The following is a 66,452-nucleotide window of genomic DNA, read 5'->3' on the forward strand; positions in this document are numbered from 1 at the left end:
ACTGGGTGCCCAACTCCAGGGGACACTATTCATGTTATATTTAACTGGAAGAGACACCATTCACAGAAAATAGAATGTGAATGAAGCACCCCTGAGCGCCATTCACAGAACATACAATATGAATGGTGCCTCCTGGAGTTGTGCCTTGCCACCTTGGTGCTAGGGCTAAGTGCTCAGGAAATGTTTGCCAAACGAGTGAATGAACAGAATCCAAATCCAATTTTACTTCCAGCTCATTCCACCTCCCAAGATAAAAAGCCGACCAGGGGTGAAGAGAGTGGAGAGGAGGAAAGGCAGTCATTAATCTACACACACACTAATTATGCATCTAGCTACAAGGCGTCAATGCGCCAATGAGACGGGTGTGTGTGTTTGTGCTGGTGGTAGTGTGGGGAGGAGGGGTGATATAAAGCGAGTGTTCTATTCCCAAAGATCCTCCTGTTAATTTTTCTTGAAACAGGACACCTCTCCTATCTCAGCGTGGTCTGAATCACACTGGTGATTTGACAGCCCTGGTTTGGCGCCCAAATTCTTACGATGAATAACGTTGTTCATTTACTTAAAAAAACAACAACAAACACAAAAGCAAAAACAAAAACAAACAAAAAAACAACGCGTTCTTAGCGAGTGCCTACCCTGAGGTAAATTCTGTACTAGTGCTGGTAGTAGAGTGGTAAACAAGACAAAGAGACCACTGTATGTTATAGCACCCTCCAGGTGTTACCACCCCCAGAAGTAGTGTTTAAGTTGAGACTAAAAGAATCAGCAGGAGTGATAGCAAGAGTGATACAGACGAGGTAGAGCCACGGGGCTTGAGAGACATGACCCCTTGAGGGGAGTCTGGGGCAGACGAGTGAGGGAGACCAGTAGGCAGGGGCTGGATCGTGCAGGGCTTGTGGAGTTATGATTTTATCTTGAGGCAAGTGGGAGCCAGTATTTTATGAAGAAGGATGACATGGTCAAATTTGAATTTTTGGAAATAGAGCATGGGCTGGAGGGGTATAAGTAGAAGTAGGGGGATGTGTTAAGAGGCTAATGCGGCTGCCTCGGCGACAGACGATGATGTCTTTAACTAGGGTGGCGGTGCCAGTGAAGATGGAGATAAATGGACAGTTCCGGGTACATTAGGGAGTGGAAACCCGACAGGGCTGGGGACAGAAAACTTGCCCTACCTGAAATAAAGAGGCCCTGGAAAAGAAAGAAGACGGATGTTGATAAGATACCACTTTATTTTGCTTCTTAACCCACCTGGTGTCTCCCCTCCCCTAACCCTGACGTCTGTTACATGCAAATAACATTAAGGCGAGGGGCGGGGCAGGCGCCCAAAAAATTCCGGGAACGTTTATTTAAACTGGGGTGGACTTCAGCGGAGAGTAGATGAAAGAACACAAGGCACTTCCGGTTACTCCGGAAGTGAAGACTCCTAAGCTCCTCCGCCGGCGGAGGGCCAGGGTGAAGGGATGGCCGGGCGAACGGTGCGGCTGGTGCTGCTGGTTGGGGCAGCCGCACTAGCAAGCGGCTCCCAGGGCGATCGCGAGCCGGTGTACCGCGACTGCGTGCTGCGGTGCGAGGAGCGGAACTGTTCGGGGGCCGCACTGAAGCACTTCCGCTCCCGCCAGCCAATCTACATGAGCCTAGCAGGTAAGCCCCACCCCGCTATAGGCCCCGCCCATTGGGCTTGCCCTGCCCCTTTCGCCCCCGAAGACCACTCTGCAATCTGTACCTTAGTTCCTCTCCCGGGTCCATTGTGAGTGTGAGTGAGTGGAACCCCAGAGTGATTAGATAGTCTGTCAACCAGGAGCTTCATTTACTTTTTATTTAGTCAGTCAAATGGGCATTTACTACCTCCTGGGTACAAAGACCTGGAAGGACACTGAAATCAGACCAGGGTCCTGACTTCGGGGCTCACAGTCCCCAAGGGGACTTTAGCCTTCTCAAGGGCAAGGGAGAGGATGATTTGAGCCCCAAAGGACTCTTAGATTAAGTAATAGGGAGGAAGGAATCGTTTCTGGCTTTGAGGAGGTGGGGGCAGTGATTATCTTGGAACATTCGAGAGGAAGGGCTTCTGGATGGATGCATTAAATCTAGGCCTGTGGCCATAGTGGGCACTTCCTTTGTGGCAGGTGTCAAAATAGTTATTTTTCACAACAACCCTTTGAGGTCAATTCTCTTAACCTGATTTTTGCAGATGGGGAGACTCAGAGAGGTTAAGTGTGCTGCCCAAAATCACACAGCCAGTAAGTGGTAAAGTGGAGTTTTTAGTTCTGGCCTGTTTGACTACACGTTTCTTCTCTTTACTATCCCTTTGCATACCAGACAGAAAACAGAGAGTGGAGGCCCTGGACAGATATGGACACATCCAGCAGCTTGGTTTACTCAGCGAGCGGGGTGCATGAAAAGGAGTAGTGGGAAATAAAGTTAGAAAGGGAATATGGGGCCTTAAAAGTCAGACTGAAGAATCTGGGCTTCATTTTCATAGATGGGGTGTAAAACGGCAAGGGTTTCTCCCTGGTGAGTGAGAGAAAATCCTGTGTTCAGGAAAGGCAAACGTAAACCCAGGTATCCACAGATGAGTCCATCAGATGGCAAAGTCTCCGTCTTGGGTGAAAGGAAGAGAGAAGAAACATCTCCACTTGCTCACTGTACACTCCTACTGGCTAAAACACACACACACATGCCTTTCCCTTATTTATATTTTACACCATCTCTCATCCATCCAAGCAGGAAGCTAGAATTTTCCGATTTCTTCTGGTTCTCTCCAACCTGCAGGACCTCTTGGCCTGTTTGAGTTTGGGCCCCATTCGAGCTCGCTCTGTGCCTCCCTATGCTGGGGAGTTCACCAGGCCATATTTATCTGTTTCAGGCTGGACCTGTCAGGATGACTGTAAGTATGAGTGTATGTGGGTCACCGTTGGCCTCTACCTCCAGGAAGGTCACAAAGTGCCTCAGTTCCACGGCAAGGTGAGTTGGAGGGTCAGGGTTAGGTAGATGATGGGAGTAAGATGCCTCTAGTTGGACCACGCTGTCCAAGCAGGCCAGGGTGTGGGGTGATGAGTGTGTGTTTGGGGCAGGTACCTGTTTTTCTCAAAACATGCTGGTTATCATCAGATGGGAACAGTGTGTCCTGCCTCTGGATTTGAGGTAACAGGATCTGGGAGGCTTTGGAGTCTCCTCAGGGAGTGGTCCTGGGCTGCTTAGGGTGGTTGAGATGCCCACCTTGCTACAAAGACCAATTCCCTGAGCATCCCCCGGCACACTTTCTGTTGCTTCTTCAGTAGGAGTCTGGATTAAAATAATAATAGCCCCTCAGATTGCCCAGCGAGACAGATTGCTGATGCCTTTTGATCCAGTATGATCCTGTTCTAGAGTGTTGAGGTTGGCAAGAATTATTCTTCCCAGTTTGTCACAGAGTAAGCTGAGGCTCAGAGGGCTGTGGTTAGTGGTAGAGGAGGGATTAGGACCTGTGTCTTCTAGATGGCAGGTCTGTGCTATTTCCACCAGGCCATACTGAGCCATCCACACCGCCCGGCCTGGTCTTCCCAGTGCTGTGAGTGCTGGCCAGGATAGAGGGGTAACGCTCACCCAGGGACTGCAGGGGAGTTTGCGGAGCTGAAGAGGGACTGCCCCTGAGGCTTTGGCCAAGGTCCAGAGCTGCGGAGCCGGCCGGGGGCCTGGTGATGCAGCAGGTCAAGCAGCGGTAGGTTGGACCAACTGGGCATTGCTTGCTCCTCAGACCCCTCCCTGTGCTCCTTTTTCAGTGGCCCTTCTTCCGGTTCCTGTGCTTCCAAGAACCAGCTTCTGCTGTGGCCTCTTTCCTCAATGGCCTGGCCAGCCTGGTTATGCTCTGTCGCTACCGCACCTCCGTGCCAGCCTCATCCCCTATGTACCCTACCTGCGTGGCCTTCGCTTGGGTAGGTAACCTGGCAGGATTCCTGCTCAACACCCTCACCCAGGAATGAGGAACTCTTAGATCCCCATTATCACCCACCTAGCTTCCCCTCTGTTTTCCAGGGTTAAAGTTGCAGCTATGGGATGGTCGAGCCTGGGGAGAACATGGAAGGTACTGAATTAGGCCTTCCGTTTCTAGCAGAGTCCTAGGTCAGGCTGTTTGAGAGAGTGAGAGAGAGGAAAGAAACATTGTTCTTGTCCTGAAGCAGGAAGCTGCTGAAACACCCAGCAGGGCAATTTACAACCACAGAAGGGAGATGGGTGGTAGGGAGCATGCGGGGACCACAGGTCTTTCCAAGGACCCCTCTGGAAGGTTCAAAGCACTGTCAACCCCAGCTGAGGCCTGGAGGCAGTAGCAGCCACAGCATTCCATCTAGAGTTCAGTCTGGTCTTAGACCATCCCTGGAGAAGCTGAAATATGTTCCATCTGAGTATCCAGAGAGGGCTGTGAGCTTCACAGAATGGCTGGTCAGAAGAGCCAGCATCCAGAGCGTGGAGCTGTGTGAGAAGCAGGGACCGTGGTGCAGGAGCCACAGCAACCTTGGAGGGGGGGGGTGTGGGAGGAGGAGGTGGCGGTGGATGTCTCTAGACCAGAGCTACCACTGGAAGCCTTAGGGAAACAGCCCACCCTCACTCACCTTCCTGCCATCAAAGCAGCCTCTTGTTCATATATCGAGCACCTGCTCTGTGCCAGGCACTTTGTTGGGTGCAGGAGAGCCACAAGGATATAAAAACAGACAGGTCCCTGCCCTCTGGTACTAATCACATAAGCACACAATTGAATGTAAAAGGACAGCTGTGAACAAGTGCAGTGGAGGATAGATGTGTGCTGCTGTCGGGGTGTGTGATGGGGTCTAGACCAGTACAGGGCAGTCCAGGGAGGCCTTCCCTGAGGAAGGGGTGTGTGAGGTCAAATCAGAATGATGAGTGAATGTGCACTGGCAGGACAGAGTGCAGGTTATATGAGGACCTGAAAGGCCAGGAGACCGACCAGGCAGGAAGCTGGGAGGGGGTGTGAGGCAGGTGGGCAGGTGGGCAGCAGGTGGAGCCTGGAGATGGATGGGGATGGAGAGCCTGGAAGGCACAGTAACACTTTAGATCTCGACGGTCAAAGCCTCATGAAGCAATGAGGGTTGGAGAGAAGGGGCTTCGTGAATAGATCTGCTATCCTGGCTACTGTGTAGAGACCAGGTTGGAGCGGGCAGGAGTGGATGCGGGGCCTAGTTGGTAATTTTAGCATGGGGCACAGTAGCGAGACTAGAGAGGTGGCCTGGGTCTTGGGAAGGAAAGTATTAAAGAGAATATGTTTGAGCTATGTTTTGGAGGTGACATTAAAATTTTTTAAATGTATTTATTTTACAAACAACTACATAGCTGTTACTGTGTGCCAGGCACCCTTCTAAGCGTTTTATAAATGTTAACCTTGTTAATACCATAACAAGTTTATGAGGTAGGTAGTATTATTGTCCCCAGTTTACAGATGAGGAAACCAAGGACTGGAAAGTTTAAGTAATCTGCCCCGGAGCCAGGGTTTGAATCTAGGCATCTGGCTCCAGAGTCTACACTCTTACCTTCTTGGCTGTGTGGATAACCTAAGATGGGAAGAGAGGAATCAAGGATGACCCCTGTGCTTCTGCTTAGGAGACAGTGATAGAAACTGTGGATGCGGTCACCAGGGGAGAACTTGGTGAGAAGAGAAGGGGTCTAGGATGGAGCCTCGAGGAACCCCAAAACTTAATGGCTGAATAGAGGAGGATGAGCCAGCAACAGAGACAAAAGGAGTGGCCGGAGGGGGAGGTGGGAAATGATCCATCGTGTGGTTGGGGGAGCCCTGGGACAAGGACAGGAAGGAGAGAGTAGGCCATACTCCTGAGTTCTGCTTCAGTCAAATAAAATGAGACTGAAGGCCGCCCCTAGATCTCTGAGGACCTTGGGGAAACTGACAGTGTTGGGGTGCCGGAAGTCCAGGCCAAACCTCAGACTTGAGGGATGGGGATCGGAAGCAGGGCAGCAAGGAGGCTGCCGAGCCTCTGGGTGATGCAGCTCCTCCCTAACACTTCCCATTCAATAGACGTTAATAACTTTTATCAGTTACAGAACACAGATTACGTGACGGGCATGGTCCTCAGTTCTGTACATACATTTTCTCACTTAATCCTTGTGATACCACTGTGAGCTTTGTGGAAGGCTCAGAGAGGGGAAAACCTGCCCCAAGTTAACAGCTAACAGGGTAGTGAATAGTGGAGACAGGCTGGCACCCAGGGCTGTCTGGCTCCAGGGCCTGAGCACCTAGTCCCTCTCTGGGCTCTCTCCACGTGCTGTGCGAAATGCTTATGGAGCATCTGCCGTGGGTGGAGAAAGAGGTTAGCACTTGTGGTAGCTGAAGTCCCCGCCCCAAGGAGCTAAGCCAAGTGGGAGGTCCAGGTCCTGCCAATCTGGGCGGCAGGATGGAGGCAGAGGTGAGGAGGGCTCAGGGAGAGAGCTTTGGGAGCTGTGAGGTGGGGAGATCATATCGTCTGGGGGAGAAGTCTTTTCAGGGAAGCGCAGAGAGGAGGAGAGGCTTCATCCGGGATTCGTAGGCCTGGTCAGGCTTAGACGTGTGCACGTGGCAGGAGAGGAGGTTAGATTCCAGCATTCCAGGCTGGGGGCACAGCAGGAGCAAAGGTGCAGAAGCTGGTCAGTGTGGGGCCTGGACAGGCATCCTTGGGAAGGTCAGCCTGACCACAGCGTGGCTGGGTGAAAGGGAGTCGAAGGGGGGTAAGATGAAGCAGAGAGGGCCCCAAGTGCCAGGCTGAGAGGCAAGGACTCTTGTGTAGGCAAGGGCCTGGCATCAGCCCAGCCTGTCACAGGCATGGGTGGGATAGAGCTACCACTTCCTGTTTTAGGCCTCGCACAGAGAAGGGAATTTGGTCCTGGCCAAGAAAGCAGGAAGGGTGGGGAAACTGAGGACAGTACACCCGTCCCCTTTCCCTTGGGGTTCTTCCAGGGACACTGCCGCCTGGCTCACCGCTTTACCGCCCCCTCGCCCCTGCCCCTGTTAGCACAGGACAGCCCGGCCTGATCTCTCCGAACTAAACTCAGAGCCTCCCTGGGTGGACGTGCTGGTCTGAGGGTCCCAGCGTTTGTCTTCACGACACGCGCCAGAGGCCAGTGGTCACTTCACAGCTCTTGCCTTGATCTCCCTGTTTCTTGGGTCTTTCATCTCACTGGCATCTGCCACTCAGCTTCCTTCTTGGTGAGGATCATACTTCCCAGGTGTACCCTGCAGTCCAGCGTGACCAAGGACCCTTAGGGACAGATCAGGAGATGTTAGGTTGAGAGGGGACAGATACCTGGGGCCTGTGTCACAGGGCACCCTATGGGATGTGGTGTCCTGGGACGTGGGACCCCCTTCACGCCACCCATAGGCCCTCGAGGGACAGAGTCTCAGTGCCCACACTCCCTTTGATGATCCAGTTTGGATTTTACACTTGATCTTTAGTCCTGTGTATGTTTGCACGCGCGAAGGATCCCAGGCTCTGTGGAGGGTGTGGCAGTGGACTTTGTCCTGGGCTGGGTTTTCTGGAACAAGTGGGGCTCCTGATTTCTGGTGGGGTGGGGTGGGAAGGCCCCCCAACCTGCTCCAGCTTAGGTCTTGGGAAGGGGAGTGGGTCTCAGTCTTTTTCTCCGGGAATTAGCAGAGCTAATGAAGCTTTGGCACGAGAAGTCAACCCCTGCCTTGGCATTTAGACCTGGACGTAGGCTGGGCAGCAGCCAGGCTTTGGAGGAGCCTTGAAAACTCGGCCCTCCACAGACCTTTGACTTCGTGGAATCAGGGGCCCCTGCTCTCTGCCGAAGCTGCCAGGCCAGACCAGTGCTCTGCCCCTTCATCCAACAAGGAAAGGTCCTCAGGGGTAGAGGTGAGGCTGAGGGTGCCGGGAAGTCCCAGACTGTCTCTGCAGGATGATTCAGGGAGGTGGGGACTAACTGTACCCTACCTCTGCTGAGGGAACTGTGAGAAGAGACAGGTTAAGCCTACAGCAGAATGGTGGCTAGACTTCAGGAAGGACATCCCTACGGTCAGACAAGAGCCAGTGGAACAGGCAATGGCAAGAAATCAAGGGATTTTTTTTTTTTTTCGGTACGCGGGCCTCTCACTGCTGCGGCCTCTCCCACCACGGAGCACAGGCTCCGGACGCGCAGACTCAGCGGCCATGGCTCACGGGCCCAGCCGCTCTGTGGCATGTGGGATCTTCCCGGACCGGGGCACGAACCCGCGTCCCCTGCATCGGCAGGCGGAATCCCAACCACTGTGCCACCAGGGAAGCCCAAGGGATCCTTTCTGATGGTGGAAAAAGCCCCCCTTCTCTAGTCTCCATCCACTTCTTGCCCATTCCTTTCTCAGGAGTGAACTGGGGCCGGCTTGCCCTGCCTGAGGCCTCTGGGGGGGGCCCAGGATGGCAGCAGGCATCATATTTAACATTCTGCCTCCCCCACTTCTGAGACACCGAACTATTTAAAGACCCACTTGTCCCCACCTCAGTGGTGTCAATGACAGCCCCGAGCACTGGGGCTTAGTACTGGGGTCGAATTCCTGACAGATCTGGCTCACTTGGCATCCAACCAGTTTCACGGCTGTGATATTTTTGTCTCAATTTTCCTATTTTCCAACAGACTGAAACAGCCTCCTGCTCTCCCTCCGCCCAGCCTTCCTTGTCCCCCACCAGTTCCACCCTCGTTGGCAACCTGCCCCGCCTCCCCCTTTCCTCAGTGTTTATGCAAAGTTCTTGGCGTCCATCGCCCTCCTGGCCTGTCTGATTGACCAGTTATCCCCCCGCCCCCTCATGCTACTCAGGCTTGGCTGAGGAGGCTGGGAGCAGCCGTACACTTGGGCTGTCCCTTCCCTCCACGGCCCTCTGTCCCTTCGCTTGAGTCTTGATGACAAACTCAAGTGAAGAGAAGTAGCATCTCTTCGGTGCATCCTGGTGGGGTAGTGGCTCAGGAGCAGGGAGGAGGGGCCTCTTCCTACAGCTGAGGCATCTGCGTTCTGGAATCAAGAGACCCTGGGGCCCTGTGGTTTGCCCTGGAACATTGTGACCTTTGCGGGGGGGGGGTGTCAGGTGAAGGGAAGTGGCAGGGGGTCAGTCCCTGGACATGATGAAGGAAACTGACATTTCTGGGTCGCCTAGCGTGTGCCAGGCCACAGTAACAGCCACCACTTACTGAATGGCTTCTTTGCGCCCTGTATTTTGCAGACATCGTCCTCACAACCCTCTTACGCAGTGGATGCTATTATGAACCCCGTTTTGTAGGTGAGGCAGCTGAGGCTCAGAGAAGCTGTTATTTGTTCAAGATCACACAGCTCTTTAGGGGCCGAGGCAGAACTTGAACCCAGAGTCCATCTCCTTATGGAGGCTGCAGACATCCTGCCCCCAGCCTGGAACTATGGGATGAGCCTAGGCAGTTGTGGGGAGACCACCCCTTCTTGGCCTAGACCTCCCTGGCCGGCAGGGAGAATGGGAGGCAGACTTGGGCTCTTTGGCCTCAAGTCTGTGAAGTGGTGTGAGGATCCCACACTGGTCAACTAGGTGGGGAGAAGTAACTCCTAATGTTTAACCCTGTTCCTGGGCGCTGTGCTGTACACTGTACTTGTATTGCTCATTAAATCCTTATCAATACTATGATTATTCCCATTTTACAGATGAGAAAACTGAGGCACAGCAAGGCTAAATAACTTGCCCAAGGACACACAGGAAATGCAGAGGCAGGATTTGAACCCTGGCAGTCTGGCCCTAGGGCCTGCATTGTTAATGACACTATCTCCCAAATCTGTGGAGAGGGTCAGAAGAGGAGCCCTCCATAATGGGAAACTCCCAAGGGGAGAGGGGACTTTTCAGGGGTGCAGAGTCCAGGCTTCAGGTGGGTCTCTGTAAGTGGAAGGCCCCCTGGGGAGGCAGTTGGACAGGGAACCAAGCCGCCCCCAGCCCCATCCCATAGAGCTAAGCCCTAGCCCTGTGCATCCCCCCCACCCCCCAGCCACCACTTAGTTCAGTCCTCCTGTCACCTCCCCCTTCCTGCCATGGGTGACAAGGAGGCCTGGCTGGCCGCCATTCCCTGCTGCCTTCCCCACCACCTCCCCCTCACGTTGGCTCCAGGGCTACTCTTCCCCAAGGGTGTCCCTGTTCCTCGCCTGCCCAGGAGACCTGGCCCATGTGATCGCCTGGGCCCCGTCTCCAGCCCCGGGCCTGCTTCTCTCCCCACGCTGACCCTGAGTACCACAGACTCTGCAGAAGCAGAGTCTGAGAAACGACTCTGCTCTGGAAAATGACCCGTTTTCCAGCTTCCGGACCATGCCTCCATTGCTGTCTCTGGGGAAGGGATAGCACCAGGGATGGGACAGGATGGCTGTCCTCAAAGGAGGAAGCAGCCTGACCTGGACTGATCACCTGACATCAGGGCTGGAAAGGGGACAAAGGATCACTTTGGCCAGCCCCTGATTTGTCCCAGGGGGAAGCTCGGGCCCAGAAGGACAAAGCCTGTGCCCAGGTCATGAGAAGCATACGCAGCAGGAGTTAGCCCTGGACCCAGGCCAGACAGGCTTACACCGGACTCCCCGAGCCTCCAGAGACTTCCAGCTTTGCAGCAGAGCCCAGGCCTCCACCCCATTGCTCTTCCCGTTTCCTCATAAGCCCCCTCGAGCCTGCATTAGGGAACTCATCCTACCCTCTGACCTTCCTGCTGCATACCGGCTGGAGAGTGGCTTTTTACCCTGCTCCCTCTGTCCCCTGCCTGTCCAGTTCTCCTGGTATACTGGACCCCACTGAGCAGCTCCGGCCTTTACCCATCTCCGGCAGGCCTGTACCACCCTAGTGCATCCACCCCCACCTCCAGGGCGTTCCAGGCCAGACCTTGGCTGTTTCTCCCTTTGGCTGCTTTCCCAGCCCTCCAGTGTGTGTATCTCCACCCCAGCCCACCCTTCTTTCAGTACGTTGGGCTTCTGCTGTGGACACAGCAGTCCCTCAAAAAAATGTCAGCACCAACTCCCACAAGAGGCAGGCCTCATTTGCAAGATGATCTGTGCGCTCTCCCCGCGGTTAATTTCCAGGAGAAAGGCCTCCAGCGTTCCCTTGGGCCCTTGCCCACCGCTGCCCCTCCAGCCCTGCTCCTCTACTCCTCCCAGAGCTTGGAGCAGCAGCCACTGGCCTGGGCCTGGAGGGTTGGGCCGGCCCAGCCGGGAGGAGGCTGGGGTCCGTTGGCCAGGCTCCTCCTCAGAGACTGGCCCCAGTGGGACCTACTTGATCTCCCTCCCTTGCTTGCTTGCTCTGGACACACCCCATGCTGGCTCGAGCCCCTCCACCCCACCCACTTCATTCCCGCCACCAGAGGCTGAGGTCACTGGTTCACCTGGCCCGGGTGGGGCTGTCATCAGCACCTGCCAGTTGGGGGAGGAGGTGAGGTTCCCCCGGGGGCTGTTGTCTTAGCCACTGAGTAACTAGGGAACTTGACTGTGCTGGAACTGGTTCCCGGGCCAGGCCGGAACCTGTGGCGGCTGCAGCCCCCGTGGCCTTGGGGGTTCAGGGTGGTGGGAAGCTGAGCCTGACGGCCCCGGGCTGGGTGGGGGTGGAGGGACACGGGTTTGTCCAGTCCATGGGCTCCAGGGCCCAGGGGAAGCATGCTTCTCAGCTCTGTAGATCCTTTTCCCCAAAGTGAGATGGATGTGAGCCCTCTGGGGGGTCTTCCCCACCTTGGGGCACCACACTCACCAGCCACTTCCCTCCTCAGGTCTCCCTCAATGCTTGGTTCTGGTCCACAGTCTTCCACACCAGGGACACCGACGTCACAGAGGTGAGCGCCCTCCCACTCCCGTTTCTGCTGGAGACAGTCCCCAGCGGAGCCAGGAGCGGTGGGGCAGAGCTGAGGAGCCAGGAGCGGTGGGGCAGAGCTGGCTTAGTTCTCTCTTAGTTCTCGTGCTGACTCGGTTCACGGAGCACTTGCTCTGTGCTGGGCGTTTTAAACCTATTCGTGCACTTGAGCCTCACTTGACCCCTGTGAGGCAGGTGTGATTATTGGCTCTTCTTAACCGATGCGGCAGCTGAGCCTTGGACGGGGTGAAATCACTTGCCCAGCATCATGCAGCCAGTGAAGGGGTGCAGTCCAGACTTGAGCCCACAGCTGCTGAGCTCCAGACCACGCTCTGAACTCTGCGCATGCTCTTACGTTCTGGAGTCTTGGCGGGCACCCTCTACCAATACCTCTAAAGCCTCGCTGCTGAGCACACGTTTTTTTTTAAATTGTATGTGAATACAAGGGTCAGTCTATTGAATTCAGGCATGAGACAGCGATAGACAAAAGGAGCACGAGACACGTCCCCACCAGCCATAGGCCTAGGACTCCCACGTTAGACTCTGGCTGGGCCTCTGCCACCCCCCCCTGCCCCCATCCCTAGCGGGTCCCCTCTGGAGCCCGCCCTGCATGAAGCCTTGCCCACCACCTGTTGCCCACACACTGGCCCTTCATCCAGCTCTCCTTGTCCTCAGAAAATGGACTACTTCTGTGCCTCCACTGTCATCCTACACTCAGTCTATCTGTGCTGTGTCAGGTGAGCCCGCCTTGGCTGCTGGGGGAGCAAAATCAGACCCTGGGGGCAGAAAGGGGTCGCCAGTCTCTCCGCTGGGGGTGCCGTCCCAGGGCTTTCATCTCGCACGTGCATACGCTCCAGACGGCTCTGGAGAGGGACTCTGTGGTGGGACCAGGGGCTCTGGCTCTTTCCAAGGAGGTTGGCAAAGTCCACAGGAATTGGAGGCCTGTCCTCCTAGCCTGTTTTGATGGGGGAGGGGGCAGTGGCTCCCCCACGCTGCTGCTGCTGCGGGACGGGTCACCCTGCATCTGAGCGGCTCTGGGTGGCGGGGCAGGACCGTGGGGCTGCAGCGCCCGGCCGTGGCCAGTGCCTTCCGGGCCCTCCTTCTGCTAATGCTGACGGCGCACGTCTCCTACCTGAGCCTCGTCCGCTTCGACTATGGCTACAACCTGGCGGCCAATGTGGCGATCGGTGAGGTGGGACAGGGTCTCTGGGGGGCTGGACCATCTGCAGAGCTGCTGGCTTGGGGTGGAGGTGGGCATTGGTGCTGTTCCCAGAGAAGGAGCTTCTAGAAAGACCCTTAGGGGGAGGGAAGGGAAAAGAATTGGGGGTGGGAGAGGGGGGAGCTTGGGAGGAGCCCCTGAGGGGGGCCCTGGGGTCACAGAGCATGGGAGCTAGGAGAGACTTTGGGAGGAGAGAAGGTCGGGGAATGAGCCTCTCCCCGCCCCCACCCGCCCCCAGGCCTGGTGAACGCGGCGTGGTGGCTGACCTGGTGCCTGCGGAATCGGCAGCGGCTGCCCCACGTGCACAAGTGCATCGTGGTGGTCCTGCTGCTGCAGGGGCTGTCCCTGCTCGAGCTGCTAGACTTCCCGCCTCTCTTCTGGGTTCTGGATGCCCACGCCATCTGGCACGTCAGCACCATCCCTGTCCACGTCCTCTTCTTCAGGTGGGTGCTCCTCCCTGCCCGTCCTTGCCTGCCTCTTAGAGGCCTCTGTGCACTGGTCACCCACTGCCCGCTCGCCTGCAACACCCCACCCTGCCCCCAGGGGACGCTCTCAGAGCTGTGCCTCAGTGGGCTCCTCCCTTGGCCCACAGCTTTCTGGAAGATGACAGCCTCTACCTGCTGAAAGAATCAGAGGCCAAGTTCAAACTGGACTGAAGGCCCTGGAAGCGGGTCTGCCCTCTTGGGGACTCTGTCCCTCCCTGCTGGCTCCCCTTCTTCCCCCCGTCCCTGCCCCAATCCTTGAGATGCCTTTTTTTCCTTTTAGCATCTTGTTCTTGGACATGGAGGGTGTGGGACCAGAATCATGTAACCTGCCCAGCCCCTTGCTCACCCCCACATGGCCCTCACAGTTTTTGGCGTCAGTTCAGACCTGGCCTCATAACATCTGGGGCAGGAAAATGGGCAACCCCTCTGCTCCCTGGAGCTGAACAGGGCTGGAACTGTGTTCTTAGCTCCACCGAGAGGAGGGCTGCCTCTCCCTCCCCATCATCTTCCTCCTCCCATCCCCTCACTGCCTGGGTGGTTCCCAGAGCCATCTGTCTAGCTGGGAGACCAGGTACCACAGGCCTTTGGGGATATAGTGGGGTCCCCTGCTGTTACCCCCGTGCCCTCCTCCGGGGCACCACTAGGTGGCACTAGATGCTTGCTCTTTGCCCAGGTTTCAAGGCAGGTCTCATTCTCCCCATGGGATCTAGAGGGACCAAGCTGTTGGGATCGGGGAGCAGCCTCACCCAGACTGTTGTCCCAGTCAGACCCCCAGAGGCCTCACCACACTCCCTCTTCGGGGCCAGGACCCCAGAGAACCCAGGACAGGAATCCCTCTGGCCCCTGTGCTGCTCTTCTGGTTGGGAGCTCGCACGTCAGTGCGTAAGGGAGACCAAGTGTGTAGGTGACGGGCTGGTGGGCACGGGCCTGGGTGTGTGGGCAGCCGGGTGGGGCAGTGTGTGTGAGCATTGGCCTTGTGCAGTGTGGAAAGCGGGGGTGTATGTGAGTGGTTTTGAAGTGTGGTGTTGGGGGGCAGGCGGGTTAGTGTGGGTTAGGGGAACGTGTAGAGACTGAGTGGAGGTGCAGGGGAGTGGGAATGCCACACAGTGGGCGGGGGGGAATCAAATCACGTCCACAGCCATTTACTGAGCACCAACCCTATACACAGCCCCAGGCCAGGCAGAAAGCCAGGGTGTCCCCAAGATCTGGCAGGGGTAAGGGTGTCCAGGCTGCATGTGTGTATATGTGTTCCTTTCTTTTGCCGCCCTCTTTACGAACCTCGTTGGGCTTCTGCACAACCCAAGATCTCCCCCAGAATCAGCCCCTTGGGAGGCAGAGGGAGGAAGAAAACTGGGGATCCTCCTTGCCTGGACGTGGTTGGCCAGCCCCTACCCCAGTGTCCTGCCTGCTAAGCCCCTTTGCCACTGCCTGACCCAGGGGAGGGAGGGGGCAATCTGAGGGAGGAGGGGAGAAGGCTTTGGCTGGGTCTGGTTTCTGGTCTTCCCAGAGGCAGGCAGGGGCCGTGCTGTACCTACACCCTGGTAAAGGTGACCCCTGCCAGTTGCCAGCAGCCATAGCACATTCCTGCTCCACAAGGACAGAATATGGAGCTGCAGAAACTTTCCATCCAAAGGCAGTGTCTGTGACTGGAGCAAGGAGTCGGGATTCTCTGCCCTCTTGCCTCTCCCTGGGGGTAAGGGCGCTGAGCTAGGACTCCAACCTCAGGGACTTGGGTGACCTGTAACTTCTTTTGATACTAAGAACTATTTTAAGGTAGGAGGGTGGCAAGGGACATTCTTAATAAACCAATTCTCAGACTCACCTACCCTTTTCCCGCTCATTTGTGTAAGTAGGGTGGGCTGGAGGGAAGAAGACAGAGCTGGCTGGAGGCAACAGGCAGATGGCGTCTCTACCTAGGCCCATGGGAGTGGGGATGGCAAGGACCAGATTCAGGGCAACAGCAGATCTGGATGGAGCTCCCGTCCCGCTCGTAGTGGGGACTGGGAGAGGGAGCTGGTGCCTGTTCTTCCCCTTTGACTTCCCTTGGCCTTTGTGCCTGGGTTGTAGCACCACCGCCTGCAAGTTCTCCTAATTATCCCCCTTCACCTCCCCTTCTGGGCTCTGCTAAGCTCCTCTATTATTTATTTGTTCCTAACCTTTCTGAGCTTCACCTGCAAACAGGATAACAGGACCTGCTGCCGAGTGTGAGGACTGAATGGACCTAGCAGGTGCCTGGCACACAGCAGATGCTGAATGAGTTTCCTCTGACCCTGGCTTTCCTTAGTTTGGGAAGAATGAGTGTACGGAAACCTTCCTTCATGGAAGCTTCTGGGAAAAAGGCCAGGGTTGATGCCTCCCATATGCCCACAACACAAGAGAGAGCTCTGGGCCCTTGTTGCTCCCCAGGAGAGCCGCAGACTGCACTTAACACCAACCAGCACGGACTTATTTCTTTATTAGGTGCCACCTCAGATAACAGGGAATCTAGGTGGGTGAGGGCCGCCGACACTGTATGCACTGGGGCCTCACACCCCCACCTTCTTCTGGGCCCAGGCGAAGAAGATGCCCTTGACATCATCTACGCCTGTCCGAAGGTGGGAAGGCATGATGTAGGTACGCAGATCCCTCACCTCATAGCCGCTACGCACCAGGGCCTCCCTCACCTCCTCCTCACGCACTGGCACCACTGCCAGCCTGGCCTCCCCAGCCAGGTACCATGACTCCTCCAGGGCCCCGATGAGGAGGAGGTGCCCCCCAGGCCTCAGCAGTGTAGTGATGTGGTCCAGGGCCCGCTGGAAGCTGGCAAGGTCCGGACTCACAGCCTCTAGGCAGAAGGCGGAGACCAGGGCATCGGCAGGCAGGGGCGCCAGGCTCCCAGCGCCCAGGGGCTGGGGCTGGTGCACATCGATGGGCAGGATCCGCTTCACCCTGGCTCTCAGCTGGCACTCCTTCTCTTGGCAGGATTCACTGTTTGACTCAGAAGGCAGAGTCAGGACCAGGGCTCTGGACTGCCCACACCCAGTTCTCTGTTGCCTCCCACCAGCCACTCCGTGGGAAACCCCCTGCCCAACCCGTACCCCCCAGCCCTTACCCCTTGCCCTCGATGAGACAGACATGCTGGCTGTACACGCTCCAGTCGAAGGCCCCAGGCTCGTCTCGCAGCCAGAGCCCCAGCTCCTGGCGGTTCACCTCCAAGAAATCTGTCATCGTGATGTCCTCAAAGTGGGCGCAGGCGCTGAGCAGCTGGTAGATAGTGGGGCCTGAACCAATGTCAATGAGGGTGCGTCCAGACACCTCACCTGGGTGGGGCAGAGGAAGCAGGTCCTGGTGCTAGGCCTGTGCCTGCAGCCCCCAGCCTCAGTCACGGCCTCCCTTACCTGGGGCTTCTTCCCCCTCTCTCCGTTCCTTCTCCCCCTGGAAGTGTGTCTCTGTCTGGAAGAAGCATTAGCTCTGGAGTTAGACTAACCAGGGTCTGAGTCTGGCTCTAACGTCCGCTGACTTTTACCTTGGGAGATGAACCTAACCTCTCTGTGACTCAGGTTCCGCAACTATACACTCTAGTCACCTACCAGTGAGGATTAAGTGGGGGAACTCTCAGGTGCCTGGCAGCTTCTCTCCTCCGCCTTTGCCCCTCATTCTGCATTCCCCACCTCACTTCTCAATTCTGAGTGCTCTCCCTCCCGAGCCCCCCCTCACGTGAGGGATGCTTGCTCCTCTTCTGTTTTCACCCCTTAACTACCTATCCCCATCTGGCTGTCGCGTGCGCGCCCCTTTGGCTCCCTGATGACTCCTTGTCCTGTTTCCCAGCGCTCACCGGTGGCGAAGGTCTGCGCCAAGCAGCGCAGCTTCCAAGGCCCGACGCCGTCGGGGCCGCTCAGGTCCCCCCGAGGGGGCGCGTAGTTGTTGCGGAGGTAGGCGCGGGGCTCGAAGCGCTGGTAGGCCGAGGCGACTGCCGCCCGGCCCGGGTCTAAGTCGGGGGCCGCGCCCGCAGCGTGACTCAGGTCTGTCCCGCTCATGCTGCTGCCGCGGCCGCCCATGTCCCCCGCTCGCCTTTATCTGCGGCCGGACCCCCGCCCCGACCTCTCCGCTGCGGGGGCGGCGGCTGAGCGATGAGCCGCCCGGGGCCACGGGCGCTGCGTTTCCCTTACCCCATCCATCTCCTTTAGTGTCGGAGCAGCAGACACACGGGGGGAGCATCCGTCCCCGCCCCTGCTCCACGGTTGCTCCCCTCTGCCCTCCACCCTTTGCCTCACCTGCCCTGGTCCAAGGCCAGCTCCCGCGCCCTGCCCCTCAGCTTCGTGCCCCCAGACTCCTTAGACCCCTGCGTCCACCAGCCCCAGCTCCTCCCTGTAGCTCTTCTCCATTCACCCCTTTTGCCTGGCATCCCTTCCCTTCTTTTTTGCCAGGGTTCAAGCTAGCCCTTTCCCCCATTCCCAGCTCCCAGCGCCAGGGACATCTCTTGGGACACCCTGTCCAACAGCCACCCCCCCCTTCCTTAGTGAGGTCACTCCAACTCCCCTTCTCCGCCTCTCCTCTAGGCCTCTTTCGTCCCTGTCCTCCAGCGTTGCCCCCGCCCCCCGCCCCGACTCCAGAAAGGACAGTCCGTTCTGGCCTCCGCCACGGTCGCCCCGGGGCCCCAGAGCGGAGCTCCGGCCCCGCCCGTCAGATGGCAGCGACGATAGGGCAGGCGAGCAGGGATAAAGCACTTAGCGGACGGAACTGCCCGGGCCTCCCCTGCGGGCCCTGCAGGCTCCCAGCCGCGTATCTGGGGGCTGCCGAGGGCGGAAGGCTCGGGACGTTCTGTCACGTCCGGGGCGAGGGACCCAGGTGAGGACGGAAGGACGCGGGGTGCGTTCTCCAGGCTGCCAGGGGTACCAGGGGACGCGATCCGAGCCTTCGGGTGCCAAGGGATTAGGTGTGTCGCCTGGTCTGGAGTCTGACCCCGCTCATCTCCCAGCCCACACTCCAGCCCCCTCTGGGGGAGCAGGGCCAGGCCAGCCCTGCAGATTGCTTGGCACTCCAGGTACCAGGCTGTCGAGATGCCAGTGTCCCCCTTCCTATCCTCCCAAATGGGAAGTGGATTCTGCGGGGCCGTCTCCGTGGTCTTCCTGGAGTGGAGCCCTCCTCTGGCTAAGTCTAGTGCCTCTCGGCCCTGGGTGGGCTGCCAGCCCCTGGCCGCCTCTGCGCCACACCCTTACCCTCACCTTGTCCCAAAGGGAAAGTGTCTTCTTGTTGGACCAGGCAGCCAGGTTGGGACATGAGTCACCACAACAGCTGCAGGGGTCACACACAGGAACCTGACCACCCCCTACACACCCTACCCCCAAGAACCCACCTTGGGCTCCCAGGGCAGGGAGGGTAGAACACCTGACCCCAGCCAAGGATTGATTCTGTCTGGATTCAGAACCAAGAGAGAGGTCAGCCTTGGGGTCACTGACCCCATCCACACCCTGAGGCACAGCTGAGGACAGTCCCGGTGCCAGCCCCTTCCATATTCTTCATGAGGTCATTTAAACAAACCCTGGATGCCAACTGGCCTCCTGGGCACTGCCCAGTGCCAGGGGACTCACACAGAGGCCAGGACTGCAGAGCAGAGTCAGGGGGACTGGACAGACAGCCACCCTGTTTATAGCTCTGTCCCTGCAACCCTCCCTGCCCCCCCCGCCCAGGAGCATGGGGTGACCCACTAACTCTGCCATATTTAGCTCAGATGCAGGGCCTGTTCCCAGAAGTGAGCATGGGGGGGACACCAACGGGTGGGCCCCTCAACCACCAGGAAAGAGACGAAACTCTGGCATGTGATTGAGCATTTATTGCAGCGCTAACAGAGGGTGCTGGGAGCTCCACCCTGCCTCGGCCCTCTTCACGTCCCCCTCCCTCCGCTCTTCTCCAGGCCTCCTTCCCTGAGCATTCCTTATGCTTTTTCTTCATCCTTCTCTGAAGCTGAAATCCGGACTGGGGTCACTCCTCTCAGGGACCTCTTACCCTCACCAGCATTTTCTGCCTTTCCTCCTGGGGGTACTCAGCTGTGCTGGCCCCCAGCACTCCACCCTTAGTGCCCACCGTCTTTGCTCCCTCCCTGTGGGAACTCAGGAGACCCAGGCATCCTGGCCTCTGGCTCCCACCTCCCCTAGCCCCCAATTCTGGGCAAACTACAAAGCTTCCATGGCCAGCAGCTCCCCTCCGTGGTCCTAGCCAGGAAGGGCCCAGCCCAGGGCAGGCACTGTGGAGCCCAAGTCACCGTCCCTCTCAGCCTCTCTGTGCTTCCTGGGACGTGGAGCGAGACAGGGTGCGACACAGGGCGCCGGGCTTGCTGACAGGCACCACAGGGGGCAGCTGCTTGGTGATCTCGGCCACGTCCTGGCGGTCCACACACTGGCCACCCAGGGCTGCTTCCAGTGCCAGCAGCTCCTGCAGCTGGATGGGGGTGTCCTCGTGCTCCTCCTTGGTGGAGCCCACCTTGGCAGGGGTGAAGATGGGCAGCGGCAGCATCCGCTGGTAGGGCAGCTGGTACTCCTGCAGCCCGCGGCCCAGGATGCCCATCCGCATCACCAGCCAGGGGGAACGCTGCACCAGCGCCTGGCACCGCCCCTGCCGGTGGTAGGTCTCCCGCCGCTGGGCATCCTCCTCATGCAGGGAGCAACTGGGAAGGAGAGGGGAAGGGGACACTGAACTCCTGTGATCTGTTGCCCTCCAGTCACACGCTGAGGACCTGGGGTGCCAGGACCTGGGGTGCTGGAGGGGTGACTCCACTTCGCTCCCCCCAGCGGGAACTCTCCTGGCCCCCACCCCCCGAAACTTCTCCTGGCCTTTGCGCTCTGGCTTCATAAGGCTCAGGAAGGGTGCTCTAGGGGAGGGGAGGAGGGACCCCCAGCTGGCCAGCACTCACCCCTCCTCAGGCCGTGTGGACAGCGTCAGATCCTTCCACTCAGCCCAGAAGGCCTCTCGGCGCTCACAGTCCTGCTCGGACACCTGGCAGCTCAGCTCTGAAGTGGCCATGATGACCGCTCACTCCCTCTGGGCTCTGTTCCTCCCATGCCCTTTAAATAGCCCCACCCTCCCCCTCCTCCAGGGGCTATTTTCAGGCCCTCTGGCGTCAGATGCTACAAGCAGAGCCAAGACTCACTGCTGGGGGATTCCGGGCCCAGGGCGGGGCTTGGGGTACCTGGACTCTGGCTGCCCCCAGGTCAGAGGTCAGCTTTTGAAGAGCTCAAGGTGCTCCTGTGGGGGCGGGGGTCCTCAGCGTGAACCTCCAGGTGTCTGACACTCCTCAGACACCATCTGGGACCAGGCACGTGCCCAGCCTCGTGCCACCTTGGCACTTGCCCTCTGCCCCACCCCTTCCCCTAACCCAGGGAGGACAGCGGCTTGTCTGTAAACAGAGCAGGAAACAGCAGGAACCGAGGCCCCCTCTGGGCTCTGTACCAGGCCATCGTGTCCTTCCCCACTGCCTGGGCTCAAGGGCACATCCCCTGACTATCCCCTCAGCAAGAAGGGACAGTGCCGCCACGTCCTTGGGCATCCGCCCCTGAAGGCCTGGCCCCTGACCACCACCTCACCAGCAGGGGCAACGGAAGTTAATTCCACACGTGGGATCCTGGACGCCAACCTTTGCCAGGTGTCTTCCTTTGCCGTCGGGCCAGTAGGGTGGGGGGAGCAGATGTGGGAGGTGGTCCCAGCTCTACCCCAACACCTCAGGTGGGGTGAGGTGGGAATCCAGGGGCTCCAGGGAGTGGCAGCCAGAGCTGGCTCTAGCCCCAAAGCAGCCATAAATGGGCTACGTGACTATGGGTCAGCGTCTGCCCCTCTCTGGGCCTCATTTTGCCCCCTTTCTGTTCACAATGGCCGTACCAGAGGAGTTCTGGGTCCTGCCAGCTCCAGGGTGCCACTGGGCAGGACCTGGCTCTCATCCCCAGGGAGAAGGCCAGTAGGAGGGCTGCCAGGACAGCCCAGCACTGAGAGCAGCGGCGCGTGCTGCTGGAAGCTGGCACGCAGGGTGGAGGGCATGGGGGAGGAGGAATAAGGGCATCGCTGAGTGGACAAAGCAAAGGGCACCAAGAGAGGCAGGGACAGGAGCTGAGATGAGAACTTAGTGGTAAGGCCTGTGGGCACCCACCTGGGGCAGAACTGCATCCTCTTGACTACTGAGCACTACACCTGATTCTTGGTATCTTTTAACCTTACAAAAGCTTTTATAAAGTAGGAAATGGAGGCTCAGAGAGGTAGATTTGCCCAGGGTCGCACACCTAGCCAGGACCAAGAGGAGACCCTGCCCCCACCCCTGGCTCTAAGCAAGTCAGCTCCTCCGGAAGCCTGAAGGCAGGGAGGGGGGAGGGCAGGTTTTCTGGTGGCCCCAGTGTGATGGGGCAGAGACGGGAGGTTAAGTGGAGCCCAGAGGCCCGGATCCCGGAGGTGCATCAGTGACCTGGAAGGCCAGGCCCCATGTCCAGGCTCCCCCCGGACCCCAGCCTTGGGACCCCAGTGGCAACCAAGGCCTGCTGTGGGTACTGCCAGGTCTCTCCCTACCTCCCTCCTCCCAATCCTGGGCTGGAGACCTTAACCTGACCTTCCCTCACCGGAGACCCAGAGACCCGGCAGGGAGGTGGGGAATTTTTCTCTGAGCAGTCATCTGCCCAGATGAACCATTCAAGAAAGTTGGGGGTGGTTCCAGGAACTGGGGCTCCACTGGCTCCATCCCGGCTCTGCGAGGCTCTGAGAGGGTGTGTCATGTGACGGCTGCAGCCTCCGCGCGGTGCTGCCCTTCTCTTCCCTCAAGAGGCCAGGCTGGAAGGACTGCTTTTTTTTTTTGAGTTCATGTCTTTAATCGGCTCAAATTACAAAGGTCCCCAACGAGGCCCTGGGCGGGGCAGGGGTGGGGTGGGGGGAGGCAACCTGAAGAGAACCTGGGAGAGGCAGGCTCCCTGCCAGCACCCACCACTCCCACCTGCAACCTACACCCCTACAAGTGCAAGTGGAAAAAGGTCCCAGACCCTTTAAGTAATCCTAAAACACCGTGATGAGAGAGCAGGTGGAAGAAGGGGGTCCTGCGCCTTCACGATGGTGACAAGGCTGCCCTGACTTCTGTCCTGCCCAGGGTCCTCCCCAACCAAGTCCGAGGTTCCCATTCCAGACCCCGGCCTGGCCAGGTGGGGACAGCGGATCTCCTCTTCCAGGAGGCAGGGACGCCATGTAAACGTCGGCAGGATGGACCCCACTGGCCTCAGCGGCAGAGTCAGACGCTTGAGCTCTCGACCTGCCCACGGCCAGGGCTTCCAGGCACAGTGAAGCGCGTGGAGGGTGGCAGCTTGGGGCCGAGGGGCTGCTGTGGGAGGAAGCCCCTTCCTCCCCACTGTTTGAGGCCAGGTCCTCTGTGGGCAGCGGGAGGCCCAACCGGCCCCTCCTCTGGCTCTGGAGGCCGTGGCGACAGGACCCTGGCCCGCAGGGTGGTGAGGGGGCACGCTCATGCCCGTGCACCCAGCTCTCCGATGCGCTGCCGCAGATGAAAGGCAAATTCAAACATGGTGGCTGCGAGGCTCTGGTGGATAAGGTACCGGGGCAGGCGGCCCTGGGGGAGGCGAGAAGTTCCAGGAAGGCTTGCCCTGGGCAGGGGCTCCCCCTCAACAACTGGCTCCAGCAGGGGCTGCTCTGGGCCAGAACACAGGTGCAGCTCTGGAATGCAGCCTAGGCCGCCCTCCCCCCTCCCCCCTCCCCCCTGGCAGGAAGAACATGCCGTGCCCCGGGTTTGGCGTGAGTCACACAGAAAGACCTGGGAGGGGCTGGGCTGGCAGCCAGCCACCCTTCCTGGGGTCCTCGGGAGTCAGAGGTAAAAAGGGGAGGCACAAGCCCGCCGGCAACTCAGGGTGAGAAGACCACCTGGACCCTGCCCCCAGTTTTAGAGTAAGAAAGGAGGCAGAGAGTAGGGGAGGCTCTGAGCAGAGCAGGGAGCGCCCAAGGTCACACAGCAGAGGCCCCTCCGCTCCACAGAACCTGCCTCGCAGCCCCGGCGCGCCCACCTTCAGATCTGCATTAAGGATCCAGATGAAGGTGCAGACTCCAGGGTTACTGGCTGACTTGAGCACAATGAAGCCCCCAGGACCATTCTCCCCCCTGAGGAGAGAGGCACCAGTGGGGGACCTTGGAACCAGGCAGAACCCCTGACTCCCCCCCCACCGCCCCATTCTTGGCCCACCCTGGACTGGGGTGGGAGAGGGAAGGGAGCTGCTGGTCCAGCAACCCCCTCGCTGCCTGAGCAGGGCCCAGGACGGGTGTCCCAGAGGCCACAGCATACAGCCCTCCACCCCCACCTGCCATGTGACGCTCGAATCCTCCTACAACCGCCTGCCGATGTTTGCATACCCCCAGTGGCAGGGAAGCCCCAGCTCACCGCCTTCCCAGCCCTCATCTAGTCGGTCCAGGGATTCTAGGTCTGCTCTAGTCCTGAGGAGGTGGGCTGGGCGGGCACTTCTCACCAGGGCCCAGCTCCGGGAGCGGTGCAGTGCCACTGGTCTCCAGGAGGGGGCGCCTTGTCAGGCGGCGTCAGGCCTGAGCTGTATGGTGCACATCCCATCTCCATTTAATTCGCCTACAGCTCCCCTGACTCCATATAAGGAAGCTGGCACCCAGAGGGGAAATGAGCTTGCCCATCACCCAGCAAGTCTGCGGTGATGGCGAGACCAGAGCCCCAAGCTGACACTCAAAGAACAGTGCTCTCTGAGGAACCCCAGGACAGAAGGGGAAGAGTGGGGTATCTGGGAGGAGGTCACCTGCAGGTCTAGGATTAGACAGCAGGAGAATTGGAGGAGGCCCTGGAACAGGCAGCAGAGAGTAAGGCCTCTCCTTTGGAGGTACTTCCAAGCGCTGCAGGAAGAAGGCAAGGCCGCGGGGCAGGCAGAGGGGATGAAAGGGGCCTGAGTCTCCTCAGGCAGGAAGTTGATGGTTCAGAACACAGAGCCTCCTGCTCAGGTCCCCCAGACCAGTGCAACCTCATGGCTCCCAGCCCCCTTTCCCGGGCTGGTCCCTATTCATCCCCATTCACAGTCTATCCTGGAGCTGCCCTCCAGCCTGGTGGTGGGTCCAGCCTCCAGCAGATAAGCAGGATTAGGGGCAGCAGGACTGGGGACAGGAAGACAGCCTCGGCAGGAGAAAGTGCCCAACTGTACACACCGACCCTGCCCTGTCCCCACAGCTACCAGGGGAGGGGCCAGCGCAGACGACCCCAGGCAAGGCTCAGCTCACCTGACATATTTGTGTGTCGGGGGCTTGGCGCAGTGGGTGGTGGCGATGCCCGATGACAGGTATCGGTCTCTGCGCCGCTCAATGCGTCGGACGTTCACGAAGTCCCTGGAGGGGTTGGGTTAGGTCAGGGGGTGCCGAGAAGGTCCAGGCGGTCCAGCCAGGTCCAGGCGGCCTGGCTGAGAGGAGGGAGCTTGGGGGCCACTCACCTGGGGGAGACCACACCGCCCGCGGCCCCCGAAGACACATCGTAGGAGATGAGGGTGTTGTCTTCTACTCGCTGCAGGATCTGCGGGCGTCAGGGCAGACGTGAGGTGTATCCACCCCAGGAAAACCCCAGGGAAGGGTCCCAGCATCTCAGGAAAGCCCCAGGCCAGCCTGCTCTCCGCTCAGGTCCCTTAATTAAGAGCCATTCCCATTCATGGGCACTGGCTGGGCCAGACGCTTTGAGCTTTTCCTCTTTCCATCTTCCCCACCCTCTCCAGGAGGCACTAGTACCACCATCCCCATTTTACAGATGGGGAAGCTGAGGCACAGGGCAGTCCAATGACATGACCTGGGTCCCCTGGGGGTCATTGGCCATGCTGGGGTACAACTGCGCCCTCATCTGCCATGTCGCTCTGCCTCTGCCCTGAGGGGTGACCAGGCCTGGCCCCCTGGCTCGGCTCACCTGGCAGGCTGTCACCGTCTTGTTCCACAGCACCATCCTCTCGGGCTGCAGGATCACCTCCTGGTACACCAGCTCCGCGGGGCAGGGCAGGAAGGTCTGGAGCAGGGCGGGCAGAGGGCTGGGTGGTGCCAGATGTACTCGGGCACACCAGCCCTTCCCTCCTGGTTGGGAGAAACCTGCCGGAGGGTCCCCCTACCCCCGGGCTCTTTCCTCGAGTCCCAGGCAGAGCAGGAGGCGCCAGAACACCTCTTCCCTCACTCACCTTCAGGATGAAGGTCTTGCCATGAAAGGGAACCTCGATGGTGTACACAGTGTCCCCATATTCCTGTGGCAGGGACAGAAGGGTGGCAGGGAGGTGAGCGTAGGGCAGAGGGGAGCCTGGGGGGCAGGAATGGGTGACAGGCAGGGCAGGTTTTTAACAGCTCAGGGTAGAAAACTCCAGGAGTTTTGGGATATCTGAGCAGCCATTAAAGAACAGTGGTTCTGGGACCTCCCTGGTGGCACAGTGATTAAGAATCCGCCTGCCAATGCAGGGGACACGGGTTTGATCCCTGGTCCAGGAAGATCCCACATGCTGCAGAGCCACTAAGCCTGCGAGCCACAACTACTGAGCCCACACGTCACAACTATTGAAGCCCACATGCCCACACGCCTAGGGCCCATGCTCCACAACAAGAGAAGCCACCGCAATGAGAAGCCCATGCACTGCAACGAAGAGTAGCCCCCGCTCGCTGCAACTAGAGAGCCTGCGCGAAGTTATCTACAAAGACCCAACGCAGCCAAAAAATAAAAAAGTGGTTCTGCCTCCTTGCCTCCTTCACTGTTGGTGGGAATGTAAATTGGTGCAGCCACTATGGAAAACAGTATGGAGATTCCTCAGAAAACTAAAAGTAGAATTACCATACGATCCAGCAATCCCACTCCTGGGAATATACCTGGACAAAACTATAATTCAAAAAGAATTCAAAAAGTCCCTATGTTCATAGCAGCACTGTTCACAATAGTCAAGACATGGAAACAACCTAAATGTCCATCAACAGATGAATGGATATAGAAGATGTGGTACATATATACAATGGAATACTACTCGGCCATAAAAAAGAACGAAATAATGCCATTTGCAGCGACATGGATGCAACTAGAGATTATCATATAAGTGAAGTAAGTCAGAAAGAGAAAGACAAATACCATATGATATCACTTATACGTGGAATCTAAAATATGGCACAGATGAACCTATCTACAAAACAGAAACAGACTCACAGACATAGAGAACAGACTTGTGGTTGCCAAGGGGGGGAGGGGGAGGGAGAGGGAGGGACGGGTAGTTTGGGGTTGGTAGATGCAAACTATTACATTTAGAATGGATAAACACCAAGGTCCTACTGTATAGCACAGGGAGCTATCTCCAATATCCTGAGATAAACCATAATGGAAAAGAATATAAAAAAAGAATGTGCATATGTGTATAACTGAGTCACCCTGCTGTACAACAGAGATTAACACAACATTGTAAATCAACTACACTTCAATAAAAAAAAACAACAGTGGTTCCGACAAATGTTCTGCAATGAGGAGAGAAAGGCTTTTGATATCAAGTTTAAAGGCAGGAGCACAGCTGCGGCTGCAACCACGAAGGACCGTGTCTCCAGGCCGACAAGGGCTGCCAGAGGAACTGGCCAGAGAAAGGGATGACGATGTTTTCCCTTTGTTTTCCAAGCTCTCTGCCATCTTTTTAGATAATACTGTTTTGACCCTGAAACAAAACACCAGACACAGGGCCGAAGCCTGGCTTCCCCTTCAAAGCTGGAGCCGAGGGAGCAGAGCAGCAGGGGCGGGGGGGTGGGGGGCGGGAAGCAGGGAGAGGGGCGGTGGGAATGTCCAATGCAGCCCAACCAAGTGGCTGACCCCAGGGCTCAGCCCCCTCTCCCGGGGTTAGGAATATGGTTCCAACCCGTGCAATCTTTGGGCTTATTTCTCAGGCCTCAGAAAAGGGAGGGAAAACTCCCCACAGGAAAACCCTCAGGATCAGGTGGGAGACAGGTTTCTTACATTATTCTTCTCAAACTTCCAGTTCTCCTCCTGGGCCAAGATCTGGTCCACCACCGCCATAGCCTCCTTCCCCTGGAGGATGTACTCCCGTTCCTGGCCAGGGATGGGAGTCAGGAAGGGGTCAGCCTGGGGTCTGCACCCCACCTGCTCTTTCTGCACCGGGCTGGGTGGGAAGCCTGACTCAGCCAGATGTCCAGATGCCGGGTCTGGGCTGGTCTCCCGGGCCCTGCGGGCTTCCTGGGACCAGGTGCCGTGGCTGCGGTTGCTACCCCCAGGCCCCAGGCAGGAAGCAGACCAGTGGGCCTGACCGACAGTGGGGCACACACCCAGATGGACACGGACTGGCATTCAGGCTGCCTAAGGTCTACCCTCTGCTGGGAAGCCCCTGCCCACCTGGCTGAGCGCACCACTGGCCCCTCGTCCAGGGTGCCCACCCGGGGCGGGGTAGGCAGCCAGATACCTGGGCAGAGAAGCCTTTCTTCCCAACAACTTCTTCATCTGATTCATTGTCAGACCCTGCAGAAAACAAGCAGAGGACAATGGGAAGAGGCGGAGAGAGCGGGGCGGCGGGGGTCGGGGCGGGGGTCGGGGTACAAGGGCAGTGGTGTAGGGGTATGAAAGCGGGTGTGGCAGAGGGCTGCTCGCTTTCCCTGGGGAGCTGACACGAACAGAAAGAACAGACCCAGCCAACGCCCCTCCCCGAAGGCAGTTCTCCCACCCACCAGCCCTCACCTGCAAAGGATTCTGGGGGTGAATAGAACTGGCCCTCGGACAGGGCTCCGGAGAAGAGCAAGGGTCCTCGGGCGACAGCAGCCTGGGCAGCGAGATACCCTGGGGGAGCAGATGTGGGCAGCCATCGCCCCAGACCAAGGACAGTCAGCCTGGGGTCCCCCAGCCCAGGCTCACCCTAAGGCTCCTAGAGGCAGAGCTGGCAAGAGAGCTCAGAACTGGCTCTCAGGCCCGAAACTCTCCTCTCCTGGGTGGGGCCGACCCTCACTGCACCCCCTCACCCCCCAGCACTCACATCGCTCCTCCTCAGCCTCCTGAGGTAGGACTTTGAAGTCAAGGAACCAGGTCTCCAACCAGGCGAGGACGAAGGAGACGATAGGGAGCAAGTAGCCGAAGGCCCCTTTGCTGAGCAGCTGTGGAGGGAGGGGGCTGGGCTCCACGGCAGGGAGTCACCTCAAACCCAGAGCCCCACCCTGGGGCTACCAACTCTGGCCTACACCCCACTCCTGGTACCAGCTGTGGGGACCCTCTGGGGCACACGCCTTTGAGATGGATGGATTAATGGGTTCTGCAGCAGGATAAACTCAGGTTAGGCTAGAGGAGGAACTTTCCGTCCTTGGGGCTGCAGCAGGGCGAGTGCGGAAAGCCAGTGGAGATGACCCCTTAGAAATCTCAAAGGACAGGATTCCCCCTCACCCCAACCCCGACAACAGGGTCAGACACCCAAACTCAGAGGAGCGGCCCCTTCTTGGGAGAAGCCCACCCCTCAGGCCAGATGCCCACCAGACCAGCCAGACCCTGAGCCACTGACCTCAGAGAGGATGACCTTGACAATGAGGAATGCACTGGACACCAGCGTGGTGACCTGCCCAGGGGAGGGAAGGAGGAAGAGAGCGAACACAGAGGCTGGGGAGTGAGGCCTTCTCCATCCCATCTCTTGCGCCAGCCCCGCCAGGGCCTGAGAGCTGCCAGGAAAGTGGCATCTTACCGCAATCACCCACCAGTGCCGGAGCCGCAGCACAGCATAGCCCAGGAGCAGTCCGGAGAAGCGGAAGGCGGCCAGGACCTGGTGTGGGGGGCCGGGGAACCATCACAGGCAAGCCAACGGCCCTACCCCTGCTGAAGGCTGGCCTCCCCCTCCAGTCCTGCTGCCTGAGGTTCCCTCCACATGGTGTGCACACCCCAGGAGAGGATGGCCGAGGCCAAGTCAGCGTTTCTTTGGGGACGATCTGGATGTGACCTTCTTGGATAGGGGTCTCTCGTCTTCCCCTCCCACTTGGGGCTCTCTGAAGGTGGGGCCTCATGTAGGAACCCGTTTGAATACTGAGGGCTCCCTGAAGATAGGAGCAAGTCTCCCTGATCAGATTAGGATGTGTGTTGCGAGAAGAGAATCCAGCGAAAGAGTCACGCTCCTATGCCCTCTGTCCCCAGGATCTCCAAGGCCACTCACCAAGATGTCAAAGAAGGAAGTTTTAAAGCTGTAGTGGACGATCTCCTGCTCCAGGTTCTTCTGGATGCCTGTGTTGGTCTGAAGAGAGAGATGTGGACAGCTCTGCAAGCGGAACCAAGTCCCCAGGGCTGCCCCTTGTTCTCCCAGGGGGGAGGGGGCGGGAGGGGGAGAGAGTAGAACCAGGAGGAGAGGCTGTAAATGCTCAGCTACCACCCAAGAAGCCCCTGAGGCAGCAGGGGAGCCCAGCCAGGGACCTGAGACCCCAGCACTATTACTGTTTCTCTAAGGATCCAGGCAGCCCAGACAGGCGGGGCTAAGCTGAGGCTCAGACACTTGCGGGCACACTGCCCAGGAAGAGGCAGGCCTGGAGGGCCTTGGGGCTGTGCAGGAGAGGCGATGAGCCCTATGCAGGTAGGCAGCGCTGGCACAGAGGGTGCTGGGAGCATGCCTCTCACATAATTTCATCTCCCTCCCACCACTGCGGTGCTCTATCTTCCCAGCCAAGCATCCATCTGGGGTGATGGGGGCCAGGGGTGGGCAGTGGTGTCAGACGGAGCCCCAGGTGGCAAATCAATTGATTAGGTTTGTGCTTAATGGGCAAAATCCATCATGCTGCTAGAGGGGATGGCATTCAGAGTGAGCAGACTGGTCCTTGACCCTGCCCTAGCCACCCACACATTTTCAATGGGACCCCTGAGACCCTGGCTGGGGAGTGAGGGGCCTGGATGGACACTGAGAGCTAGAGCAGCCTGAGGCTTCAGGAGGAATGGGGTGGCAGGCTTACGCCTCTGCAGGTGGGGCGCCAGCCCCCGGAGAAGGGGGGCACAAGGGGACTCTCAGGAATGGGGCCTGGGAGCCCTGAAGGGGAAGAGCCTTCACACCTGGACCGGGGCTTCTGATCTCCGGCAGATGATATGAACTGGGGCAGTGGGGCTTGAGGGGGCTTGTTAAAGATACAGATGTTCAGACACTGGGTCTGAATCTCAGGCTGAGCTGAGCATCTAGAATGGTTATAAAACTCCCAGGTGATTCTGATGCTCGGGGCAGGAGCCAGCAATGTGGACAGCCCCTCACTGAACTTCGAGCCCCGGCACATCCCCACTGAATGCCTCAACCTCAAGACCGCTCTGAGCCCCGTGGAGTCTGACGCCTCGCTGCCCCTGGTCTGACACCGCACCCCGCCCCAGCTTGGTCCACCTCTTCCTCCTGACTGCTCCCTCTTGGGCTCCACGGCCCCTCCCACCCCTAACAGCCCCTGTCCCTCAAGCTCTGTCTTCCACCATTTTTCTCTTTACAGAGAACTCTCCCTCTGCCTGGGTACCCGCCTGCCCACTGCATGAGGACCCAGGACAGTGGAGTTCCAGCCCCTGCTTTGCCAGGGGCTACAAGACTTTGGCACAGGTCTTATAACCCGGCCAGCGTCGTTGCATCCACTGGGCAACACACAGTCTGTTAGAAAATTTAAAAAATATATGCTCCAAAATATGAAAATAAGATGACAGAACTGAAAATTAATAAAATTTCAATTAAGTGTCTACTGAGTGAAACATTATGTTGATTCTATGAACTATTAAATCCAGCACTCTGAAATTTTTCATCACATTTGAAAACAATTTGGAGGTTAGATTTGCGCACTTTGCAAGAATTCCCAAGTCTGCATGATGACTGCTAAGCTATTACAGCCAATACAGCCAGAGAGTTTCAAAAGTAAAATTATCAAAAATTTTTTTCAGCTCTTTTCTGGCAAGTAAATATATATACTGAATGAAGGATGGGGGTGAATTTTAGTGCCTGCTTTGAGATGCTGCACGGGACCTTCAAAAGCAAGAATGTCTAGGACCTCGGAAGCTCTTCAAGCGGCCCTGAACCTTGTTGGGCCTCAGCTCTCTCATCGGTAAGATGGTCCCAAAGGCCCCGTGGCTGTGGCTCCTCACTGAAGGTGCCAGCTCATCCCTGTGCACAAAGGACAGTCACCCTCAGAGCCCTGCCTTGCTTTCCAGCTCAACACGCCTGGAATCAAACTTACCCTCTTCACCCCTAAAGCAGCCCCTTCTCCAAATTCATTTCTAGCACCATTCTCCTGACACCTGAGCTTGCGATCTGGAGGAAGGGCACCTGCCATGCAGAACTCTGACCCACTTTGCACAAGGAGAACAGGGGGTCTCAAAGAGGCTGAGTCCCTTGCTGAGGTCACACAGTTACTACAGAGGAGAAGCTGGCACGGGACCAAGCCTGGGATGCCCTGTTCCACAGCTCCTGCCTCTATATCAGGTCTTGCTCTGCCCTGTTAGCACCAGGGGATTAGGTCCCACCACCAGCTGGCCAAGCACTGCACAGGGGGAGAAGGGGGCAGACCCTGCCCCGACAGGCAGCTCCGCCTCCAGACTGCTAGGTGGCATCTCACCAAACCCAAGAGGCCAAACTGGGGGGCACTGGAAGAATGCCCCAAGTGGGGAAGGAGAGCTGGGTGCCACGGGGAACTGGGAGTTTTTACTGGTTGCTCCCCACTGTACCCTCTGCTTTTAGCACAGTATCTGGGACACAGCAGGGGCTCAAAAATGTTTGTTGAATGAATGAATGAATGAATTGAGCCAGAGGGTAATGTAGAGCAGAAAGAAGACAAAGCTTTCAACAGCTCAACCAGAGTCCTCTGGGCTCCCTCCTCAAGAGTGTCCGCTAGGGGGCAGTATGGCGCAGAGGTCAAGACTGCAAGCTCTGGAGCCAGAGTCTGGGTTCAAACCCTGCCGCCTTCACATACTTGCTGAAAGACTTCAGATAAACGACTCAGCCTCTCTGAGTTTCTTTCTCTGGAAGATGAGAACAGCTATTCTTATCATCTCATTCTTCCTTTTACCTGGAAATCAACAGTCCCCCCCCCCCGCCCCCTGCCGCCGGAGGCAACCCTCCCATACCGCAGATGGAATAACTGAGGCCCAGGCAACCCCCACAGTGCGGCCTGTGCCTCCAGCCTTGCCCCCACTCACGTTCAGCTCAATGATCCAGAGCAGGGAGATGAAAAGCAGGTCGAAGGTGACAAAGAGGCAGAAGGTGCGGCGGACGTCGGAGATGGACCGGCGCTTCTCGCGAGGCGGCGGGAGGAAACGCGAGGAGAGGCTCTGGCTGTGGGACAGCGACGAGCCGAGGGAGGCCACGGCTGGCAGGCTGCGCTCCAGGTCACGGGCCGGCTCCCCAGACAGCTTGCTCATCCTGGCGGCCCCCACCTCCAGGCAGAGAGGGCCGGGCCTCAGCGGCACGGCTGCGGGAAGACAGGGCGGCTGGCTCAGGTCCTGCATGTCAGGGTCCTGGAGGTCCTGGTCACCTCCCTCATCCCTTCCCACGCAGCCCCCGGGGACCCCGTTTGCTCCCAAACACATCTGCCCCTCAGCCCCAGCCTAGCCCGGTGGCCCGGGGCCCTCTGCCTAATTTCCCACTGTGGCCGGCCGTTCAGGCTGGAGGGGTCTGAGCATCCCTCTCACTCTGTCGTGCTGCTACACCCGCCATCCCCGGCAAAGTCTTGCAGCCCCACGGTCAGCCCTGGAGGCCTCTGGGATCCTCCCCGATGTCTGGGGGCACAGCCTGCTCCTGCCAAGCGCTGCCCTGTGGTTCAGCCTCTGGGCCTGCCCCCACCCCCAGGAGAAGTCAGTCCCAAGCTCTGTTCTTTGTTTTCCAAGCACAAAGCCACATTCCCTCCCAGCAGCCAGCCCTACCCTCCCACCCCCTAATCCATGGCGACTGGGAGGGACTTCCTAGAGCAGAGTGCTCTGCGCTGGGGGCGGGATGGCGGGATGACATCTTCATCTCCAGCTATGTCCCCATCACTGCCACCTCAGGCCCACCCAGCACGGCTCTCTCCCAGCGCTCCAACTTGCTCCTAATGGGCGCGTCTCCAGGCTTCCTCTCTCCACCCCGCAGCAACCACCTCTCCACACAACAGCCAGAGAAAGCTTTTCAGAACATGAATCAGATCCTGCCGTTCCCCACTTACAGCCCTTCAAGGGCGCCCCCCGGGTCTGAGGATAACAGCACCCTCCTCGTGATGCCCTCGCAGGGTGTGGCTCTGCCTGGCTCCTCGCACCACTCCTCGCACAAGGCACGGGCCCCGTCTCACTATGACGGCCACCCGGGCCTTCTAGGTCCCTACACGTGGCAGCCCGGTCCTGCCTCGGGGGCCTTAGACCTAGCTCTCCGGGCTGGGTGGAATGTTCTCCCCAGTCCTTTCAACGGGCAGCTCCAAAGCCCTCTCCTCAGAGCCTCCCACCCTCCTGTCCCCAGTCCCAGTTAATTTACGGGGCTTTACCTTCTTCAGTGAACTCTCACAATCTGAAACCATCTTACTGATCGTTCTGCAAACGCCATGGTGCAGGCCTTTATCTGACTTGGTCCCTGCTGTCTCCTAGTACCTAGCACAATGCTGAATAAATGGATGGCCCTCAGCTCCATGCTACATGGTAGAGAGGACCAGGGCAAACCCAGCCACTACCCAAGGCTCGCCCAGAGCTCCAGTGCCCACAGAACACTGCGCCCATGGCCGTGTTTCATGCCCACACAGGGCAGGATGGTTCCTCCTATTCTTCAGATAAGACAGCCAAGGTTCCGAAAGGGTGAATGGACTTACCCATCCCTTACCTGCCTGTGCAATCACGAGGCTGAAATCCTCATGAACCCTAGAGACAAAAGGGGCCCTGGAGCACCCCCTCCCTGCCGTGCAGGCCCCAGGCCTAAGGTCTCTGCTCTACCAGTTTGCTGGCGGGGGCCCTCAGCCCCAGGCCTAAGGTCTCTGCTCTACCAGCTTGCTGGCAGGGGCCCTCAGAGGCCCTGTCCCCTGCGCGGGGGGAGGAAAGGTTTAGTCTAGAGACAGAGAAGAGCTGATGCAGTGTAGTGGGGCCTGAGTTTCTGGGAGCCCATCAAGGGTCTCCCTGAGTGTTCTCACACGCCAGCACCAGGGGGCAGGTTTGGGGGCCAGTGGAAGGGGAGCCCTAGATCTTTGTGCTTGATCCTGGGAAGGCAAGATCTAACCAGTCTCCCCTCCAGATTCACCGTCCCCTCCATACGTTTGCTATGTCTGCTACCTTCCACGCCCCACTCCATCTACTAAGTCCAAAACAAGCCCCCCGTATGTGGCCAGCAGGGGGTTCCGAGCAAGCCGGATCGCCCATCCCTCTGCCTCTGTGCCAGTGGACACAGAGCTGACTGTTCTCAGCAGAGGCACCAGCCCAAGGCCATCCCCCCACTACCACACTCTTGGGATCCCTGTGACAAGCTCACCTGGAGGGTATTGAAGGAAGGCTGGGCCCAGCTCTGGAAGGCGGCAGTCAGAGGAGGGGATGTGACAGACCGCAGGCAATGGGACCCCCCAACATCCATCAGCTGGATCTGGTGCCAGACCGCACACTCAGCGCATCCCTCACTGAGACAGGGCCGCAGCCCCAGGGCAGGTGACATTCGCTTGTCTCTAATAGCCCTCTTGTCTCCTGCCAGACCTGTCTCCATCTCTCCTCCCCCTTTCTGTCTCTCTCACAAGCTACCTCTCTACCTTTCTTTAGAAGTGTCTCTGTACCCTCTCCCACGTCCATCTTTATTTCGCCCCCTCTCTGGTTCTTCCTCTCCATCTCTCTCCCATCTGTGAGTCTCTCTCCACCCCCATCAGATCAGTCTCTCTCATGTTTCCCTCTCTCTCCTCTTTTCTACCTGCCTTCCCCCTCTCCCTCTTCCCTATCTCATGGCAGGGCGCTGTGACTTCCCCACTCCCAGTCTGCTCCAGGGTCTGTCTGTCTTTCCCCCTGGCTTTCCCCTTCCTTTCTGGGGACAGGACTTGGGTGGCAACAGCTTGGGTGTGAGACACACTCAGAGTGGCAATAGCACTGACACTCACACACCTAGATATCCCTGTGGAAGCGAGAGACAGACAGGGGCTGAGAGCAGAGGTGTTGGGGGAGCCCGGGTGAGCTGTGGACAAAGGGATGTGAGGGAGCCAACCCCGGGAGCTCTGAAGCAGGGGTGGGGGCGCCTGGCCAAGAGACAGAGAGAGAAGGGTTCTACATTACCCTCCCCCAGGAAAGAAACTCCGGGTCCAAATAAGCAAGAGCTGGTAGGGTAGAATGGGCACCGGTCAGGAGTTAAGACCTGAGCCCCAGTTTGAGGGCAGCCACTAACCCTGAATAACTTTGGGCAAGTCCTTCTTAGCAAACCTCCGTTTCTCTATGTGGGAAAAAGGTCCATGGTTTAACTTAAAACGAAACAGCAACAAGAAAACCTTACTTAGAATCTCAATATACGGGAATTCCCTGGTGGTCCAGTGGTTAGGACTCTGTGCTTTCACTGCCGAGGGCCTGGGTTCACTCCCTGGGTGCAGCCAAAAAAAAGAACCTCAACATAGAAAACAGATAAAAGCAGGACTGTGTGGGTCCTGCCACAAGACGCGGCCACAGAGGGCCCCACCGGTCAGCCTCTCCTCAGACTCCATCCATGGTCACCTCTGAGGCGCCTCCTTGGGTGCGGTTTGAAAATAACTCATTCAGACGACTTCAAAAGGCTTTTGAGCTCCCTCCGACCACCTGCCAGTCTAAGAGGTGAAAGCCACCTTGGCCTGGAACTGCCCTGACCCTGGAGGATGGAAGGTGGCAGCTGCCGGCAGAGCAGCTTGGCCTGGGCTCCGCCCACCGCCCCCGCCAGGGCTGCCGCGCAGCCCCCTGGGAGCAGCGCCTCCTGCCAAGCCCACCACCTGCTGTCACCGGCCCTTCCCAAGCGCCTTCAGAGGCGTCGGGAGTGGAGCAGCACGTGTGGCATGAAGGAGTCCGCCTGGGCTGCCTGCAGACTTGACCCTTGATGTGTTTGCGGAAGCTGAGCGGCTGAGGCTTGGGGAGGGTGGCGGGGAGGGAGGGGAAACTGGAGGTTTTATCATCCTGGGTCTGAAGGGAAAGAGGCGTGGGGAGGAGTGGGCAAGGCAGGTCTCTGGGCCCAGGGAAAGCTCAGCGGGCAAAGGGGAGGGGTGGGCCCTCACGCCCCCGCCCAGGCCTTCTCTTACTCGCCCCAGGAAACACTAGCCCGAGCGCAGCAGGAGCTTTGGGTGGGGCCCGACTCAGCGGACAGCAGCAGGCAGCTGTACTGTGCAAAGAGGACTGGACTCTGCGGCCAGGGCTCAAGTCTCAGTCTGCCCTCACCAGCCGTGCGAGCCGGGGCAAAGGGAACCGTTCTGAGACTCGGTTTCTTCAGCTGCATTAAGTAAAGGGGACGCTAATATACTTAATGCCATAGAACTGTCCACCTGAAAATGGCTGAAACGGTAAATGTGACGCTGTGTATGCTTTACCACGATAACAAAGGCAGCAATGATTGCTACCGCCTCAGGCTGGCATTTACGTACGGGTCGGGAGAAGGATGGCACGTGCTTGGATGGAACCAGCAACTGGCAAGGCCGTCCAGGTGAGAGGGAGATTAAGTGGGGTGCGGGAGGGGGTGGGGCTTACACCACAGTAGTAAAGTCACCCCCAAAGGCCTGAGTTCAAATGTGAGCTCCACAGTTCACCCGCCTGGTGACCCAGAGCAAGCTGTCCAAGCCTTCAGCCCAGGTTCTCTCACCTTGTGCACTAAGGGCCCAGCTACTGCAGCTCCAGGCAAATGTGTCTCCCCAGGGAGGGGCTGCGGCGGGAGGTGGGGGGCTGCCCTGGCTCCCGGCACAGGCTCTGGAGCGTGGGGCCTGGGACTGATCTCTGATACTACCCCTTCCCACTGGTGCCTGCTCCCCCCACCCCCGCCTCCCCCAGGGTCCAATCTCCACGGTTCTTAGGTGGCAGGGGCACAGACAGGGTCCTTCCCAGGCCTCAGTCACACCCGAGGCCAAAAGCTCCGGCCGGCGTTTCCTGGCCAAGGCAAGTCTGCAATGTGAGCGATGTCCCTCCCTCACTCAGCAAGCCTCCAAGGCTGCACCTGGAAACGGGGGAGACCTGTACTGAGCCTGGGCCACCTGGCGGATCACAGGAGACAGCGGTGCGTGGGGAGCGCGGCACCACAGAGTCAGCGTGCCATAGGCGTCAACCACGGCCACCAGGCCACCACGGCTCCCTCTGAGGTCCTCTCACCCTCTCCTCTGCCCAGCTTCCCACAGACGGCTGGGCCGAGCCGCGCGAGTTCTAGCTAGTGTTCCCTCCACCAGCTGCGCTCTGTGACCCCGAGGGGACGGAACAAGTCTCATCCACATCCAGAAATGATTCTCACTTCGGAGCAGTGCGGCTCCTCCAAACCCTCTCCCCAGGCTGAGGGGACAGGAGACACGGGCTCAAAACACATCCTCCACGCTGCACTGCTCAGGAAATGCTGGCACTAGCCACGGGGGTTTCCCTGACGGGTCCCTAACTCAGCACAAATCAGGAGGAATCGGTGAAGCCAAGAAAGGACTGGATGTCAAGCCAGGAGAAGATTCAAAGCCTGGATTCCCACCTTACTAGTCATTGAACCTCTCTGTGCCTCAGTTTTCTCCCTGTAAAATGGGGGTAACAGTAGTACCTACTTCTTGGAGGCATTATAAGGACTAAGCGACTTATTACACATAATGGCCCCGAATAGTCCCTGACGCAGAGCGATCGCTGCAGAACGGTGAGCTAACATGACACCCCTGCCTCTTTGGCGGAAACACGGCCTCGAGCTCTGACTGCCTCTGGGGGACGGCTTCAGGCCAGGGCTGGGGTTGCTCTGGACCAAGCCCCTGTTAATGCCCAGGTTAATGGAGAATCCACAGCGGGGCAGGAGGCAGAGGCTCTGCGTGCAGAAGAGGTCGGCCTTGGCCTGTGTTCTGCTGCTGGCCGGTCTGGGTGGAAGCTGGCTCGGGGACGGAGGACAGCAGACCGAACAGGCCTGCAGACCATCCACTAGAAACAAATCTGGGCTGGCAGTGGCCCACGCTGGCCCCCTGCAGACATCCTCTCCTTTACTCACTGCACCCGCTACCAGGAGCTATGGAGATGAGAAGACTGAAGCTCAGAGAGGCCTGCCTACAGCCCCCCAGCCTGGATGCAGCAGAGCTGACCCCAGGGACACGTGGGCTTCCCTCAGTGCTGGGCTGGGACCCGGTGAACCCAAACGTGGCTGCCTCCAGAGCCTGTGCTGGCTGGGGAGCGAGCTGTCAAAAGACCCCAAAGAGCTTAACAGCCATCCAGGCAGGGCCTGTGGAGAGCCCAGTGCCCTCCGCTCCACATCTGAACGATCAACAAATCCTTCAAAATCCAGCCAGTAGCTGCCACTGCTCACCACTACCATCACCTGCCCGAGCCACATCTCTCACCTGCTACAGCTTCCTGACCGCCTCCTGTCCTCGTCCCAAGTCTATTCTCAACGCAGCAGTCAGAGGGATCCCAGTAAAAGTCAGACCACACCTCCCAATGCCCCAAACCTCCAAGAGCTTCCAGCTGCCCCAGAGTAAAGGCCCAAGTCCCCACCCTGGCCTGTAAGCCTCCTCTTCCCCTGGCCTCCTCCCCTGGAACCCTCTGCTCCAGCCACACCAGTCCCTCACTGTTCCCAGCCCTGGACGCTTGTTCCTGCTGTCCTGTCTGTTCCTCCCCTAGGTCTCTGTAATGTCCCCTCCCTCCATTCTGGTCCCTTTGGAGAGGCCTTCCCTGGACACCCTATTTAGCCCCAACCTCCACTCCCTTCCCCTGCTTTATTCGTCTTCACAGCACACATCACCCCAGACATATTATATGTTTGCTGGGCTGTTTCCTGCCTGCCTTCTTCCACTGGAACAGGGACTCCCATGCTCTGCTCACTGCTGCGTGCCCAGTTCCCAGAACGGTACCAGGCTCACCTGGTAAATATTCACGAAATGCGCTGAACGACTACTTCCACCCTCTCCTGCAGCATCACATGCACAGGTGTACGTTCACACCCAGCCCTGGAGGAGCAGCCCCACCTGTCCAGCCTCTCCTGGAGCTGGACTCCACCCTCTCTTGGTGTTTCGTGCTGCCCAGAGACCCGGCACCTCCACTACTAACGGGCAAGGGGGACTGGTTTCCTGGGCACCCTCAGGCAGGGCAGCAGCTCCCCTCTTCCCTGAGCCCCAACTCACAGAGAGAAGACCGGGTGAGGAGCTAAATCCCTCAGATAGCAGAAGGGTCCCCGGCACTCTTCTCTTGCTATGGGGTTGATACTCCTCCTCCAATACTGTCCAGATCACTGGCTGCTCCCAGGACACACCATGGCCAGCTGGTCTCCCTTCTGTGCCTCCAGTGCCTCTGTTTCCCCATTTTGGAATGACCTCCGGCCCCTGGGGGGAGCTCCAACTCTTCAGAGACCAGTTCACAAGGCACCTCCTGGGCAAACCTCACCCTCAGCCTCAGGATTCCCCAAGCCCAGGTCTCGGGACTCTGCCTCAGCACTTCCTTCCCAACACGCTAGACCTGAGCCTCAAAGTCCTCTCTCCTTAAGCCCCTGAGGCCCAGTGTCTGGCCATACATGGCACATATCTAGTAGGTTCACTGGGCTGTGGATCTGTAATGCCTACCCTGGAACAAGGGAAAGGGTGTGGGTTTGGGGGTTGGTCAGCAGACCTGGAGTTGAAAGCCCAAGGCCATTCTTTATTAGGCTGTGTGCCCTTGACCGAATCACTGAGTCTCTCACCTGTAAAATGGGGATGGTAGAGTGCTCACTTCACAGAACTATTGAAAGGATTAGAAATAACACCTGCAAAGTGCCTGTGTTTAAATAACAGTAGCTATTACTAATATTAGGGGCCACAGTGTTAGAGGCAGGGCCCTGGGCCGGACATGTGTAGCATGGCACTCTGCCCAAACTGAGGGTCCATCAGTACTGCTAGGTGGTAGGATGGGCCCTGACCTCAGGGAGCTGCTCGCCCAGGATGGTACACATTAGGCTCTCCTGTAGTTCAGGGCTCAGTGGCCCATGCCATCAGCCTCGACAAAGTTGGCTTACTGGCACCTACTCTGCTCCACCCAGAGGACTTGGGAAGTTCCCTGGAGAGGTAGGAATTTAAGGAGAGGAGGACACGGCAGCAGTGACAAATAAGATATCAAAGCCCAAGCCAGGCTCTGTTTCTCCCTTCCTTTTGGGGAAGTGGAGAGGGTACAGTCAAGCCAAGATACCATATTGATCACTGTACACTCCCTACCCCTCCCCAGCCCAGAAGGCTCTGACGGTACAGTGTATTGGAAAATCCTAACGAACTGAGATCTACTCAGCCCTTCAGTTCCCTCTACATGCCAGGCCCTGTTAATGTTGGAGATGCCCCCTGCTCTGTGATTCTCTGACCCCTGGCCTACTCAAGGGCTGGTGAGTCAGGCCCCACCCGACCCCTTGGTGCTGTTGGATACAAATGGGGGCTAATGAGGTCAAGTTCTCAAGGTCAGTCTGGAAACAGCCTGTCATCTTCCAGGGCGATCTCAGTCCTATCAGCCTACTTGAGGGAAGGGCTCTGCAGGGGTGGGGGTGATTCAGCACAGACTCCTCCCAGCACCAGCTCTGACCAGACAAAAGCCAGGATCAGCCTCTTCCCAGGCAGCAAAAGTTCAGAGGGACACACAACGGCCGGATGGGATGCCTTCCTTGTCGGTTATCCCACTGATATGGTAGCTGCCCCTTTGAGGGCTGGGAGTCCGAGGCAGTTTCTGGGAGACAGCTGTGGACCTGGAGTCAGAGGATGGTTCCTTAAGTTCCTGCTGAGACACCTCCCAAGTCTCAGCTTCCTTGTCTGTAAAATGGGGCCAACCATCTCTACCGTTCAGTGCAATAAGTGTGAGCTGTCAAACGTACAGGATTTTTGGTCTCACCCACGCCCCCCTCCTCCAAACAAGTCTAGGTGTGGGAGAGCTCAGTTTACCGCAGCACGAGAACTGAGAGCGTACAGGGTGCCAGACGCTGTGCTGCTCCCTGGGGATATTCAGGGGCTCCGGGTCTGCTGAGGGAGGCTGACAGATAAATGTACAGTGCCATGCTGTGATCAGCACTTTCAGGGAGGAACGAACAAAGGACTGTGGGCTCCCAGAGAAGGGAGCATCTGACCCAGGCTAGAGTGGGTGAGGTCAGGAAAGCCACAGGAAGGAGAAGCCATTTGCCTCGGGTCTCCACATCTACCAGCTGGACGTAAGGAAGATGGGCATTCCAGGCACTAACAAAAGCCCAGATTCAGGTTTAAAGCACAGGCCCAGCCCACAGGAGTGCATGCTGACCTTACCCCAGGGACCTGTCCCCAAACACGGGTACCAGGCCTCCAGACCTCCCCAGGGCATGGTCCCTGCAGGGCACACTTCATGGCCAGGTGAGGGAAAGAATCCCCAGCCTTGGCAGCGGAGACTGCCTCTGCCCTCCTGCCCACCTCAGCCCCCTCCCCTGCAAGAGCTCTCCATTCTCTGAGCCCACCCTGGCCTCTACCTCCTTCTGGTAAACTCATTTTCTCGCTCTAAGGCCTCTCACTAATTGTCAGCTCCTCTGGAAAGCCATCCTTGGCCTTTTTCTTGCTTGGGTTCCCAGAGCTCTGTGTACATTTCTCTAGAATTAATGCTTGCCATGTAACATTTATTCATTTCCAGATTCATTTCTTGAGCAGAAATGACAAAGAGTCATTGAGAAATGACAAAGAGTCATATTCACTGACGAAGAGTCAGGCTTTGGGGCTCTGGGACAGAATGAGAAGTAAGCCACGTCAACTGTCCTCAAGCACTTTATAAAATTAAAAGTTATAGGCTTCCCTGGTGGCGCAGTGGTTGAGAGTCCGCCTGCCGGTGCAGGGGACATGGGTTCGTGCCCTGGTCCAGGAAGATCCCACATGCCGCGGAGCGGCTAGGCCCGTGAGCCATGGCCGCCGAGCCTGCGCGTCCAAAGCCTGTGCTCCGCAGCGGGAGAGGCCACAACAGTGAGAGGCTCGCGTACCACAAAAAAAAAAAAAAAAGTTATACCCATTGGGACTTCCCTGGTGGCACAGTGGTTAAAACTCCACGCTCCCAAGGCAGGGGGCCGGAGTTTGATCCCTGGTCAGGGAACTAGATCCCACATGCATGCTGCACCTAGGAGTTCGCATGCTGCAACTAAGGAACCCACCTCCCACAACTAAGACGGGGCCCAACCAAATAAAATAAATAAATAAAATATTTTAAAAAGTTATACCCACTGTTCTATATTATTCTTATGTAAAGAGTAATAGCTGGGCTTCCGTGGTGGCACAGTGGTTGAGAGTCCGCCTGCCGATGCAGGGGACGCAGGTTCGCGCCCTGGTCCGGAAATGATCCCACATGCCGTGGAGCGGCTGGGCCCGTGAGCCGTGGCCGCTGAGCCTGCGCGTCCGGAGCCTGTGCTCCGCAACGGGAGAGGCCACAACAGTGAGGGGCCCGCGTACCGCAAAAAAAAAAAAAAAAAAAGAGTAATAGCTAACATTTATTGAGCACTCATGTGCTCACTGTTTTAAGCCCTAAACATACACTATTTCATTTAATACTCACAATAACTGTCAGGTAGGCACATGACTATCTCCATTTGACAAATGAGGAAACCGAGGCAGTGACTTCATCAAGATCACAAAACAGTATAAGAACGCAGGAAGTCTGATTCAGGAGTCTGTATTGTCAATCATCATGCTATTACGGACAGGTGCTGCAGGGACTCGGGGCAATATTTAGCCTTGGGGGTGGTGGGGGGAAGGTGGTCCAGAGGTGATGCTGCCTGAGCAGAGCACTGAAGGACAAGCAGAAGGTAGCCCAGCAGGTAAGAGGAGAAGGGGCTTTCAGGCAACGGGGCTGGAGCATGCAAAGGCATGGAGACACAAAAGGTGTGGACAAGCGCATCCTGCAATGCCGTATTATTGGACCTTAGGGTACACACAGGGTAGGGAAGAGGTAAGGTCATTGAGAGCTCTGTAAATTGTGCTAAAGATTCAGTCTTTCCCATAGGCAATGGGAAACCATCAAAGGGTTTTAAGCAAGGAAGTGACATTATGAGATGTGTTTCTAAAGGATCATAAGAGGCACTTCCTTGTGGCACAGTGGTTGAGAATTCGCCTGCCAATGCAGGGGACACGGGTTTGATCCCTGGTCCGGGAAGATCCCACATACTGCAGAGGAGCTGAACCGGTGCACCACAGCTACTAGGCCTGCGCTCTAGAGCCTGTGCACCTAGAGCCGGTGCTCTGCAACAAGAGAAGCCACGGCAATGCGAAGCCCTCGTACCGCAACGAAGAGTAGCCCCCACTCACCGCAACTAGAGAAGGCCCGCGTGCAGCAACGAAGACCCAATGCAGCCATAAATTAATTAATTAATTAATTAAAAAAAAATAAAAGGATCACAAGAGTTACAGTTTGGAGGCTGGGTTGCAGGCAGCCATGACTGGAAGTTGCTGGGAAGTCACTGCAGTCATCCTGGTGAGAAACACATCAACAAGGGTGGTAACAAAAGAGAGGCACAGGGCCAAGTGTGAAGCACGTTCAGGTCACCTCTTAGATATGGGAATTGAGAAGGAAGAGGAAGTATAATTCTCAGGTTTCTGGCTGGGATGAGGTGGTAGAGAAAGAATGAAGCTGCAGGGGAGAAGGCAGCAGTTCAAGTTCAGACGAAGTGAGTGGCAGCTGGAGTGGAGCTGTACAACTGGTAGCTGGATGGCCAAGTCTGAGGCTCCAGGGCGGGGCACTCCGCTGAAGATGTACATCTGGGCGCGTTTCGGGTATTTAGGTGGTGTAAAGCTGAAGCCACGAGAGTTGACGAGACCACGCAAATTCAGTGTACAGAGTAAGGGACTGGGCGAGAGGAGAATGTGAAACGGTATTTCTACCGTCAGAGAAGTAGGAAGAAAATAAGGGGATGCTGACGCGGAGGAAGCCAAAAAAGGCGGAGAGAGGCACGTATCAACTACTTCAATTACGAGTTAGTATGCACCTCTAAGAACTCAAGAAAGATACTAAAGGGCCCTTCTGATGTCAATTAGGATGTCATTCACTGCCATTTCCAAAGGAAGTTGAGGGAGACCGGATGACAGACGCAGACCTACAGTAACTTGTAGATATATTCCTCCTCATTCTCAGGCCCTGACCCCTCCCCATATCCAACTCCTGTCCTTTAATACCCTGATACCGCCCCCTCGCTTCTCCGCTCACAAAGAAGAGATAGGCTTTGGAGGCCGATCCGGGACGCCCTTCCCGGGCTCTCTCGAGTGGGCGGGGCCGCGGACGGTCGACGCCCGAGACCCTCGAACCCGGCGCGGGGTGGAGCAAGGCCAAGCAGAGGAAGGGGGCGGAACCTGGGGCGCAGGGGGTGTGGGAAGGGTCGGACGGAACTATGAACGGACACCGGCTAGAGAGGCGGGATCTGCTGGCAAGACGTAGCCCTCGTACCACCACCCGGTCCCACTGACCTCTCGCGGACCCACCTGCTCCATGTCAGCCACGGCCCCAGTTCTTCTTAGCCCCAGCCGCAGCCGGTCTCCGCGGCCCCAGCAGCGCCTCGGAGAGGAAGGGGATCTCCCGGCGGCGCCACTTCCGCCACTGAGTCCGCCCCCGAGAGCGAACGTGCGTAGGACTGCAGCCCCGCCCCCAAGCCCTCGGGCCCCACCCCCAAGGGGCGGAAGTGGGGGCTGCAGCTAAAGTTAGGCCTGAAAGGATATTCCTAACGGTAGGGGTGTTGGAAAGAAGCCCAGGGGCATCATCCTTATTGGGCCACACAGGCCTGGCACTGTGGAGAAAAAGGGATCTTCCTGAGGGGAGGCCTGTGGGGCTGGGGGACAGGCCCTTTGGAGGAATCCAGTTACTCTTGAAGGACTCTTCCTTCCCCCTCTGCCTCTTTCAGCCATCCCCAGCAGGATCTAGAACTCCTGTGGTCCTTCCCAAGATGGCTCGGAGCTTGTCAGCAGTCAAGCCTCCAAACTAGAGGACTGGACACTAGGGTCGAGGACCTGACCCTTGGATGACCACCACAGGGTAACAGGGAAACCTGTTACCTCCTCCCTCTCCTTTCCCCCTGAAAGAGAAGTCTCAGCAGTTATTTACAAAGATTTATTACAGCATGGGAGCGGTTCAGTCCTGGAGTCAGGGAAGGAGGGAAGGGGGCAGAGCAGCTGGAGGACAAGGAGAGCCTGGCTCCCCCACCATGTGCCCCCCTAAGGACTTATACTAGGCGGCATTCCTGGCATCAAAGCACAAACAAAATGCAACAAAGCAGCCTCTGCCAGTCCATCTTCCAGGCACCCAGGCTGGGGAGCAGTTGATAAGGGGAAGATTTCCAAAATGTTGAGGCTGTGGAAAGGATGCCTGAATCCTGGGCCCTGGTAGAAGCCAGTGAGAGGGGTGGTGACTTGGAATTCCCCAGGGGATGGAGAAGGATCTGTGGGCACTTAAAGTTCTCAGTACCCTCTTTCCCCAGATCTTAGGGTCCTGCCCTGTGGGTTTCCTGTGCCCAGGGGAGAGGGTCTGGGGAGTAGACTTGTGAAGGATGAACCTTTGTCCCCCATTTGCTGGATTTCCCAATGCAAGCGCTCTCACATCCCACCACCCACTGGGTGAATGGGGGAATGACTGGCAGGGGTAGGCATCAGGCAGCAAGTGCCCAGGGACTCTGGGCATCAGCCAAAGGTGGGCAGACAAGCAAACACAGACCAGCCCTAGTCTTCTAAGTCAGAAGCCGCAGCCCTAGCAAGTGAGGGGAAGGGTACAAAATAGGGTGGGGACAGAGTGGGTTTCTGGGGAACAGCAATGCCCTCGCCACTTCTGGGAGATGCAGGGCTGGTGCCTATGTGCCAGGTTCAGGGTGAGCAGGGCGCTGTGGCTCCTCCCCAGGTTCTGCAAGGCAAGCAGAAGGACTTAGGGTCTGGCCACGCCCACCAATATCCCAGCCCCGCCTCCCCAGCCCCACCCACCCCCAAACCTCACCATTTAATGCCGGATCTTCCACTTGGTCCTCAGAGCTTCCGTCTCTCTGGGGCTCATCCAGAGGAGGCGGACGCTCCCAGGGACCCTCCAGACCTTGACCAAAAGTAGTCTTCTGCCCAGCTGGGGACGGGAAAGAAGGGATAAAAGCACAGGCTCTGAGTATCCATCTGGCTGTCCTGGAACAGGAGCCGAGTCTCTCAGCTGGCTCCTTCGGAGGGTATCGTGGTATAGTGAAGAGAGCACTGGACTAAGACAGCTCTTGCAATGACTAGCCATATGACTTAGATAGGTCCGTTGTTACCTCTTTGAAGGGGATGGTAAGAGGGAAATTGTGTAGACTGCCTTACATAAGATAATAGTTCATACCCTGCAGCCCAGCGCCGGCACTTAGGAGCTGCTCCAAGACTGGTGCCAATGGATATTGCTCCTTGGTCATCCTGTCATTTGACCCACTGCCCTGATGCTTTCCTAAGGGAAGTCTCCTCTCACCTCCTCTTCACCTGTTCCAGCTGGAGATTTTGCTCCCATGACCGTTGCCCCCGCTGCCAAGGCAGAGAGGAGGCCCACGCCATTTTGGGGGGAGGTGCAAGGGATGGACACGTCAAGCAGGAGTGGTTGGCTAGTTTTCATCTCCATAAATAATGGCACCAAAACGTTTAAGGTGCACTGGGAGGGATAGATGTGGATGGCCTGGGCCTAGAAAGAACAGTCCTGGGAGGGCTGAGATCTTCCTGCCTAGGAATTCTCTGGGCCTTGGGACTCCCTGTGGAGATTTGGGGATCTGAGGTCTCTAGCTCTGAGGCCTTCTGTGTAGGTTTCATGCCCCTCCCTGGCCCCTCTCTTCCCAAGCAGCTGGGGTTGGAGCTGCAGCCAACGCAGTTGGTTCTTGAATCCTACATTCTCCATCTAGACACTAGAGGGCACCCTCTCACCTCCAGCCTAGGAAATAAAAAAGGGGAAAAGAGCCACAGGTTCCTGGAGAGGACTTATCGACCAGCCCTGTGCCCCCCTGCAGAGACCACATCCTGTGTTCAGAAATGCAGGCGATGGGGCACTGGATACTCTTACCCCACTATCCCCCATCTCCTTGCACCTCCCAACTGCTGTGGATGGGAAGTCCTTTCTTGGGTCTAGCCTCAAACCTCAGGTGGCCTTGCCTTAATTCTTAGGGAAGAGAGGAATTATTGGAGGAAACCTGATTGGGAGAAGGACTGAGTCAAGGATAGGAACAGCCCAGGTGTCAGGTAAGGCTGAGTGCAAGGCATCCTGTGGGATGAGAGAGTGGGGAGGCCCTTTACATGTGTGAGAAAATGTGAACCGGGAGGGGGTGTTCCAGGACACTCAGGGAGGATCCCACATAATCTGTGGTGGTGGAGCCCAGGCTTCACAGCCCGTTCAGCTTACCAGACCCCCTGCCGCCCTTCAGGATTTCAGCCTGGCTGTCCTCGTCCTCCTCCTCTTCTTCGTCCTCCTCCTCCTCGTCCTCCTCTCTTGGGTAGCCCAGCTCCCGCAGCTCCCCCAGCTCATCCTCCTCCTCTGAGGCCTGGCTCTCACCCAGGTTGCTGATGGACTGCAGGTGAGACTCAGCAATACGCTGCACAGCTGGCACAGGGGGGCCGGGAAGGCAGGGCTCAGCCGGGCCCCAGAAGCGGGAGAGGCATGTGGCCAGTCCCCAGCCCCCTTCCTGTGGGCCTGGGGCAGAGCTAATCCCCCACAGGGGTCTAGTTTAAAAGCTAAAAGCTGCAGGCCAGCCTGCTGGGGGCCAGACCAGGGCAGAAGCAGCAGGGGGTAGCCTCCTGATCACGTCTGGCTCCTAAGCTGTCCAAAGGTGCTGCTGTCCCAGAGGCCGGCACCAGGCAGCTCCTGCCAAGCCGGACAAGACCAGGCGGGTACAGCAGCAGCTTAACAGTCCCTGGCTGGGGAGCTTGTCCACCAGCTACAGCCCCTGGAGAAGGCGCAGGGCCCGTGGGCCAGGCCCTGGGGGATGTGTCCCTTTCAATTTCTAGGGGAGTGCCCAGCCTGCTTAGGGCTCACTGCTACCCCGATCCTGCCCACCACCCCATGCTGGGCTGGGTCCCCACTCCCCGGCACTGCCCCATCGTAGATGCTACTCCACACACCCCTGCCCTAGGCTCTGAGAGGTAGGAACAGTTCTGAGGCTGAAGACATAATAGTCTGCAGCCAGTGAAGTCCGTGCCTGGGGATGCGGCGTGCTCAGACGCGGCCCCCACAATCTTGACCCACATCCCCAAGCTTCATCTCCCTCTGCGGTGACCTAGAAAGCAGTGAACACCACCCACCCCCCCAACGCCACCAAGGCCTGCTGGGATAGGACCTAGCAAGGGAACAGTGTGGGCAGCTGGAGAGAAGTTTCCAAAAGATGGAAAGGACTAGGGGGTTAGGAGAAAGGGGCCAGGGCTGGGGGACTCTGGGAGAACGACAGGGGTTGAGGGGACCCTGGGAGGAGTGGCTGGGACAGAGGCAGCAGGGGGGCCAGGAGCTGGTGATATTTTAGAGCATTTGGGTCACAAAAGTCAAGGCCCAGAGACCAGGTACTGACAAGCTGGGCCCTGCAGTTGCTGCAGCTCCTCCTTGCTCCGCAGGCAGCCCCTCCCCTCAGAAAGCCCAGAGGGGGCAGATCCAGGCTGGAAACCTCCAGTGTAGGGAGCAGGGCACCGCTCTCCTGCCAACTCAGGGCCAGGCACAGAGGGTGCATTGTGCCTGCCCGCTGCCCTGCCTTGCCCCGAGCTCCACCCGGTGCCTCCTGCTGGCTCTGGGCAAGCTACCCAGGCAATAAAAGTGCGATAAATTACCCCACCCTGTCCTTGGGGAAAGTTTCACCTTGAGCCAAGTGTGAGAGTTCGGCCTTGGAGAACCCCCTCAAGCCAAGACTCAGTGTCCACCCTTCCTTGGGGGCCCTGAGCTTCTCCACCTACAAGTCCCCCACCCTGCCAGATGCTTTCCCTGCCCAGAAAGGAGCCAAAGCCTATAACACAGTGCCCTGCAGGTTCAGAAGGGTCCTCTGAGCGTTGGGGAAGGGAGGAAGGGAGGAGAGGAGGTGGCAGCTCGAGCAGCCGGGGGTGGAGAGTTCAGTTCTTCAGTTCGTGAGCCACAGCATCAACAATAGGTGTGCGCAGCCCTGTGCTGGCGCCCGTGCGCCTCCCGCGTGCCTCGCCTGCCTCGTGCCTCGCAGGGCTCTCTGGGGTCTCCCCCTCATCCTCCCAACTGTCTCCTAATCCCTCTGTCTCCAGCTCTGGGAACCTGAGTTCCCCCGACCCAAGTGGCCCTTTTTAAGCTCCAAGGTCCCCAGCACAGCCCCCGCACCCCTCTCCTGGCCCCTTTCCACCGCCCTGCCTCTCCCCACTCAGACACTCCTTAAGTTGCAGCCCAAAGGGGCCACGGGGGCGGGGGCACATTTCTGGCATCTTTTTCACCCCAGCCCTCTGCCCCTCGCTCACAATCAAGAGTCCAAGGGTGATTCTTCCCTCTCACACGCACTTGCCCCCAGCCCAGCCCAGCCCAGGATGGGGAGGGGAGAGATTTCTCATATTCTCTCCTGGGAAGATGCCACCTCCTCCCTCATGCCTGCTTCAGGGGCTGGCCTTCCCCACATCCCTACAGGTAGAAAGGCCTTCCAAAAGCTGAACCCACTGCCCGCTTGCTGTCCCTGCCTCGTCCTGTCCTTGAGGAAGAGAAAGGGCTCCTGCCCTTCTGGCCTCTCCTCCCAGTCTCTCTGCTCCCAACCTTGGCCGGCAGGCTGACAGGTGCACCTGTTGACTTGGCTGGTCACTGGAAACTCATTAAACCCACCCCGGAGGGAGCTCTCCGCACACCCTTCTGGTTCCCTCCCTCCCAGCCTCCGTGGGAGGAGGGGCTGGCCAGGCAGGAAGAGCCTCTGGTGGGAGCTGAGGTGGGTGTAGGAAGGCATCCTAAGGCTTAGTTAGGAAGAGACCCTCCTCACACCTCGACCTGTGCCACCTTCTCCTCCAGGTGTATCTCCCCCAGCTCCCCGCTGGAAGCCAAGTCTCCAGGCCGGCCCTGAAGCCCCCTGTGATTCCACACCAGCTTCCCTTTGCACACCTTCCTCCCTCTCCCTGGAATGCCCCTCCATGCCTGGCCTGCCTGTTGAATTCTCATTCAGCCTTCCCATCCAAGCTTAAACACCCTCTCCTCTGTAACTCTCCCTGACCCTTTGAGGTGAAGGGCCCCAGGAGGGCTGAGGCCAAATCTTACTCTTATTTTTGCCCAGCACCCACCAGGGGGGCCTGGCATACACTAGGTGTTTGATAAGTGAGTGCTATAGGAATGACTTGCCTTTTGGTATAGAAAGGAGAAGCAGGAACATCGGTGTGCAGACCTGTGCAAACGGCACGGGAATGGGAGAGGAGAGCAAGGGGTGCAGCCCAAAGAAGGTGCCCTTCGGGGAGAAGGAGGGGGAGGTGGTCCAGTGCATGCTTGCAAAGGAGGTGCAGAGCCGATGCCTACTTGTTACATACCTCTTTTCTCTCAACCCCACAACCTAATTTTAAGACCCATGCCACCTTTTCAGCCCCTGGACTCCTTCCTTTTACAAGGCCAAATTAAGAAAGAATTGGTCTCTAAGTAGGGCTTGGGGTGGGTACACAAGACTATCCGTCCCCACCAACAAAAGCTCAACATGTCACACACACACCCAATGTCAGCCCAGTTGCAGGGGTCAAGGGGACAGCCCAACTGATGGGTGGGAGACAGTACCTTTCAGCGAGGGGGGTGTGTAGGCACAGGGGTTGGGTCTCTTCGACTTGAGGTGGTGCCCCTCTCCTGAGGCTCTCTGCTGGGGAAGTACCAGGTTAAATGGGCTTACAGAGGCCCCTGTCCTTCACCCTCCCTCCATTCCATCCCACCAAGGCAACCCAGGCAGACTGGGCTAGCTTCTGTTCTCAGGTCCAGGCCCAGGCGCTGCTGCCCCTCGGGTCCTGCACCTCCTGCACCGAGGCTGAGGCTAACTGGTGGCTTTGGGAGGGGCTCCATAGACACGGCCTGGCTCAGATCAGGACCCTGTGTTCTGGAGGCCCAGCCTGAGTCTGAGCAGAGGAAAGACAAGGGCAGAGGAAAGACAAGGGCAGGGTGTGGGTGGCACCCTGGCACCAGGCACTCTCACCGAGGTGCCAATTGATATGCTAATGTCCTCCTGGGTGGCACTGTGTGTTAGCTGGGAAGTAATCCCCTCCAGCCCATCACAAAGGGCCCTGGCATCCCTCCTTCCAGCTGCCCCTGGAAACTCACCTGGTGGGGTGAGGCCTCCTCCTCTGAGGCAGGCCACCAGTGAACCGAGCCAGGAAGAAGAGAGAAGAGGGAGAGAGAGAAGAGAGAAAGAATCTGAATTACTTTCCCCAAAGGCTCAGTCTCTGTGCCCTTTCCCTCCTGGTGTTGGGAGGTGCCTGGTCAATAAATGAACCCAATGGAGTTGGGCTCCCAGACCTTAACCCCCCCATCTTCTGCTCAGTCTCCTACTCATGGGACTTTGGCAGGGGCCCCAAGAAGGCATCAGGGTTAGGATGAGGCCAGGACTAGGGGGCAGGGTAGGGGCCCACCTGGCGAGGAGTGCTCTGAGAGCCGGAACAGCATGGCAGGGGTTGGTCTCCTGCGCCGGATCTAAGAAGATAGAGAAAGAGATGGGGAGGAGGTGGGGCAGGACAGACACCTGCAGCCCACTCCCCACCCCCTACCCAGGCAGCAGGGAACAAACAGTGCTTTGGAGTCCCCAGGGAACCTTTGAATCAAAGCCTGTCAGAGCTGTAAGGAACTCCATAGCTCACCCAACCCCCTCATTTTACCAAGGTGAAACCCAAGGCTCAGAGAGGTTCAGCAAAGAGCTCAAAGTCACACAGCATGCCAAGGCAGGGAAGGGACAAGAAAAATGCATCACTGGCTCCCAGCTGACGCCCATCCCACTCCATGGCTACTCCAGAACTGCCACCTCCCTTTCTGTCTTCCCCTACCAAGGCCCTTCCTCTCTCATTTTTGAAGACATCAGACCTCAGGACCTGAAGCTGGCTGTGGAAGATGCCCCATGGGCCATGGCACACACATGGCCCTGCCTACCTAAGGTCAGCTCAAGGGCTCCAGGGAAAGTGGGTCCAGTTGCAGAGGGAGGCTGAGCCTGGTACTGCAGGCACCTCCAACCTCACACTGAGGCTCAGGTGTGGGTCTGACCCTCAGACCCACAGGGGCCTGGGTGTGGTCTCTGGGGGCCTGGCTCTGGGTCCCAGAACTCTTCACCCAGTCCTCATAAAAAACAAAAAGTTGCCCTCCTTGGTACATGAGCCAAGCTGCACCGGGGGGTGGGGGGTGCACTGAGCACTCCCCCGCCTTCCCCCCAGCTTGGCAATCAGACCAACTGTCAGTTAATTAGGTCCCCTCTGAGCTCCAGGGAAATGCACAAAGAGAACCAGGTGAATTAAGCTGAAACTGCCACCTCCCTCTGCCAAGCTCCCAACACTGCCCTCCAGACCAAAAGCTGCTTGGGCCGGGGACCCAACCCGCCCCCATGGCCGCCTAGCTCTCCTCAAAATGACTTGGCTCCACTCTCACTGCACTGTGGGGGGCCAGCTGCATCTCAGCAACAAGTGAATGGCTAAGTTGCGGGGTGGGGGGCAGAACCCTCTTCTCTCCCTCCATCACATCCCACCCCCCACCCCCACCTCAAGCCGTTGGAGGCCCAGAAAGGCTGTCCAGAGAACTCAGTTGTCGGTGGGAGGACTTCTGGCTTCTGTGATGACTGGTCATCATCCCCCCCACCCTTGTTGCCATGTTGTGGCTCTGTCTAGAGGTCAGAACAAGGTTCTGGCGACCCCAGCCCAGGCACACAGGGTGGAACTAGACAGAAAGCCAGAGCGTGGGGCAGCTGGGCGGAGGCCTGCTCTGTGTAATAGGTCAGTGTACCATGTTTCTCACATCTGAGCGGCACCAGTGGTCCGCGTGGGAGTTTGGGAAGGAGGACACTGTGCAGGGTCCGGAGGACCGTCTGCCCTCCCTGGGGCCGCCTGGGATTCTCCCGCCCCGGGATCAGGACCGAGGCCCCGGGGGAAAAAGTTGCACGAGTCTCCAGCGAACTTCACGCGCTGCCCCATGTCCCCGCCGCGTCCGAGGCGGGCCCGGGACTCCTTCGCCCCCGTCTCCCAGGCCAGTTCAGACCCCGGAGCGCAGAGGAGCCTGGGTGTTTAGCAGGGGTGAGGGGGGCGCCGCCGGGGCTGGGGCGCAGCCCCCTTACCATCTCCACCTGGCGGGGGTCGAGCTGGCTGGGGGGCGCGGGCACGGAGAACTGGATCTTCTTGCGGTCCTTGGGGTCCATGGCGGGCGGGTGGTCGGTGGGCGGGGCGCGCGCCGCGGGGTCCGGGGCTGCGGTCCAGGCGCGCTGCTCAGGGCGCCGCGGCGACAGCGGGCCGAGTGCGGCGGGGAGGAGCAGGAGGGCTGTTCACGCACAGATAAAAATACCGCGCCGGCGAGGGGAGGGGGCGCGGGGGCGGGGGGCGGCCGCCTGCTCGCCTACCCCGCCGGGCTCCGGGGCTCGCCCGTGCCTCGGTGCCTTCGCGCCCTCACCCCGGGCTCCCCGGCTCGCGGGTCTGGGTCCCTGTCGCTCCCCTCCTTCCCTCGCTCTCTCTCAGTGTCTCTCCGCCCTTCCTCTATCTCCCTTGCTCCCTCTCCGCATGTCTGTCTCTGCCTCTGCCTCTGCCTCGCTCCGTCTCTCCGGGTCTCACCCTCCGGCCCCAGCCTTGGGGTGCCCAGCCCGTCCCCTCAGCCTGGGACTGGCGCCCGGGAGCTTGGTGGGAGGACTCAGGAGACAGGGGCCAATGAGCGCCGAGGAGCGTGTTCTCCCGGGGCCTGGAGGAGGGCGGGGAGTGTGAGCCAGGACGCGGGGAGCGGGCTGGGAGCCCCCTGCCGTCTCCCCAGAACTTGAAGCTGCATTATTGATGGAGTCCAGCAGGGAGGATAATGCGGGCAGGCCGAGGGGAGAGCAGCAGCGGGGACTCTGGCTTTAACCCCTTCCTGGCGTGGATGCTTGGAGTTTCACGGGGAGGCCTGTGAGGTCGTGGAGAGAATACCACCAGCCTGCCACGCTGTGAATGGGGGTGTCCTAGAAAGCGAGTGAGCGTGGAGCGGGTTGTGCGTGGGGGGACACGTGTCAGTCATCATGGCAGGGAGTGTGTGAAAGTGAGTGCCAGGGGCCCTGTAGTGCCTATAGCTAGGGAGTGTGTGTGGGGGGGGGGGTGGGGGGGTGTCGGTGTGGTGAGAGTGTGTGCGAGTCTATGTGAGTAAGTGTGTCAGAGTGTCAAGGATGCGGGTGTGAGTGGCAGGGTGTGGGAAGACTGTGTGTGTGCGGGGGAGGGGGTGAGGTGGGGGAGGATGTCAGAGGCTGTCAAGGTGATGGGCAGGCTGTGCCAGCTTGCGGGGGGTGGGGGTGGGGGTGGGGGGGGGTGGGTACTGTATCCACAGCTCCAGCCTGTACAGTAGAAGGGGATGAGGCTGTGATCCTGGGAGCACTCCCGTGGGGGGCGGGGAATGTGTCCCTGCCGTGAAATATCCTGGATTCAAGTGCCTCCCCAGATCTAACGTGGGGGAGACAGAACCAGCCTGGGGGAGATAGATTTGGGGGTGTTGGGGGGCCAGCCTGTACCAGTACACGTGCCATCACGTGTGTGAGTTTGGTGCAGGAATAGAGCAGGGGGAGAGGTGTGTGTGTGCTCGTTTCTGAGGTGTGAACCTCTCTCTCTCTGCAGAGGCGTTTGTGTGTGTCTCTGGAGGGGAGAAAGGGGAGGAGATGGCCCTGTGGTTTGGAGTGTCCCTGTTTATCTGTCCAGGTCCTGGGTATCTTTGCAGGAACCGGTGTTTCCCTCTGTGGACCTAGGGGCGAGGGACTGAACGCCCTTCTGCGGTGACGAGAGGGTGTGTGTGTAGACGTGTACATAGGCATGTGTCTTCTTGGGGCTCTGTTTGTGTTGGCTCTCTTTTCTCCTGGTCACCCTTGGGCCTGGAACAGTCAGGCGTCCCCCTCCCCCCACCCAGCAACTTTTCCACTCCCAGCCCCAGTGTGCTGGGTCCTTGGCAGAGCGAGAAGGAGCAAGAGGCCAGAGGAGTCTTGTGAAAATGGGGTCAGGGGCACAATGCAGTGCCCCAGAGTCAGCGCCCACTCTGGGGGTGAGGAGAGGGTAGCAGGAGGGCAGAGCTTTGCCCATGGGCACTGGAAGCCCTGGCTGCTCAGTGCCACTCCCCCCAACCCCCAGGCCTGGCTCAAGTCCCGCTGTGTTTGTTGACTTTTATGCTTGTGGGGAAACAGCCAGATGCCAGGTTGCTGGCCCAGGGGTGTGGGCATCTCTGGCAGCCCCTGGCTTGGCCCAGACCCCTCCTTCAGCTGGGTTACGGTGGGGGGCGGTAACGACCAATTTGGCAGTGCACATGAGGAGGTCCTGGGAGTCGGAAGGGGCACAGGAAAGGCGTGGCTCAGGCAGTAACCTGAGTGGCCACTGGGCTAAGATGAGGCTGAAAGGCCTGTGGCTTCCAGTGCTGGGGAGGTGGGAAGGTCCTGGTTGGGATGAAGGGGACAGAGGACAGCTGGATGGGTAATGAGAGGACAGGGACAAGGAGGCATCACTACCAGTGGAACCTCACAGCCCATCCGAGCTGAGAGGGCCTTGGGGAACACAGCGGCTGAGGCTCCTTTGACCAGGGAGGCTTGTTCATAGAGCTTCTGCCAAAAGGATTGGAGCTCTGGGTGGCCCTGAATCAGGAAAAGTTCCCCTGACCCAGGCTGGGGCAGCTGGGAACGGAGACTCTCCTCTCTTGGCTAAGCTTGGAAGATGGGGTCTTCAGGGATAGAGGGGAGGGTCTTTGCCCTCTTCCCCCAACCTTTGTTTGCCCAGGCACCCACAGCTCTGGCTGCTAAACCCTGGAGCCAAGAGGGACGGGGGAACCTCACTGACAGAGGAACAGTCACAAGGGACAGACAGGAAGGAGGAGGAAGGGAAGGAAGGATGACAGAGACAGGAGGTGAGAGAAAGAGAGGAGGGGGAGGTAGGAAACATCGGAAAGAAAGAGCGAGAAAACACATGTGAGAGATGGAGAGACAAAGGGGGAGAGAGAAAGCCTCACGACAGAGAGAGGCAGGAGACAGAGATGGAGAGAGAGTAAAAATAGCTCAGCATTAAGATAATTGCAGCTCACAGCTCTGCCCTCCGTTAGGAATTAAATGAGGTTTTATTACTTTGATTTTTCTCTCCTGGATCCTACGCGACTTCTCAAGAACTTGGGGAAAAGTTTTTCAGGTGGGCGGCCAGGTGGCGGGGGCTGCGTGGGTGACAGAGGAGGAAGGGAAAGGGACTTCTGGGGGGAGGGAGGTGTGGGCAGGGGCAAGGAGTGGGGAGGGGCTGGTGAGGATGGAGGAGCCCAGCAGGGGCTGGGGGAGGTGGCCAGCGTCAGGCCCATCCCAGAGGGGTTGAGAAGCAAGGGGCCAGGGTGACCTCCATTTTCTCTGACTTAGAATTAATCATATGCAAATGAGATGTAAAAATAATATGCCACTCCTCGGTTATTATTCTTGAGTTAGAAACACAGGCGTTTGGGTCCAAGGAACAAATTCAAGACCTTGTTTGACTTAACTCCCATTGAACTATGGGTCTTTCTGCTTGGACTGACAAAGTTTGTCACAGTGTCTATTAATGTACAGTAGGTCTGAGCACACTATTTTGAGCACACCGTTTCTCCTCACATCATTGCCTCTTGCCTGCCACATTGTCCGGCATACAGGAGGCACTACATTCACCTTCTCTGGAAGTGTGAAGCCTTTGTTCTCTTTTGGGGAGGTAGGGAAAGAGTTCAATCGTGAATTTTCCCTCCTTTCTTCCAAGCAAGGTATAGTCTAGTGGACAACATAAACTGGGTAGATTGGACAGACCTGGGTAGGAATCTTAGCTCTGTAACTTACTGTGTGACCTTAGACAAATTCTTAGCCTCACCGTGCCTCAGGTTCCTCGTGTCTCAAAGCCCACCTTACATGGTACCTGTGACGATTCGAAAAAGTGAAACTAACGAAGTCCCCAGCCCAGTGCAGGGCTCCCCGGTCAGTATTCAATAAAGGTTCCAGCTTCTCTAGAGCGCCAGGAGTGCAGTTCCGAAAATAGCCAGAAGGTGGCGGAGTCGGCCAGTGTTTGGGCTGCTGCGCTGCTGGCACTGCGTGTCTGTAGCTGGGCATCACAACCCTGACCTTGGCACCACGGAGCTGAGTCAAGCTGGCTGTGTTGGCATGTGGCAGCTGGAAGGGAGGCCCCCGGAAGCCCCTGGAAGCAACCTTAGAGAAGCCAGGGAGCATTAGCTGGGCTCTCTGGGGCATCTTTCCCTGCCACTGCTGGTGGGGGGCGGGCAGGGGGGCAGGATGGAGAGCGGGAGGGAGAGACTGGGGATTCCAAGGCCCGCCTTTGGGAAAACCCGTGGACACCGAGAGAAGAGGGCAAAGGCACCCTCAGTAGGGACACTGGTGACACCAGGACAGGTGGGCAATCATCTAAGACACTCATTGACACACATTCATTCATTCATCCATCATTCAACCCTTTGCCCATTCAGTAAATTCACATTGGGTGCTTTTTTAAAAATCAACTCTATTGAGTTAGAGTTTATATACAATAAAATGTACCAAGTTTAAATATAAATTTCTATGAAACATTTCCATACAACATGTGACCACTATCAATACAGATATAGAACGTTCTCATCACCCCCAAATGTTCTTTTGCCCCATCCAAGTCAATCTCCCTTCCCCCCTCACTGGGAGTATCATAACTCTTAGCACACTATTTTGAGACATGTCCTACCCACTATCTGTCTTTGCATCATCACCTGCCTGCCATAGTGCCCAGAATACAGTCGCACTACATGCTGTAGAGGGGATGGATTGAGGAATGAATGAATAGATAAATACATGAGTCATAGAAATCGGCAACGCGTGACGTATATGGAGCATTTACTCTGTGCTGGACACGGGGCTAGGCCTTTTATATGTATTGTCTCATTTAATCCTCGTTAGATTCACTCTGTTTTATAGTTGGGGCAAATGAGGCTCAGAACTTCTGCCCAGAGCCTGCGTTCAAAGGCAAACCGTCTGACTTCAGAGTTAAGTACAAGATCGCTTGCATACACAGAACTGGGCTTCTCTCTTGCTCAGAATTGGACCGGGTTTCTCTCTCAGCCCAGTTTGGACCAACCTGGGTGGGAAGCAAAAATCAATGTGCGGAGGCTGCCCTCTGGTGGCAGACATGAGTACAGCGGTATCTGTTCCCTCTGGCGCCCCCAGGTGGGATTCTGTTGAGAAGAATGAGCAGGCCGGCAGCCCACGGCGGGGGCAGCCTCAGCCCCGGGTACCTGGAGACCCCCTGCTCTGGCCACTGCCTGGTGCCCCCCGAGGTGCCAGCTGAGGCTGCCCCCGAAGAACGCCAGCTGCTGGAGCCTGCCGCCTCCCACCCCCTCCACCAGCCTCACACACACTCCAATCCCGGTCCAGTCGGCTGCTTCCATTCCCTGAAGAAGAGGCCCTAAAGTTAAAACAGCTGTTAATTTATAAACCAATTTTTCCGTGACTGCTTAATAAATCGCCAACAGCTGCTCTGCCCCCCTCCTGCCCAGGCACCCGGCCCCGAGGGCTGCACGGAGAAGCTCAGAGCCGCCAGCCTGCCCCTCCTGCCTCCTTCCCCCAACTCCCCAGCTTGCCCCCAATCTCCCAAGAACTGGACATGTGTGGGGGAAACCCCAATGAAACCCAGCTTCTGTGGGCTTCAGTGGAGTGGAGAGGGGAGGATGATTTTTCTACAGCCCAAAGTCCATCCCTCCCAACGCCCTAAAACCCCCAACCCAGGACTCCCAGGCCCAGAGGGTAGGTGTCAAAGGTTTTCTTAGTCCTGGGGGAGATGAGGTGTTCAGATTCCCTAGAGAAGTTCCCCTGAGCAACTGGGAGGCAAAGGGAACCTGGACTCATCCCTGAGCGCACTGGAATCTCAATTCGCATATCAGGGTGGTCCCCCTGACAGATGCTAACAGACTCACTGACCCTGCTGTTCTCTCAAGGGGGGGGGAGGGGCTGGGAGGCGGCAAGGAATGCTGGGATAACATCCCCGCTCTGGGGAGATGCCCACACACACTCATCCCCAGGATAGTGAGAGGAGGGATCTGGGCCTCCAGAACATTCACTTTGCCAAACATCCACTAGCATATAAAAGGCACCATGAAAATCCACGCGGGGTAGGGGTCTTGTGAATGGCAGACATGAGACATGTTCTTTGCATCTGCAAGTTCCAAAGGCACCCAGGGTGAAAGGCCTGCTGCTACTGTGTTCCCTGACTCTGCTGGGCAAGAGTCAATCCAGCCATGCTGGACTTCCCTAGTGGCACAGTGGTTAAGAATACGCCTGCAATGCAGGGGACACAGGTTCGATACCTGGTCCGGGAAGATCCTACATGCTGCGGAGTAAGTAAGCCCGTGTGCCACAACTACTGAACCTGCGCTCTAGAGCCCGCGAGCCATAACTACTGAGCCCGCGAGCCACAACTACTGAAGCCTACGCGCCTAGATCCCGTGCTCCGCAACAAGAGAAGCCACCATAATGAGAAGCCCTTGCACCAAAATGAAGAGCAGCCCCGGGCTTCCCTGGTGGCACAGTGGTTGGGAGTCCGCCTGCCGATGCAGGGGACACGGGTTCGTGCCCCGGCCCGGGAAGATCCCACATGCCGCGGAGCAGCTAGGCCCGTGAGCCATGGCCACTGAAGAGCAGCCCCTGCTCGCTGCAACTAGAGGAAGCCTGCGTGCAGCGATGAAGACCCAATACAGCCAAAAATAAGTAAATAATTTATTTATTTTTAAAGAAAAATCCAGCCATGCCCCTGTAGACACAAGGAGCTCAGTAGGAAACAGGGAACAGTGTGGTAAAGCACACCAGGTCAGAAGTTCAAATCCCAGTCTCCCATCTACTAGCTGTGTGACCTTGGGCAAGTAACTTAACTTCTCTTTCCTTCCTCAGTGACTCCATTTATAAAATAGGGATAATAATTACAGAACTGCTATGAAAATTAGACAAGCTGAGGCACACGAAGTGCCTGGCACATCGTAGGTGCTTACGGTAATGTGACAGTATTATCTTTCTCATCCCCCTGCTGGGAAGAGCAGAGACTGGATCTCCTAGCTCCCCACAAGTAGCAAATCTTGGGGTGGGGCTGCTCAGGAGATTTCCACGGGTGGGGGCAGGTAGGTGTTCTGGGGACAAAACCAACCCGGATTTCTGAGTTATGGTTCTGACTGGGTTCTCTCATTCTGGGCCCTTCTGTTTCCTCCCATTCCTCAAACCCCCAACCTCCTCCTGACTCAGGTAGCCATGGCCTTTCCCCAGCCTGCTTCTTGGAAAAGAAGGAAAAGCTTCCACCTGACTCCAGCTCCTCGGAGCCCCACCTCTCAAGAAGAAAGTTCTCCCCACATTCTGTCTAATTGAATTCCCTTCCATTTCTTCTCTTGTTCTATTAGCTGTCATGACCCTTTCCTGCCCCACACCCCGAGACCTGCTGGCCTCTACCGTCATTCAGGCCGAGCCTGACTCTGCTACCTCCTCCCTGTGTGCCCAGAGCAACTTAGTCAACCTCTCTGAGCCTTGGGTTCCCCAGCTCTAGAATGGGGAGAATCCCAGAACCTACCTCCTGGGTTGTCATGAGGGTTGAATGAGACACTACCCATGAAGTTCTTATCCTTAGCGTAGGGCCCGGCTCTCAGCAGTTGCTAAGGACATAGTGGTGGAGAGAGAGGTGGCAGAGTGTGGTGGAAAGAACCCGGATGCCAGAACTGGACTGTCTTGGTTCAAATCCCACTCCACTCCTCTCAGCTGAGTGACCTTGGGCAGGTGGCTTAACTGTCTAGTGCCCGTGTTTCTCCATCCATAAAAGGGCCTGTGATAGAAGCTACGTCACTGGGGGATTGTGAGCCATCTAGAATTCTCGGAACAGGTCTCCAGCTAAATAAATGTCTCCCTGAATTAACAGTATTGTGAGCTGCTGTTACTATCATGGGCCCACTAGAGCACTGACCCCCTATAGGCCTTGCCCCACTAGGGGCTTGTTGATGGCAGAAGGTTGCAGGGTGAGCAGAACCAGACTGGAGACCCTAGTATTGGGGTTCCTGGCTCAGGACAGACCCGCAGGCTCCACTTCCTCAGTTTTCCCACCTCTGACATCCCCCTAGACCCTGGCTTGGGCTCAGTCAGGAGGCACAACCCTCTACCTCCCTGAGTCAATGCTCCTGCAAACTCTCCAGCCCCCTCCCTATGCCTAGGTCCTGACGACCTCCTGGAAGAAAAAACCCAGGTCCCGGGGGCCCACTCAAGCCTAGGACTTCTCTGCCAGGGTGCCAGCTGGTGCCCATGGAGGCGGTGCTGCAGTTTGATCATGTGGAAAGGGAAAGCTTGGAGGTACCCCCAGCCGTGGTGGCCCCCACCAGAGATGAGACTGGGGCACCCAGGACATCCTGGAGGCTTCCTTCCCCTGGGGACAGGCTGGGGTGAGAGCTAAGCTTGTCTTGTCTGGTGCCTCAGTTTACTCAGCCATCCTGGAGATGGAGTCTTCATTTCTGTCTCCCCGGGGCGCCAAAGGCCTTGGCATTGGCCTCTCGCAGCTCCTTGCCCTCTTTCCTTTCTTAAAGAAACCGAGCTCAGCCTCCTCCACCCGGCCCGGATTCTCTCCTTAGAAGCCACCCAGGAGGACCCTTAGCCCGGGAGGGGAGGGGAAGAGCCAACCCTGTGCTGGAGATCGCCTCTACAGGACGTGGGGCTGGACCTCCAAGCCCGCCCAGGGCCGGGGTCGCCCCGCGCCCCGCGCCCCTGCCCCTTCCCGCCGCCACTGGCCCTTTAAGAGCCTCTCCGCGCGCCGCCGTCCCGGATCAGCCAGAGAGACCATTAAAATTTTATGCAGAATGAAAATGGGCCAGGTCTCCAGCTTCCTCGCTCCCATCCAATGATTTATTACTCGCAAATACCACAGAACTAATTAGTATAGTAATTAATTAATACGCATTTGCATATTTGCATGTGCAATTAGTGCAGTGGAGTGATTACTGGGAGAATGAGGGGCCCTGGATTGTCAGCTGTGAGGAGGAAGTGGCCTGGAAAAGAGTTAGTGGGAATGAACTTTGTAGGGAGCGCGAAGGCGGGGAGGGAGGGGGAGGCGAGCGGGGCGAGGCCGGGGGCGCCGGGGCGCTGGGCCACCTCGCGAGGCGCGGAGCGGCTGCGCGGGGCAGCGCGGGTTCCGGGCCGACCCGCGGCCACCGGACGCCGGTCGGGGTCGTGACCTGGGCGCCCCCACCCCGCCCGAGGCCCCGCCCCGCCCCCGCCGCGTGGCACAGCTCCAAGAGCGCGCCTGATTGTTATGCATTGTGTTTCTTGTTGCGAGCGGAGCCTGGCGGAATGGGGCTGGCACAAGCTGTTTCCCTGCCACGCGGCGGTGGCACCTTAAAGGGGCAGCGTCCGCTTCCCGCCGCCGCCCGGCCGCCCCCACCCTCGCCGCCCCCACCCTTCAGCCCCAGTTGAACACCCTTCCGGGAGGCGACCGGCGGCCCGAGCCGGGCTAGAGGCCAGAGGGCGCGCGCCGAGGCCGCCCAGGAGGTGGCGCGGCCCCAGGGGGCGCGGGGCACGTGCCGAGGGAGCCTGGCAGGCCGGAAGGCAGGCTGTGAGCCGGGACCCAGCGGCCGGGGAGCTCCAGGCCCTCTGCCCGGCACGCGGCACGGGTGATGAGGAGAGAGCCGGGAGAAAGCCAGGGTGGGAAGGACAAGGAGAAGGAGTGGCAGGGGCCCACTGGGTGCCAGGTGCTTCTTCATAGGACACCAATTTGCTTCCAATCTTCACAAAGATTCCGTGAGACAGGGCTCCTTATTCCCATTTTACAGACCGAAAAACAGAATGGGTGGGCCCCCGCTAGTGAGCAAGTAGTAAAGCTAGGTTTCCAGCAGGTCGGTCCATCCTCAAGTGCTCAACGTGGAGCCAAGGGCCAGGGGAAAGAGTGACATTTCCTCAGCGGGCATCAGGGAGGACTTCCTGGTGAAGGAAGCACCTCACTGAGCTTGCAGGGGCGAGGAAGGCACCTCCTGAAGGAGCTGAGGGAAGAGGGATACAGGGTGGAGAAAACCCATGTTTGATGTGACTGCCCCTTTCCTTGTGTAGAGAGACACCCCCCCCGCCCCGCCACCTACCATGAGTAGAACTGCAGAGACCCAGGCCAGGGCACTGACTCCCATTACGTGGGGGCCTGGATAACAGGCAAACCCTTGGCCCCAGATCCTCCCAGGGTGCCCTCCTTTCCCTCTCTATTGTAGCGTCTGCTGGTCCCACAGTGTGGAGATAAACCCAGGTTTCAGAGAAGGGAACACTTTGTAAAAGTGAGTAAGAGATTGGACTCAGAGTAAGGCAGAGCTTGGTTCAAATCCAGGCTCTGCCACTTACCAGCCATGTGACCCTGACACAGCAACATTTTTTTTAAAATAAATTTATTTATTTTGGGCTGCGTTGGGTCTTTGTTGCTGCCTGCGGGCTTTCTCCAGTTGCGGAGAGCAGGGGCTACTCTTAGTTGTGGCGTGCGGGCTTCTCATTGCGGTGGCTTCTTTTTTGCGGAGCACGCGCTCTAGGTGCACGGGTTCACTTAGTTGTGGCTTACTCCACGGCATATGGGAATCTTCCCGGACCAGGGTTCGAACCCACGTCCCCTGCCTTGGCAGACAGATTCTTAACTACTTAACTACAGGGAAGTCTGACACAGCAACCTTAGCCTCAACCTCTCTGTGCTTCAGCATCTAGTCTTTAAGTGGAGCTAACAGTGATCCCACATCCGAGGTCATGGTGAGAATGAAATAAGATTGTGTGTGTGAGGTCAGGGCCTGGCACAGATAACACTGCCACTGTCATTTCACTATTATGGATTACAAAACATTAAAGTATTACAGAGAGCTCTGAGGCCCCAGGGATGGGAGGACCCCAAAGCAGTAATCAGGGTCCTAGTTTCTAGTCCCAGCTCTGTCACCACTTATTGTGTGAAACAAGGAATGTTGCTCCTCCTCTCTGTGCTGTGGTTTCCTTATCTGTAAGACGGGGCATTGGGCCATGAGGCTCCTACCCCTGTTCCCTTCCCTCCCCGTGCCCCCCTGACGCCACAGGGTACTGAACCAGGGAAGTAAAGGCTAAGTCTCATTCACACTGTCTTGGGCTCCAGTCTCCTAGGGACTAAGTCAAGAGGTCTCTGGTTAAATTGTGACCTCCTGCCCCACATGCATACCCCCGCCCCCACCCCCATGCACAGCCCTTTAAGGCTGTCCTCCTGTGAACACCAGCACCACTGCAGCTGTGGGTCCTCTGTGCCCACTGCCAGCCTCAGGTGCCCCATGCTCTGATACTGGGCTCAAGGGAGGCATCAGAGAACTGTCCGGTACCAGGTACCCAGAAGTCCCCAGCCCAGATCACTGGTGCTGATTTCCAGGGGAGGAAATCAGGACATGCCCAAGTCATGGGCAAGTTCAAAGCAGAGCCTGCCTGGAGGAAAGAAACCTGGGATGCACACCCGTCCTGTGCTCTTCCCACTGCCCTGCACTGCCCCATCAGGTGCCCACTTTCTGCCATCAATCAGGACTTAACCACTCCAAGCACACTTCATAATCACTGTCCTTTTGGTCCTCCCATCAGTGCTGAGAGAGACAGCAGGTGGACAAGTGGCAGTAGTCCCATTTTACAGATGAGGAAGCAGAAGTTTACATGATTTGACAAAGGTTGAGACCCTGCTAAGTCTGGTGTTCTTTTGACCAGCTCGAGCTCCCTCTTCCACTGACCGCCCTCCTCTGCAGACCCGTGGAGGGGCAGGGGCAGGACATCCCAACTGCTCACTTGGAAAACTGACAAGAAAGGCAGAACAAAGATGCAGTGATGAACAGAGCTTCAGAAACAAAGTTTTGTTTTTAATTAATTATTTATTTATTTATATACCTTTGGCTACGTTGGGTCTTCGTTGCTGCGTGCAGGCTTTCTCTAGTTGCGGCAGGTGGGGGCTACTCTTCGTTGCGGTGCACGGGCTTCTCATTGCAATATCTTCTCTTGCTGCGGAGCACAGGCTCTAGGCACGCGGCATTCAGTAGTTGTGGCACGTGGGCTCTAGAGCGCAGGCTCAGTAGTTGTGGTGCAGGGGATTAGTTGCTCCGCGGCATGTAGGATTTTCCCGGACCAGGGCTCGAACACGTGTCCCCTGCATTGGCAGGCAGATTCTTAACCACTGCGCCATCAGAGAAGTCCCAAAGGCTTTTTTGTTGTTGTTGTTGGTGGTGGTGGGTTTTTTTTTTTTAAGTTGATCAGGGGCCTGAGGCAAAACCAGCCATACCTGGATGGGGCAGTTGCTGAGGCAGCACTTCCACATTTGTTAGCTCATTTAATGCTTAGCAGGCATGTTATTGTAATTATCACGCCCATTTTACAGGGGGGAAGGTTGAGGTTCCATGTCAGTGCGGGGATTGGTAGGGAGGCTGAGGGGAAAGGAGGAGGAGCTTCCTCTAGGCGGGTGTCCTGCCCTGGCTGCAGCCTCCAGTTTCTGGGCAGTGGCAGGACGGACCTTTGTCACCACGACCACTTATTGCAGATATTGTATGTGCCAGGCTCTGGGACCAGTTCCTGCCTTCCAGGTGGGAGAGACCCATGAGGCAAAGGTCATGGCCTGTGCCTCCGTAGAGGTGTGCAGAAGGCATTAGGGAAGTCTGGGGAGGGCATCTAACCCAGAGAGACTTCCTGGAGGAGGTGATGCTTAGGCTTAAAAGGTGAAGAAAGTGGAGAGGGTGCTCCAAGCAGAGGGGACAGCCTGAGCAAGGGCTCATAGGCATGAGGTTCGTGAAAGCTGAAGGAGTTTAGAGTGGCTGAGGGGCAGAGTTCAAGGCGGGGACAAGCGTCGAGAGAG

At 57.7% G+C, this 66,452-nt stretch overlaps 5 protein-coding genes across 9 annotated transcripts; 1 reads left to right on the plus strand and 4 right to left on the minus strand.

Moving 5' to 3' along the window:
- Nucleotides 1-1,419: 1,419 nt before the first annotated feature.
- On the plus strand, nt 1,420-13,947 carry PGAP3 (post-GPI attachment to proteins phospholipase 3). 2 transcript variants are annotated; one of them, XM_030840147.2, is made up of 8 exons: nt 1,420-1,641; nt 2,864-2,961; nt 3,759-3,911; nt 11,710-11,772; nt 12,465-12,526; nt 12,840-12,976; nt 13,247-13,451; nt 13,601-13,947. In XM_030840147.2, the coding sequence occupies exons 1-8, from the start codon at nt 1,461-1,463 to the stop codon at nt 13,662-13,664; spliced, it is 963 nt and encodes a 320-aa protein (XP_030696007.1). In that variant the 5' UTR covers nt 1,420-1,460; the 3' UTR covers nt 13,665-13,947. The 2 variants fall into 2 exon arrangements, with proteins under 2 accessions (XP_030696007.1, XP_060147247.1); XM_060291264.1 differs by having other exon boundaries at nt 13,247-13,947.
- Nucleotides 13,948-15,937: 1,990 nt separating this feature from the next.
- Nucleotides 15,938-17,948, minus strand: PNMT (phenylethanolamine N-methyltransferase). The gene is made up of 3 exons (XM_030840155.2): nt 17,308-17,948; nt 16,585-16,792; nt 15,938-16,460 (listed from the first exon to the last, which is right to left on the minus strand). Exons 1-3 carry the CDS (start codon nt 17,528-17,530, stop codon nt 16,019-16,021), a joined length of 873 nt encoding a protein of 290 aa, XP_030696015.2. The 5' UTR covers nt 17,531-17,948; the 3' UTR covers nt 15,938-16,018.
- A 1,349-nt stretch (nt 17,949-19,297) lies between these two features.
- Nucleotides 19,298-20,622, minus strand: TCAP (titin-cap). The gene is made up of 2 exons (XM_030840154.3): nt 20,383-20,622; nt 19,298-20,136 (listed from the first exon to the last, which is right to left on the minus strand). The coding sequence occupies exons 1-2, from the start codon at nt 20,490-20,492 to the stop codon at nt 19,743-19,745; spliced, it is 504 nt and encodes a 167-aa protein (XP_030696014.1). The 5' UTR covers nt 20,493-20,622; the 3' UTR covers nt 19,298-19,742.
- Nucleotides 20,623-22,311: 1,689 nt separating this feature from the next.
- On the minus strand, nt 22,312-45,456 carry STARD3 (StAR related lipid transfer domain containing 3). Of its 3 annotated transcripts, XM_060291263.2 has the most exons (15): nt 33,103-33,261; nt 32,611-32,882; nt 29,627-29,704; nt 29,165-29,242; nt 28,988-29,041; nt 28,472-28,589; nt 28,180-28,278; nt 27,908-27,963; nt 27,448-27,540; nt 25,658-25,720; nt 25,396-25,491; nt 24,935-25,014; nt 24,729-24,833; nt 23,507-23,600; nt 22,312-23,058 (listed from the first exon to the last, which is right to left on the minus strand). In XM_060291263.2, exons 1-15 carry the CDS (start codon nt 33,125-33,127, stop codon nt 22,954-22,956), a joined length of 1,416 nt encoding a protein of 471 aa, XP_060147246.1. In that variant the 5' UTR covers nt 33,128-33,261; the 3' UTR covers nt 22,312-22,953. The 3 variants fall into 3 exon arrangements, with proteins under 3 accessions (XP_060147246.1, XP_069900670.1, XP_060147243.1); XM_070044569.1 differs by lacking the exon at nt 33,103-33,261 and adding an exon at nt 44,982-45,456 and having other exon boundaries at nt 28,988-29,242; XM_060291260.2 differs by having other exon boundaries at nt 28,988-29,242.
- A 131-nt stretch (nt 45,457-45,587) lies between these two features.
- PPP1R1B (protein phosphatase 1 regulatory inhibitor subunit 1B) lies at nt 45,588-54,278 on the minus strand. Of its 2 annotated transcripts, none has more exons than XM_060291265.1 (7): nt 53,729-54,278; nt 52,050-52,110; nt 51,742-51,764; nt 51,211-51,289; nt 47,881-48,078; nt 46,477-46,596; nt 45,588-46,386 (listed from the first exon to the last, which is right to left on the minus strand). In XM_060291265.1, the coding sequence occupies exons 1-7, from the start codon at nt 53,807-53,809 to the stop codon at nt 46,337-46,339; spliced, it is 612 nt and encodes a 203-aa protein (XP_060147248.1). In that variant the 5' UTR covers nt 53,810-54,278; the 3' UTR covers nt 45,588-46,336. The 2 variants fall into 2 exon arrangements, with proteins under 2 accessions (XP_060147248.1, XP_030695931.1); XM_030840071.2 differs by having other exon boundaries at nt 51,211-51,286; nt 53,729-54,274.
- Between the last annotated feature and the right edge of the window lie 12,174 nt (nt 54,279-66,452).

Source organism: Globicephala melas, chromosome 20, assembly GCF_963455315.2.
Source record: "Globicephala melas chromosome 20, mGloMel1.2, whole genome shotgun sequence".
NCBI classification, from domain to species: Eukaryota; Metazoa; Chordata; class Mammalia; order Artiodactyla; family Delphinidae; genus Globicephala; species Globicephala melas.

What these genes read in the sequence shown, in the direction of transcription:
- PGAP3 (XM_060291264.1), top strand. Translation starts at nt 1,461, where the DNA reads ATGGCCGGGCGAACGGTGCGGCTGGTGCTGCTGGTTGGGGCAGCCGCA. An exon ending in AATCTACATGAGCCTAGCAG is followed by an intron (nt 1,642 to 2,863) that starts GTAAGCCCCACC and finishes TATCTGTTTCAG; the next exon opens with GCTGGACCTGTCAGGATGAC. An exon ending in CCTGCGTGGCCTTCGCTTGG is followed by an intron (nt 3,912 to 11,709) that starts GTAGGTAACCTG and finishes TTCCCTCCTCAG; the next exon opens with GTCTCCCTCAATGCTTGGTT.
- PNMT (XM_030840155.2), bottom strand. Translation starts at nt 17,530, where the DNA reads ATGGGCGGCCGCGGCAGCAGCATGAGCGGGACAGACCTGAGTCACGCT. An exon ending in GGCGCAGACCTTCGCCACCG is followed by an intron (nt 16,793 to 17,307) that starts GTGAGCGCTGGG and finishes TGCCCCACCCAG; the next exon opens with GTGAGGTGTCTGGACGCACC. An exon ending in TGTCTCATCGAGGGCAAGGG is followed by an intron (nt 16,461 to 16,584) that starts GTAAGGGCTGGG and finishes TGAGTCAAACAG; the next exon opens with TGAATCCTGCCAAGAGAAGG.
- TCAP (XM_030840154.3), bottom strand. Translation starts at nt 20,492, where the DNA reads ATGGCCACTTCAGAGCTGAGCTGCCAGGTGTCCGAGCAGGACTGTGAG. An exon ending in TCCACACGGCCTGAGGAGGG is followed by an intron (nt 20,137 to 20,382) that starts GTGAGTGCTGGC and finishes TCTCCTTCCCAG; the next exon opens with TTGCTCCCTGCATGAGGAGG.
- STARD3 (XM_060291260.2), bottom strand. Translation starts at nt 33,127, where the DNA reads ATGGCGGGTGTAGCAGCACGACAGA. An exon ending in GGCGGTGTGGTCTCCCCCAG is followed by an intron (nt 24,834 to 24,934) that starts GTGAGTGGCCCC and finishes CAACCCCTCCAG; the next exon opens with GGACTTCGTGAACGTCCGAC. An exon ending in CCGACACACAAATATGTCAG is followed by an intron (nt 23,601 to 24,728) that starts GTGAGCTGAGCC and finishes CTCTCTCCTCAG; the next exon opens with GGGGGAGAATGGTCCTGGGG.
- PPP1R1B (XM_060291265.1), bottom strand. Translation starts at nt 53,809, where the DNA reads ATGGACCCCAAGGACCGCAAGAAGATCCAGTTCTCCGTGCCCGCGCCC. An exon ending in AGGAGGCCTCACCCCACCAG is followed by an intron (nt 51,290 to 51,741) that starts GTGAGTTTCCAG and finishes GTACTTCCCCAG; the next exon opens with CAGAGAGCCTCAGGAGAGGG. An exon ending in GGAAGATCCGGCATTAAATG is followed by an intron (nt 46,387 to 46,476) that starts GTGAGGTTTGGG and finishes CTTGCCTTGCAG; the next exon opens with AACCTGGGGAGGAGCCACAG.